Source organism: Argiope bruennichi, chromosome X1 (genome assembly GCF_947563725.1).
Source record: "Argiope bruennichi chromosome X1, qqArgBrue1.1, whole genome shotgun sequence".
In the NCBI taxonomy this organism is placed as follows: domain Eukaryota; kingdom Metazoa; phylum Arthropoda; class Arachnida; order Araneae; family Araneidae; genus Argiope; species Argiope bruennichi.
The window spans coordinates 3,411,776-3,483,864 of NC_079162.1; the positions used below are offsets into that span (position 1 = coordinate 3,411,776).

The window sequence follows — 72,089 nt, forward strand, 5'->3', positions numbered from 1 at the left end:
TTAATTGCAAGAGGGTTTAGTAATACTGAATCGGTGACCATATATGGTATACATGGTTTAATATATATATATATATATATATATATATATTTGTATTTTAGATACTATATTAGAAAGTTTAATCTTATGATCTTTACAGTTAAAATTTTTCACCATTTGATTTGAATATTATTAAAATAAGGTAAGAAAATTTTGCTGGTAAATTAGATAATGAATGTAATAATAAGCAAAATATAACAAATAAAACTATAAAAATTTACTGAAAACAATTTCTAAGGAATAATAATAATTGTTATTAAATCATTAGAGATAAATGAATTCCTTTACATCCATGGTGTGATGATAACTCCTTTTCTAGATACCTTGCTCTTTTTCTTCCATTTTTAATTTTAAAAGATAAATTCTTCATTACTAGCTTTTTTCAATTTATTTATAAATAGCCTTTTTTCAGGTATAAAAACTTTTAGTTATTTTTTTAATTATATCTTCAATGAAAAGAAGGAATTGTGACCATAATTTTATCAGAATATATTGAATTCACTTAATTTGAAAGAAAAATAAAAAAACATAATGAGAAAACAACAATGCACAAAACGAGTAAATTATTTAATGTTAATTAAAGTGCCTGTCTTATATAAACATTCCTGTGTTCTAATAATTTGATTTAATCATTATAACTAATTGATGTTCATATATTCATTTCTTCATCCCAAAAGCGCTAATTATTTTCTTTCATTTCTTTTAAGGGAATGCTAATTTCCTTTTGATGGTTCTTATCCATCAGAATATTTAATTAAATATATTTAGGTTGTAAATTATCAAATTTATTGTAACATGACTCCTAAGATTTTTTAAAACTTAATATTAATTAAATGTTTGTGTTCTTAATTGAAGACGAAAAATAATGAAACTCTATCTAAATGAAAAATAGTTCATTGGGCTTGGGTTCATAACAAATTTAACAAAAAATAACAAATGGAGATTTCATTATTGTTGTAGAATATTTGTATCTCCTACTAAATAAAAAAAGATACAAAACATTTCAACTGCATATTTTTTAAGAAAATTGCCTTTTTTTACCCCCATTTACTTTGTTTTGTGTCCTTTGTCTCTCAGAGTTTCAAATTTTTCGACCTGAAATTCAGAAAATATTTTGATTTTTACATTTTTCTTCAAATTTGTTTTGTAATAAAAAGGTTTTGAATGATTTTTTTTCTGTTTAAAAGTGTATTTGATTTGTATTTTGCAAATTTATTTATTTTTACAAAAGAATTAACTGTTGAAAATTTATATTTATTGACCAAACAGAGAATGAAAATAGTCTTTAGTGACATAAAAAAGATCCATTAGTGAGAACTAAATTAATCAACTTTTTTATGCTTCGTCAAAACTTCAATAATTTGTATGTCCTTACCGGCCTATTTATCCTAAGTGTGCTTTAAAGATTGACATAGAAAATTTCTGACTGTTTTTATTTCATATATTTTACAATGCTTTATATAATTGCTATGACATTCTTACGATAATGCACTTCGTGGTTATATTTTGCTTAAAAGTGATTTGTATACTTATTTATCTTCATAAAAAAAGATGACTGTTAAAAGTTTCTATTTTTATCGAATAAAGAGAAAGTATAATTTAGCTTAAACATAGTTTACCGCATGTATACATCTAAAATTTTCTTATTAGATTGTAAAATATATCACTTATTAAATTTTACTTAGAAATATATGATTAAATTTGCCACTTACAACAACTATATAAGTTTTTAATCAAATGAAAGCACTAAATCCGTTAACCTCTCTTGGAGAAGAAACTGCTGTTCATCTAACATATAACCTGGAGGTGATCGAAATTGTGTCTTTCAAAATAAAAGACTTCTTTCTCAAAGAGAAAAAACTGACACTTTGTTCTCAAACCTTTTGTCTAAAAATTTTCGCTTGTCATGAAAAGACGACAAAATGAAAACTTCTAAAGCTTTTGTCACTCGCATAGATGACAAAGTTCAACTGAAAACCATCAAAAATGAGAAAACGAATACAGTGCTTGTCTCTTGTTCTTAAAGATGTCATTTAGAGACTAGTGTTTGATCATATTAAAATAATGCGAGGAAATTATTTCTAAAACAAAATATAATCATTTTAATTGATGTAAATATTTCTGAAGACTGTTACATCTGGAAAGATTTTTTTTTCCTTCACATGATTAAAACTAGCAATTTACGTTCTTATTTCTATTATAGTCTATTATCCTATATTTTTTTTATAAAATCAGTTTTAACTTTAGTTTTCATTATCTATATATAGAAAGATAGAGAAACAATTTAAAAAAAGAAAAAGTAGAATTTCAGGCAAAGTGATCCACGGCGTGAAAGGGCCATGTACATTCAATCACAATGTTGCCTACATTGTTAGTTGTCTTGTTTCAGTCAATTTTCAAATGCAGTAAAGAGGAAAAGGGCCAATTCTTAAATGAGCTTCCTTAATATTTTTTTTTAAAGTTTAAGCACAATTAGGGTTTAAAGCTGTGGCACTTGACAACTTTTCTTTTCTGATTTTGTATAGGATAATTTAGAAACATACATGTCGTAAAAAAATTTCAAGTAGCCGTTTTTGTTGCCGTTCTGCTTGACAAATTGAGTTTTATTATTAGCTATTTCAAACTTATTTGTCAGTATTTGCACTTCTTTTATTCGTTAGTCCATAGCTCATCTTTACTAATATGTTTACAAACACTTCTACCTAAAACTTTTCGTTTTCAAAAAGATATTTTTCCTGTGTTTATAGCATTATATTTAAATTTCTCTTAACTTCTTAAAACCTGTCAAATGCCTAGTTAATATTGCAAAAATTTAAACATTTTTATACGACTCAATTAAAATTTTCTTTTTTTTTCTTTTGAAATCACAGATTTACTTCTCATTTTATAGCTTTATGTCACTATTTTAACCTCTTTATTCCTTTCATTCAATGACATTATATTATAATCTGCAAAAAATACAGTAGTTTCTATTCTTTTTTTTTTTTTTTTTTTTTTTTTGCATCAGTGTTCCATGATTCAAGATGTACTTATGATTCATAGTGCAGATGTGATAGTTTTATATTTTTCAATCTGGTAATCTTTAATATGACATTTTTAATGTGGAAACCTTTGTAGTTCGAATTTACAAATCGCATGCAATCTTACTTATTAACTTATATTGTACATAAAAGAATAAGTGAGAATCTTAAATCAATTATTGAAATTGACAAATAAGAAATATATAATTCTCCAAACATTTTATACTTTTATATAAAAACAATTTAACTATTAAATTGCTTAAAGCACTTGAATGTTAAATGTTGACTAATTTTTTTTCAGACGAAACACATTAATCAAACTGGTGGCCGCTTCGTAAATGTTTTGATATGATCAGTGACAGAACCACATTGTAGTCTTAAGCCTAGCCAATGATTATTACTAATAGAGGGTTAGCAAAGAAAAAAAAAAAAATTATGCGCAATTAATGATTTTCCTTAGTGCTGCATTCTTCAAAGGAAATTCTGTTGAACTATCGAATTTATTCGCTTTTGAATTCTGAATAATTCTATTAATATGTTCAAGACTCTTTCTGCTCAAATAAATATAGGCAAAATCATTGCAAATTTTATAAACCTCTACAATTTTAATGCAAAGACTATACGGCAGAGTTCATTCATTTAACTTATTGCATTCTCTAATCATCACTTTTACATATCCGCGAACAGATAAAAAGTTCTGCCGCTGATAATTTTTTACAGTAAAAAATCTGCTATAGATTTAAAATTTTGACTGTAAAAAAAAACCCCGCTCAACAGTAAAATTGTTGGTTTTATTCCATTTTTATGATCTTCTATTGTCTTCTTTTTATTATTCAAAAAGTTCTGAAAGAAGAGAATTTTCTAACAATCTCGAGACTGAACATTTTTGACAAATATAAAATTTAATAGAAGAAATTAAGAGTTTCTGAAATTCAAAAGTCTTTGAGGAAGAAAAGGAATTCAATCTTTCAGTTCAACCCTCTATTGTATTATTTATTGATATTTTCCAAATGAAGTAACTTTTGTTTATCTAAAATAAAGAAAAGACCCAACAACGACCCTGAACCAAACCCGTACAGTAATTCGAATTCATATATTCATATAATTTCTGTTTCAATAATGATTCATTATTATTAGAAATATCAATTATTATTATTATTAGATTTCTATATAAAAAACATATTGTTTTCAGGCTTATTAATCAATGAGAAATCAGTGTCGTATCAAAGGTAATCGACATTCGAAGGATTATATAATCCCCCCCCCCCGTTGTTATTAGAACTTTAATAAGAATATGGCACCTCCTGGAACATAGCACCACTTTTTCGCATTTTCATGACATTTCATTTTAAAAAGCGCGCTAATGTTTAGTTTCCATATTTCCTCATAAAACTAACACCCAGGACATCTATAGCCCACTTGCACTCTGATCACTACGTCTCTGCTCAAAATACGATTTTAAATCGTATTACAAATTTACATTTGCACACTAGACCTCAGTTAGTCAGCAACCATGAACATTTTAATATTTCATTACATTTAAGATTTAAGTAGAGCCACACAGTTTAATTTCTGATTTGTTTTAATTTAATACAAATACAAAATAATACAAGTTGTAATCATTATAATAAGTCTGTATGAACGGAATTTATATTAAGTTCTTTTTTTTAAATTTAAAGTTAAAGTTTTTAAAAAAGTTAAGGGTTGTTTTTTTTTTGTTTCAGAAATTTTTAAGAAATTTAATGTATACATACCGTATATAGACTACTACATTGTAACAAAATCCCTACATTTTGTTTCTAATAGTGACCGATCGTCTTTGTAGACAAACTAAGAAGTACCTAAGATTTTTTATTACTCACCACCAAACGCAATGACTAAATTCCATGATGCTAAAGAGAAAGTGTCCGCCTAAATGAAACAGTAGAATAGCTTCAAAGTGCGACAAAGACGGTCGGCTCCTTGAAGAACTTTAATTAAATGAGCACCTATTCATTTCGTCTATTTACTTCCATGGATCTAAAGCCTCTTGTTTTGTGAGACAGAGAATAAAGCTACAGCCTCTGGAGACCACCTGTTATAGGTCAGTCTGAGCTGTATTGTCTAGATCCTGTGAAGGAAATCGAAGTAATTGGGAGAGAAGTGCAAAGCGGGTGGAAGATTAATGGCACATTGTAATAGTAGATAGTAGTAGTCTGTTGTTTTAAAAAGCTTAAAACAAGATTACTTAATCTTAGTCTATCTTCGAAACAAATTTCCTATCAAATCACAGCTATTTTTATTGGAAATTTTATATCACTGATCAAAAAGAAATCAAAGTTTGTAATATGTGAGCATAAGTTTTTTATTTAATTTATTAAATAAACTGAATGGTTTTTATGGAAGTATTATTTACTAACATTTTATTCAGGTGTCCACTTTAATTGTGACCAAATAGTTAATTTCTAAAGAAAAAATTACATGCATCCAATCGGAAAAATTTTCTAATGATGTAAAAAAAATTCTAATTTACGTTGTTTGAATCAATAAATTTAATTTTGAAAAATTATGATCTACATTTCTACAATTCCTTTGCTCTTTTCATCATAATTCGAAAAATATTCAGTACTTGTTTATTATTTATAGCTCGCAAATTCATTTGTAGATTTTTAGATTTTATCTCAAAGTTGCCAAGTTTCCTAATATATAATGTAAACAATTTTGACTATTTAGTTCGCTTGGCGATGAAACTTGTAGGTATTAAATATAAAAAAACCCAAATATTCTTGTCTCAATAACATATTGCTCCTTTTATAAATTTCTACTTTTCTTGAATTATAATTAAGTGAGTTTTTATTTCATTATTTCAGACCAATCAACGGCTGCCTCGAGGAAACGCATTAGTTTATATGTGAGTTTTTCTAGAAACTTCTATTGAAATGGTTTAAAAATCGATTAAAATATTTGTATTCCTTAACATTTATAAAACATTATTATTAAAAATAACAAATATTTATTATAATTTTAAGACAGAATTACTGAATTACGAAATATGCAATCCAAAATAATCCTCGGCTAATATTTTTTAGTTCTTTTGTTTTTTATCTGTCCACCAAATTCATAAAAACTATCGAAATTATCACCCCCTTCCGTACCATTGATTTTTTCAAAGCATTTTTTTTTTGTTTGTTTACAACATTATTTTTCGTCTATATTTTTTACTTCTGTTACTTGGTGTTGTTAAGCAGCGAGAAGAATCCAAATTCGTTAATTTAAATTTGAGTACTTTTTATATTACTAACACTCGAAGGGACAAAAAGCGATGCAAATGGTGAGAATATAAGTGGGATGACATTATATCTTTCTTCATAAAATTCTTGTAGTTGAAATCCAATCCAATAACGTAAACTCAAAAGAATTCAGTGTTTCTCTGTCTCTCTCAGAAAATCAATTCAGTTACTCATCTAAGTTTCACTTTAAAAAAAAATCCTTTTGTATTAACATGCCTTGAGGAATCCTTATCTTAAATTTAGTCTGGACCAATTCTTATAGCTCTGATGTTCTTTATAAACTAAATTCTATTCAACTGCATAGCTACTAGCAATGCATGTCGATCTTAAATATTGGTTTTCTTCTTCTTTGGTCTGAAAAACAGAATCAACAACTGTTCTAATACCCGGTGTTGAAGAAAACAGCCAGAAGGCGATCTGGTGCTCTTAAATATTTAAATCAATGCTTCAACTATTTTTGGCTCAATTTTCCATGATTCCCGAGGGAAAACTTTTGAATTCCTTGTATAATCTTTTGAATAATCCAAGATTTACCAGGAAACTCTTAATTTTAAGTTCCAAGTATAACTAGGTGTTACTAAGAATACTTTTTAATAAAAGGTTTCGGAAATGCAGGACTCATTTTCTGGACCTTATTTAAAATAATTATTTCCTTCTTTCACTAAAAAATTCATAATTTCCTGATTCTTACTAATTTTTATTATATAAAATGAATTTTTTTACGTATTGTGCATAAAATAATTTATTTATTGTATACAAAGTAGAGATGAAACAAATTACTTGGATATTTATTCAATAAATTTTGATAGAATGAATGCCGAAATAATTTACCAAAATATAGTTGATTACTATATATTTTTTAATAGTTTTATTCGCATAAAATACATTGCAAACATTGGTGCAAACGATTAAGTAATATATATATATATATATATATATATATATAAACAGACTCGTAAAAATTCGTCATCAAGCATCCAATTTTGTTGATATTTTAAGTTAACATTCACTTACGCTTATACTTTAATTAAGAATGACTAAGACAGATTTTCATTAGTGGTAAATTATAAAATTTTTAATACTTTTTACAGCTTTCTACTTAGTGCATGAAAACTTAAAATCTAAGAAAGGAAACATTTGAAAGAACTTACCTGGTTCCGCATGAATTAATAACAAAAGATTTTAAATTCATTTTTTTAAAAACGGAGCTTTGCTTCTTGGCTATTATCTAAAGGTGTAGTTTTCTACAGATACTTCAACTATTCATTGGTTAAGTGCTTTTGAAAATCCTTCTCCAACCAGAACAAAAGAATTTTAACACGAAGAATTATCCTCATCCTGTCAAAACACTCGAGGTAATATGAACAACCATCTCGAAATTATCATGAATCTGTATGAAGCAACATGAAAACGATTACGTTTTTCTAAGAGCTATCATTAGTCACGACCCATCTTTTCACACTAAAGACACCTACAGTTACTGAAATAGAAGTGTTTCAATTTAAAACAATTATTATAATTTAAAAGAAGCGATTACCTGAAAAATTCTCATTCACTTGCTCATCGACCCTCCAGGAAATGGTTGTGTTCTCGTTTCCTTTAACACCTTCACGAAGTTAATGTGGTCGCTATAACAAAACTCGTACTCAAAAAGTCTTGAGTATGCTTACATATGAATTTAATTCTACCATTAGATTGAAAATTTGTAATTAGATAATTAATGTATAGAGATATTTTAACATCAACTTTACAGCTTTACATTTTTAGTTGTACAGTTTTAACTTCACCTTTACAGCAAGCACATTTTCCCAATTCTCATATTTTAAACTTTAAGGAATAAATTTTTATGAATTTTTAAAACTAACTTTTAAGGCATTTAATTAAAGTAGATTCATATTTTTAGGCTATTACTCTGATATGTATATTGTTATTTCAAATATCAGGATACTGGGCCAATAAAACGATACCTCATTTTTTCAAAATACTTATAATCCAGAATAAAAATAAGGGACCCCTAAACTAATCCCAAAAGAATTAAGTGTATTATAGATGTTTGCACTAGATATTGTAAGGAATGAAAAGATTCGAGTGAAAAAAATGCACGAATAATTAATCCATTTTATACCTTTGTTTTGTTACTTACTATTCAAAGAAGCAGTTACTTTTTTAAAAAAAAGTTTCCTTAAATAAAAAATCGGAAGATGTTTGATTTCATTGTTACTATTTCAATTAGGTATCATCATTGAGTTTTCCTATTTGAATTAATGTTGTTTCAAGACTTCCTAAAATATTTCTTTTTCTAAAACGATAAATTTTTTTTAAGATTAAGTTTTATTTCTTAACAAAGAATTTTTTTTGAAAGTTTGATTCGAAAGAATTTGAAAGTAATTAAAAATGCCTTAAGCCCTTTTAATATTCAAGACATGTTCCAATAAATATTTGTTTTCTATACTCTCTAGATTAGCTATTTCACAGGTTAAAATCTTTACATTTCAATGATAAAAATTCTGCTAGCAATATGAGTGATTCCACACTTATTATTCAACTTCAAAATAATAGATTCTGTCTTAAAATTAAGTCTGCTTTCATAAAATGGAAAAAACATCAAGATGTTTTCATTTTATTAGTATTAAATCTGTATTTATGTACTACAAAATAATAGAGGTATTACAAGAATAACTACGTTTTTCACAGTTTATTTCTTATGATATTTTTATTAAACTATCATCTTACTTTATTTTTTTTATATTATATAGATTACTTGAGTAAAAGAAAAACTTTTGTGTCATGGAAATGTACATTTTCATTCTACATCCGTCTTAATAAATTATCATTCATTATATGCCTTACGCAATGAATGATATTATTTTTAATTGAATAATGTATATTTTGGTTTGGTTAGAACATTAAAGAAAATCTATAGCATCCGATAATTTTCTGAAATATCAAAGATTTCAAATAGAAGATACAGAATCTCTTACTTGATTCGGAATTCAATCATATATAAAAGTATTATTGTACTTTTTATTAAAATTGTATGGACAAATTTAAACATTTCAGTACATTGAATTTATTTTACACATAATCATTTGAAAAATAAAAAATAAAATTCTTTTTTCAAATGATTACGCATTTCGTTGTGTTTTTATCAAGGTTTGTATCCGTTTGTAGGTATTTTTATCAAGAAATCATGAAATATTTTGATAAACAAGAAAACAAAATAAGTAAAAAAAAAACAAAAAAACCCTGCAAATTATCTTCATATAGTGAATAAGTTCTGTAGTGAAAATTGTTTTAATACATGAAACATAGATAGTTTTATAGAAAAAAAGTGATAATTTTTAAATTGGAAATAGATCCATGTGTTACAGAAAGATACAAGCAGATAATTTTTTATGCCATTTCATGTTGATTTCATTGCATTCGCGCATTTTTTTACAATATATATGTCACATACAAAGTATATATTATATAACAAATCATCTAATTAAAAAAATTTTTAGTTAATATATCTTTATTGAATAAAAAGTTTTGTTTTCACAATTAATATATTTTAAAGAATTTTTCTTGTTTGCTTAAAACTTTGTATAATAAAATATAAACATCGATCTAATAATTTCTTTTTATTCTTTGCAAACATTTAAAAAATATAAGTATTAATCTTAAAAACGGCTGAAAATTTTAAAAAATATGTAAACATTCTAGATACGAACAAAAACTTATGTTTGTTTGTTTTTTAACTTATTTCTATTCTTAGAACTTATTTCTAAACTAACGGATTTTTTATTCATATTTGTTTCCTTATTCTCCTTACTTTAGATCACTGAGGAACTATTTTTAGAATAAGAATCACCTTTATGGATTTTTTTATTCAACCTTTACGTCAGAAGAAAATCGTCTTTCGTCTTAAGAAACTCGTAGCTTATATGAAAAGATAACTGTAACTCAAGACAAACATTAAAGTCTCATTTATCTCATCTGATGGATTTTTCCAAGTTCAAGTTCCACCTTTTCTCGAAAGCTAAATATTCGACAGGTTATCTTTAAGTTGTGACACAATGTACACAAAGAAGAAAAAATCTGTAACTTAGTCTTCAGAAATGTGAAAAAATGAATTTATACATTATTATTAAAATAAAATTGTAATATAATGATAGATGTCCTTATTAAAATAAAAAAATGGATAAAGAATTTTATTCCGGAAGTATACTTTTTTATTTGGTGTACATAAAACAGCATGATATAATTTTATGTGAAATAATTTAAATTTAAAAATAATAATAACTTCTATCTTTTTTGAGCAACACGCCCATAATTGTTTGTCGTTTAATGCTTTGTTTGAACATTCTAATATTTCATCTCTTTTTACTTTTCAGAAATTGAATATTCTGATATTACATCTTTTTTTTTTACTTTTCAGAAATCGAAAAATCTGATATTTCATCTTTTTTTTACTTTTTAGAAACTGAACATTCTTATAATGCATCTTTTTTTTTTACTTTTTAGAAATTGAACATTCTTATAATACATCTTTTTTTTTACTTTCGTTTAAATGACATCTATTGTAGAATTTGAAAAAAAATTGGAAGAATGTATCTTCATCTATTCTGAAATAATTATAAGATATTTAACATACTAATGTGTTTAATATGAAAACATGTTGTTTGTTTTTCTCTAATGGAGACTTAAAGCACATAATGCATTTACGAAATAGCAATTTTATGAACAAAAGACACAATTATCTAATGGCACGTTTTTGAATACATTTCCTTTCGTGTCAGCTTTGCTGTATTTTCAAACCCTGCATGCGATATGTACTCCATTAAAATGTTAACGAATTTTAGAAATTGTGTTGCTTGACAAGTAGTTTTTGGAATGAAGAATTACACTGAGCAATGTAATCCATACTTTACTAAAAATGAAAACTACTTTTAATTGTTAAAGATGAAAAATTAAAAGTTCCACTTAAAAAAAGTATTATTTATTTCATATTTATTTTCAGAAATATCGAACAAGAATTTTAATCCAATAAATAAATCAACTGTACAGCAGAAGATGATTAGCTCTTCTCCTGCCTTTCTTAGGATTTCTTTTGACACTGCCATAGAGACTGAAGGCAAATGAATATAAGTTTTGTTTCTAAACGACGTTGCGATAGTATATTATTTTGTTGTTGAACTTCATTATTACATAACTCATTTGAACCAGACGATAGTAGCAAATTTAATTTGCATGTTGAATTAATACCCTCTTTTGACATTGGCATAAAGATTGCAGACAAGGGAATATAAATGCACTAGAACTATTCTTAAGAAAGTGGGCATCCGAAAATAAAAATGCTTTTGAAATTATTTAACGTTTTAAGACCATGTATTTTATCTATAATTTACTATAGTTTAGTAAGATAGTATAATAACTATCTTAGTATACTATCTTATTATAATTTAGTATAGTATAAATTTAGTTTGCATGTTAAATAAATGCACTCTTTTGAGACTAGCATAGGGAATGAAGGTAAGGGAATATAAATCCTATTTCTAAACAATGTTGTAATAGTATATTGTCTTATTGCTGAACATCATAATAACAAAATTCGTTTAAAACAGATGATAGTAGGAAATTTAGTTTGCTTGTGAAATGAATGCTTTCTTTGGCATTGGCATTGGGGCTGCAGCTAAGGGGATATAAATACACTAGCACTAATCTTAAGAAAGAAAGCATACAAAACACAAAAATGCTTCTGTAATTATTTCACATTTTAAGATCAAATATTATGTGGAATTATCAAGTATGTATGGGACGATTGAAATCATTTTAATCTTGATTTCATTTATCTTTAGCTATTTCATATAGCGGCATCGCTCAAAATTAATATTTATTTATGTATAATATTCTTATTTTAAAAATTAAATGTATATAATATATACAGTCTTTTTTATCCTCGAGGCCGTTTTAGCGCGAACAAAGCAGCATTTTGATACCTTTTTGTTAGGCGTTTTGTTTGAATTCCTTACCTCCAACTTAAAAAGATTACACACACATTTTAGCGTATAAAACTTTTATATTCACGCACTTTATTAATCTTTAAACCTACACGTGGTATTTCAAATTTAGTTTTTTTTTTTAATTTTTAAAGAAGAATGATAGTTATCGCCACGCATCGAATTTTCGAACCAGATAAAGCTGTCACCTCTCGAGTTGCGGCATTAAATCATGTGCCGAGTGAGAGTCGCCTTTCGTGGACAAAGCATGAATACACAACATGGCTGGATTGAGGCCTCAGATCTTGATCACATATAATCTATTAAATTTGTATGGTATCTCAATCCTTTTCTTTCTTTCAATTCTTTTAGACTCAATTAAATAACTATCTTAATCCAATTTTAAAACATAACATGAAAACTTCAAAAAAATAGTGAAAGATTAGATCATAGTCTTGCTGCTACTGTAATTCAAAATCATCTGTGTTAAATTTTCAAATTAATAGTTTTTTTAAAAAAATGACCCTGAAAATACAACACTGCATTGATTACATTTTAAATATTAAGAAGGTATTAAATCATTCCTTGTATGGTAATTTCTTTTGAAATTATTGCAGATAAATAAAAATTTCTAATTAAATGAATATTTAAATATCTTCGACTAAAATATTGACGGTATTCTTTCTTTTGATTTAATGAATATGGGGAAATTAAGTTGCCACCTATCCTATCGCTTAGAAGGAGAGGAAGCTATGCATGTGTACAAGTTCTAGAATCATTTAAATTAAAATAAACCGCTACCTAGCCATGATTATAGGTAATCTGATAAAATATCTCTTGAAACGCCGATTCGCATAAAAATATTAATTTTGAAGTTTAAAAAATTTCCCAATTAATTTCCCTGTTTTTCTTCACATTAAAACTTAATCAGTGAACAACCAAGTTGCAGAGGGATGGCAGAAGATAAAAATGCTTCAGTTGCCACTGATATCCCAAAATTCATTTGGATGCTTATAATGCTTTGTTGGTCACATTCGCTGGATCAAAGTCCTTAAAAGACTGTGCAACTTCTTTGATTAACAACAAAAATTGGTAATTGCGATTTCAAAAGTTATCCACTATTTGAATAAATAATTATATCCTTCCTGAAGTACGATATCATATCCCATAATGAAATCAGTTGAATTTTAAAGGTTAGTGTAAAAGACTTACATGAAGAAATGGTTGATGTAAGGGGATGACAAACTGCACTCAAATTTATGTTGGCTGTTACTGGAGAAACTAAAAATTAGGAATTGTTTCATAGTGCAATCCTTGAAAGAAACAATTTTTTTAATGTTCTACGACTTAATATTACTATATACAGAACATCTATTCGAATCTATGTTCAATGGAAGTTCGACAGATTGGCAATTGAAGAGAGAATCCAATTCTTATAATAAAAAATTTCTCCACAATACAGGGCTATTATAAATAAATATCCCAACTTTGCAGAGTTATTAAAAGAAAAGGAAAGGAAATAAAGTGTAATTTTTGATTGAAAACAGCATTACAAGTAGCCATGGAAAAGTAAATTTAACACAGTCATAAATATTCATTACAAGCCCCATCTAAAAGAACTATTAAGAAAAGATAACTCGTGCCCTATTTTTTCAGCATCCGATATGATGCTTTGAAAGCCTGTCGAGTGGTATGTTTTAAGTTCAGCGTCTGTAGGTGGTGATGAAATAGATGTTAAATGTAGTCCAATAAAATAAAAATTCTAATATTTCAATACAAGCATATATACATATGCTCGAAGCTTCACATCAGGCAAACAAAAAAAATGCAAGACTAGTTATAAGTATCAAATGCGAGTCAACATAAGTGTCGAATTTAATCTTTCAACATTCAGTTATTTTTGATGAACAAACTATTGAATATTTTCATTCAATAACCTTCCAAAGTTAGAATATTTATGATCGCTTTGTAGTAATTGTAGAAAAGATCCTATTTGAAAACTAGTACAAAAAGAAGTTCGGGCTTGAATTGGCGATACATACAAGTATTTATTCTTCCTTCATTAGAATTCTTTATCTAAATAAAATTAAGTAATTTTATTGTGGAAGTTGCTATTCAAACGAAAAAATAAAGATTGGAACTTCAGAGTAAAAAGATGCAATTCAAATAAGGAATCATTGAGAAGAGGAAATTGAAAGTCAATAGCAAATAATTTTATGATCCTTGAAAATAAGTTAATCCGGAAATAAAAAGATTTAAAAGAAACGCAATTACCCAACATTTCACGTTCTGTTACTGTACGTGAAGCGGCTTATAGCAGAGCAACATTTTAGTGGTGAGGAGGACTTGCAGAAGGCTGTCACATGGTAGATTCATTCTCAATAGACCGATTTCTACAGACACTATAGTTGCAGAAGTTGATCTCGGAATGGCAAGCGTTTCAAATTCGACGATTCCCATATTGAGAAATAACTGGATATGCTGCTTCTGTTTTGCTGGATATTTACAGATGATTGTGGTTTGTCTCCTTGCAGCTTACTGGAAATTTGCCTTCTACAAGAATAAAAATGATTAGAAAATGTCATGTTCATGCTATTTAATTTGATTAAGAATTCGAATGTATACTTAGATTTCCAATATTTTTACGTCATCAGTAGTGAGTATTTCATAGCATCCAGCTTAGTTGATGTCAGATCAGAGCATGTGTGGAGCCAAGAAAGCAGTATCTTCTGGTGATAAGTGATAAACCTGTAGTCAGCAAAAGATCATGACTATAGATCAAAACCTATTCGGAATTATGTTTAAAAAATATTAAGTTATAAGAGGTAATAAGTCAAATTATAAACCTATTTTACATTCGTAAAGTAGGTTATTTAATGATCAAATGTATGAATGAATATATCCTATATTCATTTCCGTATGACAATTACCGAAATTCTTGCAACATGCCGATATCGCTTCAGAATCATTCAGGTAACTTTCTTCTGTTGAGAAATAGCTGGAAAGCCCGCTTCTGTCTTAATAGAAGCTTCCACATAAATTATATGTAGTTTGCCTCCGCATGGCTTCAGAAAACTTGCTTTCTAGAAAAAAATATTTGAAAATGCCATGGCGTTTCGATTATTTCAAGTAATTAATAAGATTATGCATTGATTGTATTTCAAATAATTCAGTAACTGAAATTTAGCAATGCAAGTATATAGTCATTTTTGGCGACTATTTTATAATATGCAGCATAAATGGCGTCAATTCCAAAGCTATATGGAATCACGAAATCCTTATTACTTCATGGATGGATAACATGTCTTGATTCAGAAAAAGACATTTAATATAAGCAGTAGGTACTCCAAATTTTATATATCTATAAAAGCAAAATGATGTACATTGATTATTAAATTGCAACTTTACCAAATTCTATCTATATTTTGGTACGACTATTATCAGTTCTTGCAACTTACCGTTATCTCTACGATACCATTCCGAGAAAATAAATTTCTCGATCACCCAGATTGCTGGTAGAGAATTTGTCAGAAACTGAAGTAGTCGCTACAAATGAACATTGAAATATCGTCATTAAGAATTTTATTTAATCAGGTGTACATGCATTGACATAATTAAAAATAAAAAAAGCAAAGTACACAAGAATTCATTTCTTTTGAAGCTATCAAACGCTGGCAGCATTTTAAATATATTTGTAAAAAGATCTAAACTTGTTATTGATCATACTAATGTGTTGGTTCGAGAATCTTTCGTGAGCTATGCAAATGTTTAAAAACATAAGTTTTGCATTCAATTAAAATACAGTCGATAACTGTCTAATGAAGATCGCTGTACAGTTTCTCCACCAATCTTCATTAAATGCTCTTCAAATAAAATCCATCATAAAGCGATAAAATTAAATTTCGTTTGAAAAACATTCATTTATTTTATGTAAGAATCCAACTGAAATTTTGTTCATTGAGGTATTGAGACACTCGGGAAAGCGTTTTATACTTATTAGTTGCATATATTTTATATCTAATTAGGAGTAATAGGATTAAAAATGGATTTTTTACAAATTAACAGTAAAATGCTTATTCAGAAAATCAGATCCTCTATATCCAAAAGCTTTATGAAACAAAATTACCTGGAAATATTTCTTGTTCTATTTCTGCACATTAAAAAGGTTTCTGGCCTGGCAACATTTTACTTGTGACGAGGAGACATGCAAAAGGCTGTCGCATGTTGATTCCATGCTCTGGCGATTGATTTGTTCGGTCCCTCTACTCACGAAAGATGATCTCGGGATGGCACGCGCTTCAGTTCCTCTGCTTTTCTATTTTCAGAAATAGCTAGAAATTATGCATCCGTTTTAATAGATGTTGACGAGTAATTATGGTTTGCCTCCTTGCAGTTCAATGTTTTCTGGAAAATCAAATAAAATGGTTAGAGAATGTCATTTTTGTGATTTCAATATTATAAATAAGAAACGAAAGGATACTTGATTTTCCAACATTTCAATGTCATCTGCAGTGAGCATTTCACAACATACATCGCAATAGATGTCGGTTCATAATAAGTGTGGTAACGGAGACAGCAATCTCACTTTTAGTGTAAATGGGGACCCTTTATTGAACAAAAGGTTACTATGCATCAAAATCTAATCCAACCTAATAAATATTATAAAAAATACAAAGTTTAATTATATAATAACCTACTTCACATTCGTCAAGTTATTTAATAATGAAATGAATAATTATATTCTATATTCATTTTGATATGATAATTATCAAAATTCTTGCAACTTACCTCAATTATTCTGAAGGATATCAGTAACACTAACCAAGTCTTATTACGTTGATAAATAATTGTAAATTCTGCTTCTGTTTTGATAGATAGTTTCAAGTAGTAATGGTTTGCTTCCTAATTTAAGAGAAATTTTTTAGAAAAATATTTGTGAATACCATGGTCTTTTGGTTATTTCAGATAATTAATATAACTATTAATTCAGAAACTAACTATATACATGCGTTGCCAAAATGGGTCATTTTAGTGAGTATTCCATCACATTCAGCAAGAATGCAGTCAATTTTGGACATATGTGGAATCTCGAAAGTTAATTACTTCATGGGTGGATAGTACGTCTTTATTCAGAAAAACAAGTTTAATATAGACAGCATGTGTTCCAATTTGTATATACCTATAAAAATATAAAGTGTACATTGTTAGCTACAATTTAATAGTTAAAACCTCTATTTTGGCATGACAATTATAAATTTTTGTAGCTTATATTTATCTCTTCGATACTATATTGAGAAGAAGTTTCCATATCATCCAGATTGCTGCCGAATATGTGTCAGATATTGAAGAGTCACTCTACAAATGGACATGGGCACATCTCCAATAAGAACAGAAATCTTATTCCATTATTTAAATCGGATATACATGCAATAAACACAATAACATTTTTTGGAAGTTAACAGCAATTTAATTCCCAATTGATAATCAAACTACTCTCAGTATTTTAAATGCATTTGTAGCATGTTAAAATAGTTTTATTTATCCTAGTGTTAGTTTCTCAATCTTACGAAGGGTATGCAAGCGTATTATTTTAATGACAAATGTTGCCATCAATTTATTAATCCTCCTTTTAACAATCATTGATTATACTGAAGATTACAGTACAGTTTTCCCTCCGAGCGCCATCAAATATCCTCCAAATAGAAACCAGCGTATAGTGATAAAATGAAGTTACGCTTGAAAAACATTCAATTTTCATTCTGTCAGACGACAGTTGAACTGTTGTGGTTTGACATATTTAGACGTTATAAAAACACTGCTTTGTGATCATAATGACCTACATATACACATCTCATTAGGACTAATATAGGATTGGAGATATTTTTTTTCAAACCAATAGTAAAATATTTCATTCATCCAGAAAAATTCTAGGAAAGGCAAAGACTTTAAAGAAAGAAATTTACCTGGAAAAATTTCTTGTCCTCTTTTAGCACTTCAAATGGTTCCATCCAAGGTAGGCAACATTTTCCTGGTGAAGACATTCAGAAGGCCTTTGCATGCTGGCTCCATTTTCAGGCGATTCATTTATTTTATTCTTGCATTTGCAGAAGTTGATCTCAGAATGGCAAGAGATTAAATTTCAGATATTTACGTTGAGAAGTAGCTGGAAATGTTACATCCGTTTTGATAGACGTTTCCAGGTAATTGTGATTTGCAACTTTATTAGCTTATGGGAACCTGCTTTCTAGAAAAATAGAACGATTAGAGAATGTCGTTTTTTGAAATTTTAGTATTATAATTAAGAAGCCTACTATACTTGTATTTCAATATGTTGATCATCTGTAGTGAGTATTTCTCAGCATCCAATATACTTGATGTCGGTTCAGTTCATGGGGGGGGGGACCAAGGAACCCTTTTTCATGGCGATTGGTATTCAGCAAAAAGGTCATTACTATAGGTCGTCAATTTTCTAACCTATGCATACTTAATGTGCACATTAGTAATGTTGCAATTTAATTATCAGATTGAATGCTTATATTCTATAATCTGGCATGATAATTGTCAAAATTCGTTTAACTTACCGTTATCTTCTATAGCATTCTGAGAAAGTTTCCTAATCGTCCAATTGCAAGTAGAGAGAATTTGTGACAAACCGAAACAGCAGTCATTCCATAGACTAAGATTGAGGGATGTGTCATTGTTCCTATTATTAGCATCTAATGTATTCGACAATAAATTCACATAATTCGACAGAAACCTTCCGGTATAAGTGAAACATTTTAAGTTTAAGGTAACTCCAAGTTTGTTATATTTACTCGCCTAATTCACCTTTTGCTTGTACCAGCTACTACTAAACAGAAAAGTCGTAATGATGCTCTCTGTTGCAGCAGACAATACCAAGTATCGCCTATGTAATTGTGGCAATGTCACCGCTAAAAGGCCGCTTCTGCTAAATATCCAGACATTACGAACACTTCTTCCGTACTCAATCAGCATATCAAAAGTATAGATTTCTACGGAATTCTGAAAACTTGGAAACGATTCAAGAAATTACGTTAATCTTTCCAATACGGCATCTATTCAAGCTATGGTGGCGAATCTTACGAAATCAATTTCGGTTAGAATTTTTGAACTATAGTTTTTAAGCCGAATTTATTCTTATGAAATCGTCTGCTCATTTTTAAGGCGACTGTTTCTATCGTTAATAAGTTAAAAAAATACAAAATTTTATAACTTATTCACTCAGTTTGTTATGAACAAGTTTACTCTTAAATAAAATATATTCAAGACAACAATATTTTCCTCAAGTTTTTTTAGCATATCTATTCCTTCTCATAATGCGTTTAGCATATCTAAATAGAAAACTATAAAGATTGATTCAAAATTGTTCAAATCGTTCAATTGAAATGAATAATTTCATTTTGAAACACTTAATTTATCCCGAATGCTTCATCCAACACATTTCTTAAAATTCAATCCTAGCTCTATTTTTGCCGATTTCTCCAGATCATTCAATTGCAATTTAAATATGTTCATATTAAAAATAAATTTGCATTTAAATTTTTTTGTTTACTTGCAACATGAAAAATAAAAACAAAATAAGTTCAAAACTAGCGAAATATTTCATCAAGTAGGCTGAACTATTTTATTAAAAAGATAGTCGCATCTTAAATATTTGTACATTTTTTTATGGCAGATTGAGATAGAATAGAGCCAGACTCTGTGAGATAACGGATGAATTGTTACTTCAACTATAAGAATGATGAATAGGATGATTCAATTGCATGGAATAGCAAAACATTGAGGCTGACTGGATTAAAACTTACATTATAGGCAGTAGAGGGAAATTCTCTCCGAGAGTAAAAGAAAGACCAGAAAGTGCGAATGACTTCAGAACATTTCGAAAAAATTGTATAGAAATAGGTCATGGAAATGCAATTAGTAAATTTCTGAATATTAAAAATTCCTAATTAATTTTTGAAGGAAATAAAACATTAACTTTTTAATTAAAGATTTAGAAGTTTTGAAATGAATCTATGGTTAATTCTTAATCAACTACCCTTTTTATAAGGTCTGGTTAAGCAAACGTATTCGAAGAAATTAGATATTTAAAGATTCCTATTAGACATTTCATAGAATTTAAATTTAAGAGTTGGGAAGGATTTTTTTTATTAAGCTCTACCACGAAGAAAATATAAGGAATATCACCAGTAAAGTCACAAGAATTTTATAAAAATTTTATTTTATTCAATCCACTGAAGGATTAAGTGCTGTGTGTGTTCTTCTCATACTATAAAGAAATTTCGAATTATCCGTCGGAATCAAAATGAATTACGAAAGTTGACTAATATGATTCCAATTCAGATTGATTCTATGAAACACCGTCACAAAAAGGACCTCGACAATTAAATCTATTTAATTAAAAACTTCCTCACAGTTTCCAAAACCTATAAATTAGTGAAATTCAAATACAAAAGTGCGTTTAATATTAACAAAAGTAAAATTTTTATTATTTAAAATTCAGTTAATTTTAAAACTGAGTAGACATTCTGTTCTTCCATTATTCCCAATGGCTACTGGCGTTTTAAATTCTTAACCGATGCCCCATTGTTTCGTCCTTTTTTCCTTCCAAGACCAAAATATTCTTCACGAAGATTAATTTTCTAAGTTGCTTTCCTTTAAAATTCTAATTTCCAGAAATTAATTCAATAATTCTTACAAAATCTCGCACACAAATTTCCTACACCGCCTCCATACGACGACTCCACAGTCTCGTACACACGATTCCACATTTCTCGCACTCATTACCCACGCCACCAAACAACGACACGATTCCACATTTCTCGCACTCATTACCCACGCCACCAAACAACGACACGATTCCACAGTTCTCCCACTCATTACCCACGCCACCAAACAACGACACGATTCCACAGTTCTCCCACTCATTACCCACGCCACCAAACAACGACACGATTCCACAGTTCTCGCACTCATTACCCACGCCACCAAACAACGACACGATTCCACAGTTCTCGCACTCATTACCCACGCCACCAAACAACGACACGATTCCACAGTTCTCGCACTCATTACCCACGCCACCAAACAACGACACGATTCCACAGTTCTCGCACTCATTACCCACGCCACCAAACAACGACACGATTCCACAGTTCTCGCACTCATTACCCACGCCACCAAACAACGACACGATTCCACAGTTCTCGCACTCATTACCCACGCCACCAAACAACGACACGATTCCACAGTTCTCGCACTCATTACCCACGCCACCAAACAACGACACGATTCCACAGTTCTCGCACTCATTACCCACGCCACCAAACAACGACACGATTCCACAGTTCTCGCACTCATTACCCACGCCACCAAACAACGACACGATTCCACAGTTCTCGCACTCATTACCCACGCCACCAAACAACGACACGATTCCACAGTTCTCGCACTCATTACCCACGCCACCAAACAACGACACGATTCCACAGTTCTCGCACTCATTACCCACGCCACCAAACAACGACACGATTCCACAGTTCTCGCACTCATTACCCACGCCACCAAACAACGACACGATTCCACAGTTCTCGCACTCATTACCCACGCCACCAAACAACGACACGATTCCACAGTTCTCGCACTCATTACCCACGCCACCAAACAACGACACGATTCCACAGTTCTGGCACTCATTACCCACGCCACCAAACAACGACACGATTCCACAGTTCTCGCACTCATTACCCACGCCACCAAACAACGACACGATTCCACAGTTCTCGCACTCATTACCCACGCCACCAAACAACGACACGATTCCACAGTTCTCGCACTCATTACCCACGCCACCAAACAACGACACGATTCCACAGTTCTCGCACTCATTACCCACGCCACCAAACAACGACACGATTCCACAGTTCTCGCACTCATTACCCACGCCACCAAACAACGACACGATTCCACAGTTCTCGCACTCGTTACCCACGCCACCAAACCCGACACGATTCCACAGCTCACGCACACCCAACAAAAAGCTCAGAATCCTCGCATTCATTACCTAAGCCACCAAACCTAACACGATTTCACATTTCTCACGCCGGCACCCCCACACAACCAGTCCTCGGCTTTCACATGCATTTCTCACTCATAATTGCATACAATATCCAATTACGCGATAAGCGATTATCAGACATTTTTGCTACCAGGCCCACACCACAACTTTTGAGTATGAGCAATTAATCCACAGCGCTTTCGCACCACATTACAATAGAGTCGGGACTAGCATTGTACTTGCCTACTATGATCTCGCACGGTTTCTGTTTCACATACAACTATCTCTTAAGTATATTGATTTAACTCCATCCATCGCATGTCAATATATATCAATGCAATATTTCCCATTCACATAATGCACCTCTCAATCTGAGGATAAAATGCATCCTACAGCCCAAGTTCGAAAAATATTTCTATGAACATTTTATGCCCAAATCGATTACATAAAATGTTCAAAAACCAAGGGTCGATATTCCTAGTTTTGATGAGATATCGAGTTAAAGCAGGCTAATAGTAATGCAGGATTTGCGATTTATTCAACAGCCATAATTTTGTAGATTCCATGCAAAAACTTCCAACATTCTGCTTAACTCACCAATTTATAAATTTAAAACATTCCCATAATCGGGACAAATACTGACAGCTGTCAAAACCGGGTCATGCACTTTGATAGCTTCGTTGGTTACAATAAAGGTGCATTCTGAAAAGGTGGATTACGTTTAATTTGTATCAAGTCTAAATACGATTTCTAAATGTGAAAGCGATATTTGGATGCACGAATCTAGTTTTATTGCATCTTTAGTTTCTATGATTTGATATTAAAAAATTACCAAAAAGTGAATACAAGATCAAATATATTTTCTCTAAATTTCAACAAATTAAGTTTATAGTTAACCTAAGGGAGCTGATTTCAAATCAGACACTGTTAAATTGAAATACACTTCGATTGAAATGTTAAATTGCTCATGTAATAGCATATCATAAAATTGGCCGTTTGGATACATAAAGATAGATATTCCTTAAGTCAGCAGTAAGTATACGGCACTAGTAAAATATAGAATGTTAATATAATATAGATTTGTTCGATTAATGGGAACCAATACGTAGGACTTTAAACCATTTCGCATATAAGAAGACTCACATGTACATCGAATGAATTTTTAACTCAGAGTTTACAGGCAGAATTGATAACCGAATAAAAAATTCTGAACAATTTCTCGATAAAAAATTAATTGATGAGCCAAACATTTATTTTGAATGCATAACTACGATGCACGAAAGATACTTCGTTGAACATCAAACATTTGTAAACGAATTTCTGCATTTTTCAGAAGAGTTCTAAATAATGTTATCCATCATTTGGAGTTACAATGGAAGCAATCATTTCAAAAATATATTAGCAGCCAAAAATGTTGATTATATTAAATATCATTTCTAATGTGCAGATTTTGATAATCCAATTTTTATCATTTTAATCGATACATTTTAAACTTGGTATAAATCACAAGTTTACGATATCATAGCACCTTTTGAATCTTTGTCCATAATTTGTAAAGACTTCGGGTTCCAAGGTTACGCTTGATGAAACTTCAGAATCGTCCAGTTTTGTTGCAATCACTTCGGTCTAAACATTTTAAAAGACACCTAAAATGAGAAAAAAAAATTAAAATAGAATACATCTATCAATGATATGAAATAGTAGAGAAAAGAGCTTTAGATTCAGGAAAACAAGTTGCTCAAGAATTTTTAAAGATCATAAAATTATGAAACCATTTTTCCCACTGGATCTTGAGTGGTGCAATCTATTAACTCTTCGCTCACAATGTTTGACAAGTTCCTCTATTAACAGTATTTAGAATTTAAAACAAAAATGTTCTCCAAACGGACTTTATAATAAAAAAAAAAATGAAGCTTTGCATTAAAAAAAATACGATTTTAGTTATGGATTGTTATATTTTAACTTTTATTTATTATAAATTTACGAGTGAGAAATTATAGTAACAAAATAATTTTAATGGAATGCGTGATAACTAGTTATTACGCAAACGAAATATGAAAAATTACACATTTTGAATTACTAAGAGTAATATGTGATTTCTACAGAGAGAAAGTTTTATAGATTGCTCCATTCTCAAGGAGTCGATATCTATATAAAGAAGTCGATCTCCGAGTATGACAAGAATTTCAATTCCGATTGATCTTGTGCCTAATTGTAACGTAAAATGCTGCATCCATTTTAATAAAGTATTTTTTAGCTTCATTACTTTATTAGACCTTCGGGAAATTTGCTGTTTTGAACGAACAAAATAAATTTGTATCCAAATATCCATGTTGTTTTAGAAAATTTACAATTCAAAAACTTACCATGCCCTTGAATTCCTGATGTTTTGATGTCATTGACAGATAATTACGCACATTCAACATCCTTAGTGTAAATTGCCGAGGTACGCAGAACCAAGAAAACAGTTGTCCTTGTGGTGGACGAAAAGTCTTCATTCAGTAAGATGCACTTGTATAGGTCCCAAGTTATTCAATCTATGAATATAATAAAACTAATATTTTTAAGTTTAAATTACGCATGAATGAAGACAAATGATTATACCCTGTCTTCATTTCAGTATAACAATCACCAAAATTCTCGAACGCCGTTATTCGTTTCAGTACCATTCTGAGAAAATACGTCCTGATCAACAAAATTATTACAATTGACTTGTCAGGAGCTGATTAGTCACTCTACAGAGGGAAAATGGCGATTTACTTTTATGTAAATATCATTACAATGTATCGTCTACAATGTTGCTACTTTACTCTCAAATGGAGGTGAATTTGCTTTATTGAATATGAACGTTGAATTTCACTTGATTTAAAAGAATTGAATCCCAGAAGCTTTCTGCTGTTAGTAAAACCGTGTAAAGGGAAGGTAACTTCACGTTCCTATGGACATTACACAACTTGGTTAAATTCATTGTTTTGGCGTTTAAAAGTAATTTTAGAGGAGCATGTTCAAGGTAGAGAGCCCAAGTATTCCTCAAAAACTGTCCTCGTCGTCTTTGTCCATTAGTAGAAGACAACTTAAGAAACAATCGTAGTTTTTCATCTACCGCACTAAATCATATATAGTCTATACAGTTTGGGTTTCTAAACAGTGAGACGATTTGCGAGACTAAACAGTGAAAATGCGAGTATTTCTCCCGTTCTCAATCAACGTACCAGATGTTGAGATACGAATGCATTTTAAAAAGGTTTTAAAACTTAATAGATAAGAGAATTGTCAGAAGTGATGAATTTCCAAATGAGTAAGAATGCCTGCATAATAAGAAAAGAGAAATATACTAGAACTTAAACATCTCTTCAATAAAATTATTTAAAAAAATTACAGGCGAATTAAAAATTTTAATTATCCTATACATAATTTTTAAAATTTAATCTTATTCATCGTCCTAGTTAAAATTGCTGATTTTTTTAGACCCATTTAAAGAAGTTCGTGAAAGCAGAAAATATCCCATGTCCATTTTGTTTACTGAGAACGAATCTGGTTTCAAATGTAGGTAAGTAAATAAAATTGCAGTTCTTTTCAAAAGACTTGCTTTTGCTCCATAACTATATTTCTCCAACTATTGATTTAATACCCTCTCCTGTTGAATCAAGATTCGTGAATTTTATTCATGTTGTACTCAAATGTATCACTTGCATCCTTTTAATAAGTCGAATTCAAAATTTGAGCAAAATCGAGTGAAGAAAGTTGTAGACCATATCAAATTAGGGCGACCATATATTAAATCGTCTTTAATTACATTTTGAACTTGATACTCAACTACCAGGTTTTACAAACTATTAACTGGATTTTGGATATTTCTCCAATTTACTTTATAAGCTACGAATTCCAGAATACGCTTGATAAAAGGTGCAAGATGATAGTCATGTCGTTATATTCACTTCTACGTGTTAGCAGGTATCTGAAAAAATTTAATATTTCAATTAGAACAAATATGAATAGATCTATGAAGAATGATAAAATGCAAAGCGCAAAATTAAATTTTGCTTTTTAAACTTGAGAAAATAATTCTAAAATAAGAATTGAAATTAAATTACATTATTTAATCAGACAAATATGCATTCAACTCCCTAGTTAAATTTTAAAAAAAATCCACTTCTCTGCTGGTAATCACACTTACTGGTGTTTAAATATATTTTTAAAACAATTTATCTAACATGTCTTGCTGAAGTGTTGGCTTCTAAATGTTTCTTGGACTGTCCAAGTATTTATTTTAATTACAAAAGTTGAAATTAAGTCAATAATCCTCCATTTAATATTCTGTTATTCTCAATATTAAATTAAAATACTCACTGCCATCTGTCGTCAGCTGTCGTTCAAATTCAGACCATCATGTAGTGACAAAATGAAATTTCGTTTGAAAAACATTCCACTTTCATTCTGTAAGAGAGTAAGTGGAATTTTGTGGATTGTCATAGTTAGATGGTTGAAAAAAATTGTTTTGTGATCTTAATGAACTAGATGTACATCTCATTAGAACTAATATAGGATTTAAAAAAAGCTTTAAAAAAACAAACTATAAAATATTTCATTCGTTCAGTCAGAAAATAAGTTTGCCGAAAGTAAAAGAATCAAAATTACCTGGAAACATGTCTTATTTCAATACAGTAGAAAGTTCTTGGCAGGACAAAAGTTTCATTTTGAGAACGACGACTTGCAAAAAGCTTTCATATGCTGGCTGTTTCGTAGGCGATTGATTTATTTAATCCTTACTTGTACAGAATTTGACCTCCGAATGGCACGTGCTGCAGTACCACCGATTACAACATTGACAAATTGCTGGATATGCTGCTTCTGTTTTGATAAAGGTTTACAAATAATAATGTTCTTCCCCTTACAGATAAGGGGAAATTTGCCTTCTATAAGACAAAAAAAAAAAAAGCGATTAAAGAATGTTATTTCTACAATTTTAGTATTATAAAAAAGGAACCGACTATACTTGGATTTAATATTTTGATGTCATCTGTAGCGAGTATTTCATAACATCCAGCTCAGTAGATGCCAGTTCAGAACACGTGTGGAACCGAGAAAGCAGTCTCACTTCTGGTGGAGTGTGGTAAGGCTTTATTCAGCAAGAGATGGCTATAGATCAAAACTTATTCCAATCTATACAATACTTAATATAAAAATAGAAAATCGGTTAAATTATTAATCTACATTACGAATGTATTAAGTTATTAAATAAAATGAATAATATCCTATAATCATTTTGGTATGACAATTATCAAAATTTTTGCAACTTACCGATATCGCTTCGGAATCAATGAGGAAACTTTCCAAGCCTTATTCTTGTGTTGAGAAATAGCTGGAAATATTGTTTTTGCTTTGATAGATGTTTCCAGGTAATTACGGATTGCCTCCGTATAGCTTAAGGAGAACTTTCTAAAAATAGATTTGAAAATGCTATGTCTGTTGGGCTATTTCAAGTAATTAAATAATTTTAAAATTTATTAATTATATTTGAAATAATTTAGGAACTGACTGCATACTTCCATTGCCAAAATAAGTAGTCATCTTTAGCTAGAGTTTCACCACATTCAGCATAAATGGGTTCGATTCAGGACATATGTGGATTCATGAAAGCCGTCTTACTTTAGGTGTAAATAGGAAGTCTTCACTCAGAAAAAGAGCAATTATATAAGCAGTAGGTTTTCCAACTTGTATATACCTATAAAAATACAAAAAATGTAAATTAAACAAAGTTACAGTTTAATAATCAAATCCTGTATTCATTTTTGTATGGCAATTATCAATTCTTACTACTTACTAATACCATTATGAGAAAATATTTGCCATCATACAGATTGCTGATAGAGAATCTGACAGAAACTGAAGTAGTCACTCTGCAAATATGACACTTACACATCGCCTATGAAAATATAAAATTTTATATTATTAAATCAGATATACTTGCATTCAACCCAAATACAATTTTTTTTTTAAGTTAACAGCAATTTAATTCTCTATTGATAATGTAACTACTCGCAGTATTTTAAATGCATTTGTAAATCTATTTTAACATGTTATTGATATTACTAAAGTGTTATTTCCTTAATGGTAGTAAGTTTATGCAAGTGTATTTTAAAGACATAAAAGGAGGATTGATAAATTAATTCAACAATCATTGATTATACTTAGGATTACAGTACTGTTTCTCCGTCAAGCGCCGTTAAACGTCCTCCAAACAGAGAGCACTATATAGTGACAAGATGAAATTTTATTCGAAAAACATTCAATTTCCTTCTGTAAGAGTGCAAATAATGTTTTCTGGATTGAAGTATTTTGACGTTAAAAACATTGCTTTGTGATCTTAATGAACATCTCATTAGGAGTAAAAAGGCTTGAAAATTGTTTAAGAAGCAATAATAAAATGTTTCATTCTCCGAGAAAATAAATTTCCGGGAAGCGAAAGACTAACAGTATTACCTGGAAACATTTCTTGTCTTGTTTTAGCACTAAGTGGTTCGTTACTTGCCTGGAAACATTTTCCTGGGGAGGACGGCTACATGCAGAAGGCTCTCGCATGCTGGCTCCATTCTGTGGCGTCTGATTTATTCGGCCCTTTACAGAAATTGATGTCAGAATGGCCCGTTTTTCGATTCAGCCGATTCTTATGTTGAGAAAGAGATGGGAATGCTGCATATGTTTCGATAGATGTTTCTAAGTAATAATGTTTTCTCTCCTTATAACTTGCAACTCATTCGACTAGAAGAATAAATAAAATGATTACAGGATGTCATGTTTTCGCAATTTTAGTATTATAATCAAGGAACTAAATGGATACTTAGATTTAATATTTTGATGCCATCTTTAGCGAACTTTTCACAGCATCCAGCGTAGTTCATGTCAGCTCGGAACACGAGAGAGAACCAAGGAAGCAATCTCACTTCTGCTGGCGAGTCGCAAGCCTTTAGTCGGCAAAAGGTTGTTAGTGTTCTAACCTATATATACTTAAGTGTCCACATTAGTAAGGTTACAATTATTTAATAATTACATTGAATGATTGTATTCTATATTTTGGCATGATAATTAACAAGATTCTTTTAACTTACCATTATCTATCATTCTGATGTAGTTTCTTGGTCATCCAAATTGCTAGTTGATAGAATTTGTGACAAAAACTGAAAAAAAGTCATTCCATAGACGAGGGTTGGGGGAGGGTACCATTGTTCCTATTAATAGCATCAAATACATTTAATAATGTATTCACATGATTCGACAGAAATGTTCTGGTGCAATGAAAGCAGTTTAAATTTAAGCAACTTCAAGTTCCTGCTATTTTCACCACCAGAGTTTACATTTATTCTCTTCCCAGCTACTATTAATGAACAGACAAACCAATGATGTTCTTCTGTAGCAAGGGACATACCAAGTATTTCCTATATAATTCTGACAGTTATCGTTGCCAAAGAGCCACTAGTATGGAATATCAAGAAATTACGAATATTTCTGTTATTCTCAATCATCATACCAGAAGAGCAGATTTACACTGAATTTTGAAAGATTTCAAATGAATTGAAACATCTTCACGCAGAATACAGTTATAAGATGAAAACTTCCCAAATCAATACGTGCTTCTACAATAAGTGAAATTCCCTGCTGTTAAAATTGGATATTTGATGCATGATTTCTTTTCAAGTAATCTTCACAGACCAATTTCTGTTAGAATTTAATTGAACTAAATTGTTTGGTTTTGAACTGGACTGGATTGTTTGAGTGTTTTTGAATTCCAGTTTTTACACTAATTTTATTCTTTGTCTTAATGGAACTCGCTGGTCTTTTTTGTAATAGACGACTTGGCTATCTGTGCAGAAATTTTATTTCCCAATGACTACATCTTGCTTATTATAAATACATTTGATTTTAAATTCGGCCTTTAAGATCAGTATTTCACTTTTTACATGTATACCCGATCCTTAAGATTTTATTTCATTACCATCGCTTAGAACTAAAGACAAACAAAAATCCAGTTTTTTTTTTTTAAATCGGCCCCAATTGTTTAATCTAATTCAATTACATTTGCAAAAATTCTCTAGCTCCTTTTGTCAACTTTATCCATTCATTCATTAAAAAATTTAAATTCGCATTCAATATTTCATCGTTAAAACTTCTAAGATTTGATGTATTACAATTCGAAAACGGGTTATATAGAATTAAAAATATTGTTTATAAATTCGGTACGAGTAGCAATTTAAATATTTGCTAAATGTACTAAATCACTAATTTTTTGACATAGTTACTATATCAAAAACGACTTGTATGTTTTGCACCTCAAATATTCGTTTCTTATTATGGCTGATGGATTTGCGAAACTGAATCGAACTAGTCTTCAGGGAATATCAAACAAAATGTTCCTTCAACTAGGGGAATGGCAAACATATGAAAAGCCAAAACAACGAAGCAAGGCTAACTTTATTACAGGTTAGAGGAATCCATGAAATTCAAATGAAACAAATAATGATTAAAAATCACGAAGAGATTAAATATTTGGAGAAATTAAATTTGGATAAAATATGCATCATAAACACGTAACTGTAGCAGTATTGGACGACAAGAGTAGCGAGTTAGAATTCAAAAAGTAATTAAAAGTGAACATTAACACTGGTGTTCAGAGGGGATTTTGAAAATTAAATTGTTAAGAGACTGCTAATTTTTCTATTTCCATCTTCAGTAGGAGTGGTGAATGTAATGCTAAGTTAGTAATTTTCTTTTTATGAACTAGTATTTCTTATTCAGGTTCAGTCACGAAGATGATAAAATGAAACAAAAGGGGTTCTTGCCAGTCAAGCAAATTTTTTTTTATCTGAAGATGTACTTTAATTCATTCTTCCCATCATAAACTGCGAGTCGTTAAAATGCATGCCCTTTCTTTCCATATCATGAAGAAATTTAAGAATATTCTGCCATCAACATAAAATGGCATTTGATTAGACAAATCTAATCGCGAGGAATTCTATTACAAAATGAAAAGTTCAAGCTTCATTCTGGTTTGAAAGTCGAGTGCACGGTGGGAATGTGGTTACATAAACACAATTTTATCGGATAAAAATACAGAATTGGTGAGACTGCAAAAGAAAATATTCTTAAGAGATTAATAACCTCATTTTAAATCTTCGAACCGGTTAATTCCGATATATATTCTGTTTCTCATTTTACTTTTTCAATGAAACGTTTCGAACGATGTTCCTGAATTCTGACTTTCCCAGCATTAAAATATTTCCAACGAAGAAAATCGTTGTAATCAGCCTTAGATGAATGACATAAGCAATTCTTTCGCACAAAATTCTATACTTAGTTCTCTCACTTAGTATTTTACACTTCCCCCATTTTCTTTCACACTCACACACACTATCCATACAGCTATAAATCCACAATTCTCACATTTCCCACATCGCCAACATAAAAACAGTTACAATTCTCGCACCCATAAACTTATCCACGCCATCAACCCCACCACGAGTCTGCAGCTCTCTCTTTCATACATTACCCACGCCGTCACCACCACTACGAATCTGCAGCTCTCTCTTTCATACATTACCCACGCCGTCACCACCACTACGAATCTGCAGCTCTCTTTCATACATTACCCACGCCGTCACCACCACCACTACGAATCTGCAGCTCTCTCTTTCATACATTACCCACGCCGTCACCACCACCACTACGAATCTGCAGCTCTCTCTTTCATACATTACCCACGCCGTCACCACCACCACTACGAATCTGCAGCTCTCTCTTTCATACATTACCCACGCCGTCACCACCACCACTACGAATCTGCAGCTCTCTCTTTCATACATTACCCACGCCGTCACCACCACCACTACGAATCTGCAGCTCTCTCTTTCATACATTACCCACGCCGTCACCACCACCACTACGAATCTGCAGCTCTCTCTTTCATACATTACCCACGCCGTCACCACCACCACTACGAATCTGCAGCTCTCTCTTTCATACATTACCCACGCCGTCACCACCACCACTACGAATCTGCAGCTTTCAGGTGTACATCACAATGGCTTAATTCAACATCGAACCAAACATCTAGTTGAAAATGGTACGCAAAAGCTCGTAAATTACGATCTTAGTGCTGTTTTCCCATTTAGAAAATGGAATGCCGAGTTGATGCAGGATAGTAGACACGCAATTTGCTCAAGAACATAACTGCTAAAATTCCTTACAATCACCTGTTACATTTTGTACAGCTTAGTCTACAAATTTATCAGTATTAAAAAATTTCCTCTAAACATCGTACCTAACAATTCAAAGACTGACAGCTCGTAATTTTGAGATGACTTTGCTTCTTTGATAATTCATTTTAACTCAACGAAAAGACAAATTAGACGTTGGATTAAGTATTATTTGTATCGAATAATGTAAAACTTGTTTCATATGAAGGATGAATTAGTGAATAGGAATTAAAAAATTGAACATTGATATTTCGATGCAAGAGGACTCGAGGGCACATTATGGGACATTTCCTTTACGTTATTACGGTTTTCTGTCTTAAATTACAATTAGATTATTCAAACTTCCTATAGCAGAAACGATACCAAATGCATTTTCTTAAATTTCAATCAATAAAGACTCGAAATTTAATGATAAGGGAATTGACTTCATAGCGGGAATGGTTTAAATAATATTAGAGCCGAAATGTTACGGTAGTTCATTAAGCAATAACATGTAAAGAATTTTCGAGTTCAATAATTAAGATAAATACTGCGAAAATGGCCATTAAATAGTACTAAGTAAAGAGTGCTGACATGCATACTAATAAATGTTAACATAATTTATGTTTAACTCAAACCGGAATGAATTACCTTAATTTTAATAGCATTAAAATTTCAAACCAAGAGAATGGCTGAAAGACATTTTAAAGCAATACATAACTAATTATTTCAAACAGCAAGGAAATTTTGTTTAGGTTAATGAGCGGCAATTTAAATATGCCTAATAGATAGCATGTATGGAATGGTTAAGTTCAATTCTTTACCTATCGTTAGTATTAAACAACTAACCAACGCCTTATAAAACGATAGAAAATTAGAATTCCAACGATACTTTCTTATATTCATTTGCCTCATCTAGAGTATAAGAGAAATTTACTTAAGAATTAGTCAAAAGTTAATTTCAATACTACTGTCATTTCCGAAAGCAAATCAAAAGTTTTTTTTTTAATTTCTTGCCAATAATAATTGCTATGGTTTCATTATCATTCATATGTCATCTATAGTTTTACTAATATATTCTTAAGTATTTAACAGTTTTAAATATATATTCAAGAATTTTATTTCTCCATCTATAATGCAAAAATTTAAGACTTCATTATTTAGGTGGTTTTTCATATGCTTACCATTTACTTTGTTCGAAAAACATTTTATCTTTCATCCTAAAAAAAAAATTTCTTTGATTCAAACATCAAATATATATATTTTTAGGTGCAATTCATACAGTCGCCTTTTGAAAAAGTAATTGAATCTACCCGCAGAATAAACAAAAATTTTTTTCAAGAACTTAATTTATGTAATCCGTGATTTTCCATAACAATTCGCAAGCAAAAATTTGAAAAGCAGCACGCACACTGAATGTCATGAATAAATCGATTCTATTTGAATAAATTGAAGCCATAAAAAGGCTGGATTCCGTGGAAACAAAGTATTGTAAATAAGTTAGATAGGAAACTTCAGATGAATTAGACATATCCCGAAATGAAGTGACAGAACTTTATTAAAGTTCTTAGAAGAATATTATAATCAATACTAATTAAATGAGCTAGTTCACTAATCAAATATTGGCAATGGACTTTACTTCTGAACCAAGAATATAAATAAAAAATTCCAACTTAATTTTAGATTTATTCTGAAAAATCTACCACCACGATTTAAATATTGATATTAGTAAAATGCTTTTTAATTTCTAGGGAATTTCACTTATCGCAGAGTTAACTGCCTCTACGATTTCAATTTCATAACTAGACTCAGTTTTCCATTTAAGAATTAGTAACTTATTGGAATGAAGAATCTGAACCTCTGGTTTCTGAATGAGCAAGGAAGAAGTATTCTAATCATCAAATATCCTACAGAGGTAGTTTCCGGACAGCTAGATACCACAATTATATAGACATATACCTGGTTAGTTCAATACAACAGAAGGAAATCCACATGAAAATACTTTCCTCCGTTAACCATAAGTGACATGGCTTGTAGAAATAGTGATTAGTATTACTTTTTGATGTCAGCTTGAACTGGAACAGGATTTTCAATTCCAAACTTGGAAGAATGCCACTTGCTGGAACGATGGTTTCAACTTATGCACGATTCATCACATAGCAAGTGTTGGACATAATGATGCAGATGCCGCTTCTACTTTCGAATACAAATTATCGTAAGCAGAAGAGCTGTCAAAGATTATGGTTAATCGTTGCGCAGATAATTAATGGTCAATATTTGAGTTAACACAACATTTAAAAAATGATTTAAGGAAATTTGAAAAATATTTTAATTTAATTATAAGAATATATTAAGTATCCGTATGTACAGAAGTACAAACAATTGCTTTGAATGAGAAAAATCTGGAATTTTAACAATTATGAATCATATTTAACACTAACTCTTTGCAATTTTTACGATTTTTTTTATAGTTGAGCAGCAGCTTAGATGGTAAAAGTCAAGTTTAATTTGATTTAATCTTAATTTAGTTGAATTATTTAATTTTATATTAATATTCTATTTGAAAGTAGATAACGTATCTGATAAATTTGTACTGCAATCAGAATACAAAAGCGTCATACGAGCTGATGCACCTTCCTTAACCAAGTAACTTTTGCACTAATGGAAGAATGATAAATTACGAACTAAAAATAATTTCATTAATACGGGTGATTCAACAACTACTAATTGAATTCAGAACAATTAAATATTCTATATTAGAGTAAATTCACAAAGCAAACATTAGAATGTCATGAAAATATGCAAGCATTTTATTTTACAGAAATGCTCTCGAATTACATTTTACATTGTGCCATAAAAATGTGCTTACATTAACATCTTGCTAAGTCAAGAGAAAAAAATGGTCCATTGAGATAAAAGTAACAATGCAACACAGAATGGAAATTGATACATAAACGTTTTTAAAACTTCAGCTTAATAGTCTGAAGCTAAGAAAAGCATGGGTTATTGAAATAAGAAAAGCGCATATCTTGCATTGCATTGTGGTTCTCTTATGTATTCAAAGCAATATTGTTAAACTAACATACTTTCCATAAATTGCGAGGTATAATCGTGCCATTATGCACAAAACGCAACGCTATTCAGACAAGCGATTGGACCCGTCTCTATGAAGACAAATTTTACTCTTTTTAGAGGAGCAGTCTCTGACAAATAAAGTCCCCCCTCCAAAACTTTAAATGATAAATCTGAATTTTCGGGTGTATTAAAATAATTGGAAGTTAATGCCCTCAATAATTTTAGAACATTTTGCATAAAAATACAGGAACTAAAGTATTAACTTTTCGCTTATATCAATTTTATTATGAATTTTCTTTCATTTCAGTTTTTCAAATTTAATTTTAAGAAATCATAATATTTTACACTCATTAAAAAATAAATTCTTTAAGTTCATGAAGTCATTCTCTTGTTTCCACTTTTAAATCTATAAAAATGACAAACTTTGGATAGGCATCAAAGAATAACTTTTACATTTATTGAAAACGGGCTGGTTTTTCTGTAAAATTACTGCATAGAAGGCAATGACTGAGGTAACACGACTAGACGAAGACAATACAGACGATTCAATTCCGAAATACTGTGATACAATTTTTTGAATAAAGGTTCAAAATTTTAAGAGAGTTTTTCCCAAAACAATGAGGCAAATAATCATTAGGGATTGAAAGTGTTTGAAATGAATAAAGCAAATTAAAAAATACAACTTCAGGTAGTATTTGCTAGTAATAACCGACAAGAAATATAATGAAAATAGAAAGCGACTTCAAATAAACAATTCTAAAAGGAATACATTGTAATGCAAAAAAAATATTAGGTTACCAATTCTATAAAGGAAGAATTTTTTTGGCAGAAAAGAATTTTAATGTAAAGTTCGTAATACACAATGCATTGTAAAATTTAACTTTTGAAAAGTTATGTTTACAATAAGACAAATTTGTACAATTAAATGCTTAAATTCAACTATTTTTATGCAGAGTGACTTGCAGTTTTAATTACCAAACCATTAAGATAAATCAAAAAACATTCAAGACAGTCGTAGCACACTTTTTGAAAAGGCTATATTGTTGAAATATTAAATACTTTACGTATTTCTACGTATTCTATCTTCGTCAATCTGAAAACCTGAAAGTAAACGAACTAAGTATTTTTTGGAAACACTTTATAGGAAACTTTACTTATTGGTTAGATCTACTTTTCTAAGCAAAAGAGAAGTTTTAAATTATCATAGGTTTCATTTATGAAACATTCATACACAAACTTAAAGTCCATTCTAATCAAATTATTTAAAATTTCCTCTGATGTAAAGTTTTGAAAAATAGTCAGATTTAGTAGGAGTGGCCGAACGAAATACCGTCACATCGTGACGAAATATTATAACTTGCATTCATTTTTCAATAATGAAAACATCCATTATAACTTCTTTCAACGATTCTCATAGTTTTTATTTCCATAATTATAAATGAAATTTTTTTTGAAGTTGCAATAAACCTTTTTCAAATAAGATTTCATTATCTTTTTATTACTATAAATAAATGAATTTTATGAATTCCAATTCTTAAATACTTGAACTATAAATATAGATTAATAATTATGGAGCTTTTATTGCAATGGTCATTCCGATACATTTCCCCGTCAGAATATACAATTCTTGTTATTGGACATACAGCTATGGTTTGGAACAATTACAATAAATAGAAATGACTGCCTACTAAAAAGTTTTTTTCTTTTATCAATGACAATGCCGAGTTAATTCGATATTTTCAAGTTGGGTAGTCTCAAGCAGATGAATTTGAGTTCGTCATCCTCAGATTTTCCAATATAAGAGTATCATTTTTGCTACTTTTATTGTGCAGAATAAAATACAATCATTTATAACTATCCTAATAAGTGAGTGCTATATTGAAAGTTCAGATGAACTGAAAGGCTCTTTAGCTAAATTTCAGACGTTTCTAAAATCAACATTATAACACTCAAAATGAAAGAGCAAAGAGAACGGAACTAAGCTAACATATAAATCAGATAAAGTGTTTAGAATATGTGTAATATCGATTGCCTGAAACATTAAATTTCTTTTCTTCTTGACAATTAAATAAATCTGAATCCATCATTGAAGTAATTACCCCATTAATGAAGTGCTTAGATAATAGGAAAGAAGTTTTTGAATAAACTATGGGTTATCGAGTATTGTGCATACTTTTGCTCCAGATACTGTTTTTAACCATAAATATAATTCAAAATTCTTTAAAATAGAAGCAGATGGTCACATGCAGCTATGAAAAATTTGTAGTTATGAAGTAAATTATTTGTAGTAATCAGCCACAAAACTTTGTGGTAATCTTGCTACGTAAAATAACAGTTCAATCAATAATGGTTTCATTTGTAGTTATTCAAATGTCAATCTCTGTAGACAAGAAATTGTTGCTTCCGATTTAAAGTGTTTTATGAACTATTCTCCGTTTTTGCCGAGCTTTGATAACAATAAAATCTTACGTGTCGGAAGTGAAAATTCACATTATATTCCATCAAATAGATAAAATTTTAATTTTAGAGAATTTCTGTAATATACTTCAGTACAAATTTTACTATTTTCAGCACAAAATTCTTTAAAATAAGCAGAATTCCCATGAGTTAATAAAAAAAGTGACTTTGCTTTCAGAATTGATTTTTTAATTTATTGACCAAAATATTACATTTAAAATATTTGTTTGACAATTAATTTTAATATAAAAAAATCATTCTGTTCGCTCAGCCAAAACAAAGTTCACAAAAACAAATAATTTATGTTTCAGATTTTATATTTGAATGCTTTAACGAAGAATTCCCAAAGCGGTAACAAAAACTTTTCTTTCAGAGTTAAAAATTTATTTATTCTTCTAGCGAACGAAGATGTCATGTGTATAAAATTGATCTTTCGCCAGTTACATGGATTAGGGAACACATTTAAAAAAAGAATGTCCGAGTTTAAAATAGTTGCAACATTCCGATTTTTCAAAAAAAAAAAAAAAAAAAAAAAAAAAAAAAGACATTTAATGTAAACGGATATTTTAGCAAGAAAAAATATTCTACAATAGACGTAAAACGACAAAACAGTTTATATTCATTATTAGACTTAAACTAATTTGAAACAACAGAACTTACCATCAAAATACTAAGAAGTTGCTTAATAACGCAAAAGATACTAAATTATAAAATATATCTATCCCAGCACAATTCAAAATATTCAAGGTTTAACAAAAATCATTTAAAAAAATTATTCTAGCATGCAAAGAACTACAAAACGAAAACTGATCAATCTTTTGAAACTTTTAAATAGTAAAGATATTGACGTGTTTTATAAATCCTTCTCTTCTTCCAAAGATCTATGCAAGGTGGCTCTGCAGCTAGCTTGGATATTTCTTTTAAATAAAGAACAGTTTTCCAAATTTGAACCCGGAAGAAGCACGCATAAAGTATATGAATGTTGCTTAAAAACCAATAATTATTGCTATAAATTTAAAAATAAATCTGCCAGCTTTGGTTGAATATTAGGAAAATGTGATAAAAAGATTATTTATCTTTCATTCAACAAATGTCATTATTTGAGGAATTTTTACTTTAAGAACTGTAAAAAAAAGAAATGGTTCCGATGCATAGAGGTCAATGAAACAACATACTGACATCTGATTTTTTTAAATGTTTGCTTATCCTCTCTGAAACTTTTGAATAGACTTCTTAAGATTCTCAGAGTATATGTTTTGAGTTAGGAACATATTTTAAAAGTATAAGGCGAATTGAATTTTTTTTAAATAATTTAACCACTCATTTCATCATATCTTTATATCACTGAGTTGTTACTAATATCCCTTTTTTTGATGAAGATAGCATTAATCTGAATTTAGGTCATTTCATATTTTTCAACTTAGTATTTTAGATTCTATCATTTTTTATATGGGATGGACCTTGTAATTTTGAGCTCCGATGATGAGCGTAATCCCTCTTGTAGTCCTCTCTCTCCAAAATTCTGCATATTTGCAATAGCTATTTAGCGTTCACTCGGCCTGCATTAACGATGAATCTTTAGTAGAATCGAATTTCGAAACTGGATCCTTCCAATTCCGTGGGAGAGACCCTACCACTAGGCCACCGTAGTCCCCTAAGGAAGTCATGCAGGAATATTTGCGAAGGTTAGCTGAAATTAGAAACGAAATATTTTCATCTTGTTTCTTCATTAACATCTATGTTGCTTACCGTTTTTTTTTTGTTTTTTTTTGATACCCTTGACATAAAATTCCGGTTGATAATATTTAAAGTAATCATCTTATTTACATTAGGAGCACAGACCACCTTTATTTCGTCTTTCGCTAGTTTTGGTAGATTTATTTTTAAATTTGCGCAATAATTGTTGTTCATTTAATAAAATTTATATTTCTTGTGGATGCACCTTCCGGGTTCGAATTCGAATAACATTTTTTGTAATTTTTTAAAATTCCTCGTTCTTGCTGCAGAGCCGCTTTTTATAAATCTTTGGAAGAAGAGAACAATTTATGAACACTTTCTACCTCATACAACTTGATAAAGTCTCAGAAAATGATTAGTTTTTTTTATTTTGTGATTCTTTGCATGGTGAAGTATATTCGCTTTAACGTTCAGATATAACCCTCCTTATGATGGATTGTGCGCATATTGAAGCCGAAGTCGCAGCAAGTGACACTCTCCCATGTTGCTTATTTAAAATCCAATACTAGTTCCTCGATGTCGTGACAAAACGCCATCACGCCATATTAGGTCTTTAAGGATGACGGCTAAAATTTTGGATATTGTCGTCTGTCGCACTGGACTTCACTGGGTATGTCTATTTATTGTGGTATTTTAGCTGCTCGGAGGCTGTTTATGCGGAATATTCGTACATCATGGATATTTCTTCATTGTTTAATCGGAATATTAGAGTTCAAAAATTAACGCGTTAAGATCCTTCGTTTAGTTCAAAATATCATATAATTCAAACATTCATTCTCGTATAGGAATAAGAATTATAAAACTAGAATGACCTTGCAATAAAAAAAATCCTTAAAATTAAAATTTCTTTCCTTGATTTAGAGTATTCTCTCAATTTGAATTAATGTAATTTTCCAAAATGAATCTCAAACTAAAATTCAGTTTTATTTTTAGCAACGCCTTCTATTTCTCAGCGCTAACTGAGTGAAAAGTCCATCCATTAAATATTATATTTGTCCAAAGTATTTAACTTAATTTCGCGTATAATTTCAACTCGGGATATTACTAATGCATCTCTAATGCTTCAATTGACTTGTTTATAATTTTTCTAGTTTAGCTTTCCCCGAGCTTAGTTTTTCAAATGCAATAGAAACCTTCAGTATATGTCGTTATTCAAAGCTTCATTTATGAATTGGTGAATTACAGGTCACTTAAAATCTTAATTGAACTCGTAACCTACTTAAGTTTATTATCAGTTTATTCATTATTTTATTAAAACGCGATATAAATTTTACCGGAAGAAAAATCTATAATTTCAGAATATTTTATTGAATTTGTAACTGCGCATAATTAGCATATCAATTAATGAAGCGACAAATTGTTACTAGAAATGTTCAGTAGGCTTGTCTGGTTCTTAAAATAGTTTCTTATTTTATTGTAATCTTGATATTCTTATTCTATATAGCTTCTTAATTATTTGGGACACTTGCTATTTAATTATATACTTGAGGCATTGAAGCCTTTATGATTTTTGCATGTAAAGTTAATACATTAAATTGCATATACTCTTAATTGTGGAGTTAAAAATTCATTTATTCGATGCGCGTGCGAGTCTTGTTTGTGAAGTGGTTTAATGTCCTATGTATTAGTTCCCCTTAATCGAACAAATCTATTGTATTAAAATTCTATATTTTAATAGTGCCCTATACTTATTGCTGATTTAGTGAATATCTATTTTCTTTCTGTATCCAAACGGTGAATTTTATGATATGCTATTACATAATTTAACATTTCAATCGAAGTGTATTTCAATTTAACAGTTTCTGATTTGAAATCAGCTCCCTTAGGTTAACTATAAACTTAATTTGTTGAAATTTAGAGAAAATATATTTGATCTTGTATTCACTTTTTGGTAATTTTTTAATATCAAATCATAGAAACTAAAGATGCAATAAAACTAGATTCGTGCATCCAAATATCGCTTTCACATTTAGAAATCGTATTTAGACTTGATACAAATTAAACGTAATCCACCTTTTCAGAATGCACCTTTATTGTAACCAACGGAGCTATCAAAGTGCATGACCCGGTTTTGACAGCTGTCAGTATTTGTCCCGATTATGGGAATGTTTTAAATTTATAAATTGGTAAGTTAAGCAGAATGTAGGAAGTTTTTGCATGGAATCTACAAAATTATGGCTGTTGAATAAATCGCAAATCCTGCATTACTATTAGCCTGCTTTAACTCGATATCTCATCAAAACTAGGAATATCGACCCTTGGTTTTTGAACATTTTATGTAATCGATTTGGGCATAAAATGTTCATAGAAATATTTTTCGAACTTGGGCTGTAGGATGCATTTTATCCTCAGATTGAGAGGTGCATTATGTGAATGGGAAATATTGCATTGATATATATTGACATGCGATGGATGGAGTTAAATCAATATACTTAAGAGATAGTTGTATGTGAAACAGAAACCGTGCGAGATCATAGTAGGCAAGTACAATGCTAGTCCCGACTCTATTGTAATGTGGTGCGAAAGCGCTGTGGATTAATTGCTCATACTCAAAAGTTGTGGTGTGGGCCTGGTAGCAAAAATGTCTGATAATCGCTTATCGCGTAATTGGATATTGTATGCAATTATGAGTGAGAAATGCATGTGAAAGCCGAGGACTGGTTGTGTGGGGGTGCCGGCGTGAGAAATGTGAAATCGTGTTAGGTTTGGTGGCTTAGGTAATGAATGCGAGGATTCTGAGCTTTTTGTTGGGTGTGCGTGAGCTGTGGAATCGTGTCGGGTTTGGTGGCGTGGGTAACGAGTGCGAGAACTGTGGAATCGTGTCGTTGTTTGGTGGCGTGGGTAATGAGTGGGAGAACTGTGGAATCGTGTCGTTGTTTGGTGGCGTGGGTAATGAGTGGGAGAACTGTGGAATCGTATCGTTGTTTGGTGGCGTGGGTAATGAGTGCGAGAAATGTGGAATCGTGTCGTTGTTTGGTGGCGTGGGTAATGAGTGCGAGAAATGTGGAATCGTGTGTACGAGACTGTGGAGTCGTCGTATGGAGGTGGTGTAGGAAATTTGTGTGCGAGATGAATTGTGATTGTAGTGTGGCCAGTGTGTGTGCTTATGAGATGGAGTCATCGTGGTGACAATGTGGCCTGTGTGTGTGATTTTGTAAGAATTATTGAATTAATTTCTGGAAATTAGAATTTTAAAGGAAAGCAACTTAGAAAATTAATCTTCGTGAAGAATATTTTGGTCTTGGAAGGAAAAAAGGACGAAACAATGGGGCATCGGTTAAGAATTTAAAACGCCAGTAGCCATTGGGAATAATGGAAGAACAGAATGTCTACTCAGTTTTAAAATTAACTGAATTTTAAATAATAAAAACTTTACTTTTGTTAATATTAAACGCACTTTTGTATTTGAATTTCACTAATTTATAGGTTTTGGAAACTGTGAGGAAGTTTTTAGATTTAATTGTCGAGGTCCTTTTTGTGACGGTGTTTCATAGAATCAATCTGAATTGGAATCATATTAGTCAACTTTCGTAATTCATTTTGATTCCGACGGATAATTCGAAATTTCTTTATAGTATGAGAAGAACACACACAGCACTTAATCCTTCAGTGGATTGAATAAAATAAAATTTTTATAAAATTCTTGCGACTTTACTGGTGATATTCCTTATATTTTCTTCGTGGTAGAGCTTAATAAAAAAAATCCTTCCCAACTCTTAAATTTAAATTCTATGAAATGTCTAATAGGAATCTTTAAATATCTAATTTCTTCGAATACGTTTGCTTAACCAGACCTTATAAAAAGGGTAGTTGATTAAGAATTAACCATAGATTCATTTCAAAACTTCTAAATCTTTAATTAAAAAGTTAATGTTTTATTTCCTTCAAAAATTAATTAGGAATTTTTAATATTCAGAAATTTACTAATTGCATTTCCATGACCTATTTCTATACAATTTTTTCGAAATGTTCTGAAGTCATTCGCAATTTCTGGTCTTTCTTTTACTCTCGGAGAGAATTTCCCTCTACTGCCTATAATGTAAGTTTTAATCCAGTCAGCCTCAATGTTTTGCTATTCCATGCAATTGAATCATCCTATTCATCATTCTTATAGTTGAAGTAACAATTCATCCGTTATCTCACAGAGTCTGGCTCTATTCTATCTCAATCTACCATAAAAAAATGTAACTCGGCAATAAGTTTTAAGTATTGTGTAAATCTGGTTTTAAAAGCACAATGCTAAGAATATTAATAGATTCTGCGCATGTGCGGGAACTTGATTCTTAAAATTCCGATAAAATATAGAAATATTTTAAATTTATAATATTATTTTGAAATATATGATTTGGAATGATTCATAGTAACTGTATGAATAATGAAAAATAAAGATAAAATTTATTTAAAAAAAAGAAAAATTATAAATTATTTGTCGATCTCGAGATTCGAACAGAAGACAGCAAAATACAATGACACACCCTGCCCATATAGCCACCAAGACTCGTACCTCGAGAGTTTCTGAATGGTCAAAGACTCTTATTACGACTCGGCAATAAGTTTTCAGTATTGTGTAAATCTGGTTTTAAAAGCACAATGCTAAGAATACTAGTAGATTCTGCGCATGTGCGTTAACTTGACTCTTAAAATTCCGATAAAATATAGAAATATTTTAAATTTATAATATTGTTTTGAAATATATGATTTGGAATGATTCATAGTAACTCTATGAATAATCGGGAAATAAAGATAAAATTTATTTAAAAAAAAGAAAAATTATAAAATCTTTGTCGATCTCGAGATTCGAACAGACCAACAAAATACAACGACACACTCTGCCGATCTAGCCACAAAGACGCGTAAATCGAGAGCTTCTGAAGTCTCAAAGATTCTCATTACGACTCGGCAATAAGTTTTAAGTATTGTGTAAATCTGGTCTTAAAAGCACAATGCTAAGAATAATAATAGATTTTGCGCATGTGCGCGAACTTACCTCTTAAAATTCCGATAAAATATAGAAATATTTTAAATTTATAATATTGTTTTGAAATATATGATTTGGAATGATTCATAGTAACTCAATGAATAATGGAGAAATATAGATAAAATTTATTTAAAAAAAAGAAAAATTATAAAATCTTTGTCGATCTCGAGATTCGAACAGAAGACCAGCAAAATACAATGACACACCCTGCCGATCTAGCCACCGAAACGCGTACCTCGAGAGTTTCTGAAGGGTCAAAGATTCTCATTACGACTCGGCAATAAGTTTTAAGTATTGTGTAAATCTGGTTTTAAAAGCTCAATGCTAAGAATATTAATAGATTCTGCGCATGTGCGGGAACTTGACTCTTAAAATTCCGATAAAATATAGAAATATTTTAAATTTATAATATTGTTTTGAAATATATGATTTGGAATGATTCATAGTAACTCAATGAATAATGGAGAAATATAGATAAAATTTATTTAAAAAAAAGAAAAATTATAAAATTTTTGTCGATCTCGAGATTCGAACAGACCAGCAAAATACAACGGCACACTCTGCCGATCTAGCCACAAAGACGCGTACCTCGAGAGCTTCTGAAGGGTCAAAGATTCTCATTACGACTCGGCAATAAGTTTTAAATATTGTGTAAATCTGGTTTTAAAAGCACAATGCTAAGAATATTAATAGATTCTGCGCATGTGCGGGAACTTGACTCTTAAAATTCCGATAAAATATAGAAATATTTTAAATTTATAATATTGTTTTGAAATATATGATTTGGAATGATTCATAGTAACTCTTTTAATAATGGAGAAATAAAGATAAAATTTATTTAAAAAAAAGAAAAATTATAAATTATTTGTCGATCTCGAGATTCGAACAGAAGACCAGCAAAATACAATGACAACCCTGCCGATCTAGCCACCAAGACTCGTACCTCGAGAGCTTCTGAAGGGTCAAAGATTCTCATTACGACTCGGCAATAAGTTTTAAGTATTGTGTAAATCTGGGTTTAAAAGCACAATGCTAAGAATATTAATAGATTCTGCGCATGTGCGGGAACTTAAAACTCTAAAACTCTTAAAATTCCGATAAAATATAGAAATATATTAAATTTATAATATTGTTTTGAAATATATGATTTGGAATGATTCATAGTAACTCTATGAATAATAGAGAAATAAAGATAAAATTTATTTAAAAAAAAGAAAAATTATAAAATCTTTGTCGATCTCGAGATTCGAACAGACCAGCAAAATACAACGACACACTCTGCCGATCTAGCCACAAAGACGCGTACCTCGAGAGCTTCTGAAGGGTCAAAGATTCTCATTACGACTCGGCAATAAGTTTTAAGTATTGTGTAAATCTGGTTTTAAAAGCACAATGCTAAGAATATTAATAGATTCTGCGCATGTGCGGGAACTTGACTCTTAAAATTCCGATAAAATATAGAAATATTTTAAATTTATAATATTGTTTTGAAATATATGATTTGGAATGATTCATAGTAACTCTATGAATAATAGAGAAATAAAGATAAAATTTATTTAAAAAAAAGAAAAATTATAAATTATTTGTCGATCTCGAGATTCGAACAGAAGACAGCAAAATACAATGATACACCCTGCCCATATAGCCACCAAGACTCGTACCTCGAGAGCTTCTGAATGGTCAAAGACTCTTATTACGACTCGGCAATAAGTTTTAAGTATTGTGTAAATCTGGTTTTAAAAGCACAATGCTAAGAATATTAATTGATTCTGCGCATGTGCGCGAACTTGACTCTTAAAATTCCGATAAAATATAGAAATATTTTAAATTTATAATATTGTTTTGAAATATATGATTTGGAATGATTCATAGTAAATCTATGAATAATGGAGAAATAAAGATAAAATTTATTTAAAAAAAAGAAAAATTATAAATTATTTGTCGATCTCGAGATTCGAACAGAAGACCAGCAAAATACAATGACAACCCTGCCGATCTAGCCACCAAGACTCGTACCTCGAGAGCTTCTGAAGGGTCAAAGATTCTCATTACGACTCGGCAATAAGTTTTAAGTATTGTGTAAATCTGGGTTTAAAAGCACAATGCTAAGAATATTAATAGATTCTGCGCATGTGCGGGAACTTAAAACTCTAAAACTCTTAAAATTCCGATAAAATATAGAAATATATTAAATTTATAATATTGTTTTGAAATATATGATTTGGAATGATTCATAGTAACTCTATGAATAATAGAGAAATAAAGATAAAATTTATTTAAAAAAAAGAAAAATTATAAAATCTTTGTCGATCTCGAGATTCGAACAGACCAGCAAAATACAACGACACACTCTGCCGATCTAGCCACCAAGACTCGTATCTCGAGAGCTTCTGAAGGGTCAAAGATTCTCATTACGACTCGGCAAAAAGTTTTAAGTATTGTGTAAATCTGGTTTTAAAAGCACAATGCTAAGAATATTAATAGATTCTGCGCATGTGCGGGAACTTGACTCTTAAAATTCCGATAAAATATAGAAATATTTTTAATTTATAATATTGTTTTGAAATATATGATTTGGAATGATTCATAGTAACTCTATGAATAATGGAGAAATATAGATAAAATTTATTTAAAAAAAAAGAAAAATTATAAAATCTTTGTCGATCTAGAGATTCGAACAGAAGACCAGCAAAATACAATGACACACCCTGCCGATCTAGCCACCAAGACGCGTACCTCGAGAGCTTCTGAAGGGTCAAAGATTCTCATTACGACTCGGCAAAAAGTTTTAAGTATTGTGTAAATCTGGTTTTAAAAGCACAATGCTAAGAATATTAATTGATTCTGCGCATGTGCGCGAACTTGACTCTTAAAATTCCGATAAAATATAGAAATATTTTAAATTTATAATATTGTTTTGAAATATATGATTTGGAATGATTCATAGTAAATCAATGAATAATGGAGAAATAAAGATAAAATTTATTTAAAAAAAAGAAATATTATAAATTATTTGTCGATCTCGAGATTCGAACAGAAGACCAGCAAAATACAATGACAACCCTGCCGATCTAGCCACCAAGACTCGTACCTCGAGAGCTTCTGAAGGGTCAAAGATTCTCATTACGACTCGGCAATAAGTTTTAAGTATTGTGTAAATCTGGGTTTAAAAGCACAATGCTAAGAATATTAATAGATTCTGCGCATGTGCGGGAACTTGACTCTTAAAATTCCGATAAAATATAGAAATATATTAAATTTATAATATTGTTTTGAAATATATGATTTGGAATGATTCATAGTAACTCTATGAATAATAGAGAAATAAAGATAAAATTTATTTAAAAAAAAGAAAAATTATAAAATCTTTGTCGATCTCGAGATTCGAACAGACCAGCAAAATACAACGACACACTCTGCCGATCTAGCCACCAAGACTCGTATCTCGAGAGCTTCTGAAGGGTCAAAGATTCTCATTACGACTCGGCAAAAAGTTTTAAGTATTGTGTAAATCTGGTTTTAAAAGCACAATGCTAAGAATATTAATAGATTCTGCGCATGTGCGGGAACTTGACTCTTAAAATTCCGATAAAATATAGAAATATTTTTAATTTATAATATTGTTTTGAAATATATGATTTGGAATGATTCATAGTAACTGTATGAATAATGGAGAAATATAAATAAAATTTATTTAAAAAAAAAGAAAAATTATAAAATCTTTGTCGATCTAGAGATTCGAACAGAAGACCAGCAAAATACAATGACACACCCTGCCGATCTAGCCACCAAGACGCGTACCTCGAGAGCTTCTGAAGGGTCAAAGATTCTCATTACGACTCGGCAAAAAGTTTTAAGTATTGTGTAAATCTGGGTTTAAAAGCACAATGCTAAGAATATTAATAGATTCTGCGCATGTGCGGGAACTTGACTCTTAAAATTCCGATAAAATATAGAAATATATTAAATTTATAATATTGTTTTGAAATATATGATTTGGAATGATTCATAGTAACTCTATGAATAATAGAGAAATAAAGATAAAATTTATTTAAAAAAAAGAAAAATTATAAAATCTTTGTCGATCTCGAGATTCGAACAGACCAGCAAAATACAACGACACACTCTGCCGATCTAGCCACAAAGACGCGTACCTCGAGAGCGTCTGAAGGGTCAAAGATTCTCATTTCGACTCGGCAATAAGTTTTAAGTATTGTGTAAATCTGGTCTTAAAAGCACAATGCTAAGAATATTAATAGATTCTGCGCATGTGCGCGAACTTGACTCTTAAAATTCCGATAAAATATAGAAATATTTTAAATTTATAATATTGTTTTGAAATATATGATTTGGAATGATTCATAGTAACTCTATGAATAATGGAGAAATAAAGATAAAATTTATTTAAAAAAAAAAAAAATTATAAATTATTTGTCGATCTCGTGATTCGAACAGAAGACCAGCAAAATACAATGACACACCCTGCCGATCTAGATACCAAGACTCGTACCTCGAGAGCTTCTGAAGTGTCAAAGATTCTCATTACGACTCGGCAATAAGTTTTAAGTATTGTGTAAATCTGGTTTTAAAAGCACAATGCTAAGAATACTAGTAGATTCTGCGCATGTGCGGGCACTTCACTCTTAAAATTCCGATAAAATATAGAAATATTTTAAATTTATAATATTGTTTTGAAATATATGATTTGGAATGATTCATAGTAACTCAATGAATAATGGAGAAATATAGATAAAATTTATTTAAAAAAAAGAAAAATTATAAAATCTTTGTAGATCTCGAGATTCGAACAGAAGACCAGCAAAATACAATGACACACAATGCCGATCTAGCCACCATGACGCGTACCTCGAGAGTTTCTGAAGGGTCAAAGATTCTCATTACGACTCGGCAATAAGTTTTAAGTATTGTGTAAATCTGGTTTTAAAAGCACAATGCTAAGAATATTAATAGATTCTGCGCATGTGCGGGAACTTGACTCTTAAAATTCCGATAAAATATAGAAATATTTTAAATTTATAATATTGTTTTGAAATATATGATTTGGAATGATTCATAGTAACTCTATGAATAATGGAGAAATAAAGATAAAATTTATTTAAAAAAAAGAAAAATTATAAAATCTTAGTCGATCTCGAGATTCGAACAGACCAGCAAAATACAACGACACACTCTGCCGATCTAGCCACAAAGACGCGTACCTCGAGAGCTTCTGAAGGGTCAAAGATTCTCATTACGACTCGGCAATAAGTTTTAAGTATTGTGTAAATCTGGTTTTAAAAGCACAATTCTAAGAATACTAGTAGATTCTGCGCATGTGCGGGAACTTGACTCTTAAAATTCCGATAAAATATAGAAATATTTTAAATTTATAATATTGTTTTGAAATATATGATTTGGAATGATTCATAGTAACTCTATGAATAATGGAGAAATAAAGATAAAATTTATTTAAAAAAAAGAAAAATTATAAAATCTTAGTCGATCTCGAGATTCGAACAGACCAGCAAAATACAACGACACACTCTGCCGATCTAGCCACAAAGACGCGTACCTCGAGAGCTTCTGAAGGGTCAAAGATTCTCATTACGACTCGGCAATAAGTTTTAAGTATTGTGTAAATCTGGTTTTAAAAGCACAATTCTAAGAATACTAGTAGATTCTGCGCATGTGCGGGAACTTGACTCTTAAAATTCCGATAAAATATAGAAATATTTTAAATTTATAATATTGTTTTGAAATATATGATTTGGAATGATTCATAGTAACTCTATGAATAATGGAGAAATAAAGATAAAATTTATTTAAAAAAAAGAAAAATTATAAAATCTTAGTCGATCTCGAGATTCGAACAGACCAGCAAAATACAACGACACACTCTGCCGATCTAGCCACAAAGACGCGTACCTCGAGAGCTTCTGAAGGGTCAAAGATTCTCATTACGACTCGGCAATAAGTTTTAAGTATTGTGTAAATCTGGTTTTAAAAGCACAATTCTAAGAATACTAGTAGATTCTGCGCATGTGCGGGAACTTGACTCTAAAAATTAAGATAAAATATAGAAATACTTTAAATTTATAATATTGTTTTGAAATATATGATTTGGAATGATTCATAGTAACTCTATGAATAATGGAGAAATAAAGATAAAATTTATTTAAAAAAAAGAAAAATTATAAATTATTTGTAGATCTCGAGATTCGAACAGAAGACCAGCAAAATACAATGACACACCCTGCCGATCTAGCCACAAAGACGCGTACCTCGAGAGCTTCTGAAGGGTCAAAGATTCTCATTACGACTCGGCAATAAGTTTTAAGTATTGTGTAAATCTGGTTTTAAAAGCACAATGCTAAGAATATTAATTGATTCTGCGCTTGTGCGCGAAATTGACTCATAAAATTCCGATAAAATATAGAAATATTTTAAATTTATAATATGGTTTTGAAATATATGATTTGGAATGATTCATAGTAACTCAATGAATAATGGAGAAATATAGATAAAATTTATTTGAAAAAAAGAAAAATTATAAAATCTTTGTCGATCTCGAGATTCGAACAGAAGACCAGCAAAATACAATGACACACCCTGCCGATCTAGCCACCAAGACGCGTACCTCGAGAGTTTCGGAAGGGTCAAAGATTCTCATTACGACTCGGCCATAAGTTTTAAGTATTGTGTAAATCTGTTCTTAAAAGCACAATGCTAAGAATATTAATAGATTCTGCGCATGTGCGCGAACTTGACTCTTAAAATTCCGATAAAATATGGAAATATTTTAAATTTATAATATTGTTTTGAAATATATGATTTGGAATGATTCATAGTAACTCAATGAATAATGGAGAAATATAGATAAAATTTATTTAAAAAAAAGAAAAATTATAAACTCTTTGTCGATCTCGAGATTCGAACAGAAGACCAGCAAAATACAATGACACACCCTGCCGATCTAGCCACCAAGACGTGTACCTCGAGAGTTTCTGAAGGGTCAAAGATTCTCATTACGACTCGGCAATAAGTTTTAAGTATTGTGTAAATCTGGTTTTAAAAGCACAATGCTAAGAATATTAATAGATTCTGCGCATGTGCCGGAACTTGACTCTTAAAATTCCGATAAAATATAGAAATATTTTAAATTTATAATATTGTTTTGAAATATATGATTTGGAATGATTCATAGTAACTCTATGAATAATAGAGAAATAAATATAAAATTTATTTAAAAAAAAGAAAAATTATAAAATCTTTGTCGATCTCGAGATTCGAACAGACCAGCAAAATACAACGACACACTCTGCCGATCTAGCCACAAAGACGCGTACCTCGAGAGCGTCTGAAGGGTCAAAGATTCTCATTTCGACTCGGCAATAAGTTTTAAGTATTGTGTAAATCTGGTCTTAAAAGCACAATGCTAAGAATATTAATAGATTCTGCGCATGTGCGCGAACTTGACTCTTAAAATTCCGATAAAATATAGAAATATTTTAAATTTATAATATTGTTTTGAAATATATGATTTGGAATGATTCATAGTAACTCTATGAATAATGGAGAAATAAAGATAAAATTTATTTAAAAAAAAGAAAAATTATAAATTATTTGTCGATCTCGTGATTCGAACAGAAGACCAGCAAAATACAATGACACACCCTGCCGATCTAGATACCAAGACTCGTACCTCGAGAGCTTCTGAAGTGTCAAAGATTCTCATTACGACTCGGCAATAAGTTTTAAGTATTGTGTAAATCTGGTTTTAAAAGCACAATGCTAAGAATACTAGTAGATTCTGCGCATGTGCGGGCACTTCACTCTTAAAATTCCGATAAAATATAGAAATATTTTAAATTTATAATATTGTTTTGAAATATATGATTTGGAATGATTCATAGTAACTCAATGAATAATGGAGAAATATAGATAAAATTTATTTAAAAAAAAGAAAAATTATAAAATCTTTGTAGATCTCGAGATTCGAACAGAAGACCAGCAAAATACAATGACACACAATGCCGATCTAGCCACCATGACGCGTACCTCGAGAGTTTCTGAAGGGTCAAAGATTCTCATTACGACTCGGCAATAAGTTTTAAGTATTGTGTAAATCTGGTTTTAAAAGCACAATGCTAAGAATATTAATAGATTCTGCGCATGTGCGGGAACTTGACTCTTAAAATTCCGATAAAATATAGAAATATTTTAAATTTATAATATTGTTTTGAAATATATGATTTGGAATGATTCATAGTAACTCTATGAATAATGGAGAAATAAAGATAAAATTTATTTAAAAAAAAGAAAAATTATAAAATCTTAGTCGATCTCGAGATTCGAACAGACCAGCAAAATACAACGACACACTCTGCCGATCTAGCCACAAAGACGCGTACCTCGAGAGCTTCTGAAGGGTCAAAGATTCTCATTACGACTCGGCAATAAGTTTTAAGTATTGTGTAAATCTGGTTTTAAAAGCACAATTCTAAGAATACTAGTAGATTCTGCGCATGTGCGGGAACTTGACTCTTAAAATTCCGATAAAATATAGAAATATTTTAAATTTATAATATTGTTTTGAAATATATGATTTGGAATGATTCATAGTAACTCTATGAATAATGGAGAAATAAAGATAAAATTTATTTAAAAAAAAGAAAAATTATAAAATCTTAGTCGATCTCGAGATTCGAACAGACCAGCAAAATACAACGACACACTCTGCCGATCTAGCCACAAAGACGCGTACCTCGAGAGCTTCTGAAGGGTCAAAGATTCTCATTACGACTCGGCAATAAGTTTTAAGTATTGTGTAAATCTGGTTTTAAAAGCACAATTCTAAGAATACTAGTAGATTCTGCGCATGTGCGGGAACTTGACTCTAAAAATTAAGATAAAATATAGAAATACTTTAAATTTATAATATTGTTTTGAAATATATGATTTGGAATGATTCATAGTAACTCTATGAATAATGGAGAAATAAAGATAAAATTTATTTAAAAAAAAGAAAAATTATAAATTATTTGTAGATCTCGAGATTCGAACAGAAGACCAGCAAAATACAATGACACACCCTGCCGATCTAGCCACAAAGACGCGTACCTCGAGAGCTTCTGAAGGGTCAAAGATTCTCATTACGACTCGGCAATAAGTTTTAAGTATTGTGTAAATCTGGTTTTAAAAGCACAATGCTAAGAATATTAATTGATTCTGCGCTTGTGCGCGAAATTGACTCATAAAATTCCGATAAAATATAGAAATATTTTAAATTTATAATATGGTTTTGAAATATATGATTTGGAATGATTCATAGTAACTCAATGAATAATGGAGAAATATAGATAAAATTTATTTGAAAAAAAGAAAAATTATAAAATCTTTGTCGATCTCGAGATTCGAACAGAAGACCAGCAAAATACAATGACACACCCTGCCGATCTAGCCACCAAGACGCGTACCTCGAGAGTTTCGGAAGGGTCAAAGATTCTCATTACGACTCGGCCATAAGTTTTAAGTATTGTGTAAATCTGTTCTTAAAAGCACAATGCTAAGAATATTAATAGATTCTGCGCATGTGCGCGAACTTGACTCTTAAAATTCCGATAAAATATGGAAATATTTTAAATTTATAATATTGTTTTGAAATATATGATTTGGAATGATTCATAGTAACTCAATGAATAATGGAGAAATATAGATAAAATTTATTTAAAAAAAAGAAAAATTATAAACTCTTTGTCGATCTCGAGATTCGAACAGAAGACCAGCAAAATACAATGACACACCCTGCCGATCTAGCCACCAAGACGTGTACCTCGAGAGTTTCTGAAGGGTCAAAGATTCTCATTACGACTCGGCAATAAGTTTTAAGTATTGTGTAAATCTGGTTTTAAAAGCACAATGCTAAGAATATTAATAGATTCTGCGCATGTGCCGGAACTTGACTCTTAAAATTCCGATAAAATATAGAAATATTTTAAATTTATAATATTGTTTTGAAATATATGATTTGGAATGATTCATAGTAACTCTATGAATAATAGAGAAATAAATATAAAATTTATTTAAAAAAAAGAAAAATTATAAAATCTTAGTCGATCTCGAGATTCGAACAGACCAGCAAAATACAACGACACACTCTGCCGATCTAGAAACAAAGACGCGTACCTCGAGAGCTTCTGAAGGGTCAAAGATTCTCATTACGACTCGGCAAAAAGTTTTAAGTATTGTGTAAATCTGGGTTTAAAAGCACAATGCTAAGAATATTAATAGATTCTGCGCATGTGCGGGAACTTGACTCTTAAAATTCCGATAAAATATAGAAATATTTTAAATTTATAATATTGTTTTGAAATATATGATTTGGAATGATTCATAGTAACTCTATGAATAATAGAGAAATAAATATAAAATTTATTAAAAAAAAAGAAAAATTATAAAATCTTAGTCGATCTCGAGATTCGAACAGACCAGCAAAATACTACGACACACTCTGCCGATCTAGCCACAAAGACTCGTACCTCGAGAGCTTCTGAAGGGTCAAAGATTCTCATTACGACTCGGCAAAAAGTTTTAAGTATTGTGTAAATCTGGTTTTAAAAGCACAATGCTAAGAATATTAATAGATTCTGCGCATGTGCTGGAACATGACTCTTAAAATTCCGATAAAATATAGAAATATTTTAAATTTATAATATTGTTTTGAAATATATGATTTGGAATGATTCATAGTAACTCTATGAATAATGGGAAAAATAAAGATAAAATTTATTTAAAAAAAAGAAAAATTATAAATTTTTTGTCGATCTCGAGATTCGAACAGAAGACCAGCAAAATACAATGACACACCCTGCCGATCTAGCCACCAAGACTCGTATCTCGAGAGCTTCTGATGGGTCAAAGATTCTCATTACGACTCGGCAATAAGTTTTAAGTATTGTGTAAATCTGGTTTTAAAAGCAAAATGTTAAGATTATTAATTGATTCTGCGCATGTGCGCGAACTTGACTCTTAAAATTCCAATAAAATATAGAAATATTTTAAATTTATAATATTGTTTTGAAATATATGATTTGGAATGATTCATAGTAACTCTATGAATAATGAAGAAATATAGATAAAATTTATTTAAAAAAAAGAAAAATTATAAAATCTTTGTCGATCTCGAGATTCGAACAGAAGACCAGCAAAATACAATGACACACCCTGCCGATCTAGCCACCACGACGCGTACCTCGAGAGCTTCTGAAGGGTCAAAGATTCTCATTACGACTCGGCAAAAAGTTTTAAGTATTGTGTAAATCTGGTTTTAAAAGCACAATGCTAAGAATATTAATAGATTCTGCGCATGTGCTGGAACATGACTCTTAAAATTCCGATAAAATATAGAAATATTTTAAATTTATAATATTGTTTTGAAATATATGATTTGGAATGATTCATAGTAACTCTATGAATAATAGAGAAATATAGATAAAATTTATTTAAAAAAAAGAAAAATTATAAAATCTTTGTCGATCTCGAGATTCGAACAGAAGACCAGCAAAATACAATGACACACCCTGCCGATCTAGATACCAAGACTCGTACCTCGAGAGCTTCTGAAGTGTCAAAGATTCTCATTACGACTCGGCAATAAGTTTTAAGTATTGTGTAAATCTGGTTTTAAAAGCACAATGCTAAGAATACTAGTAGATTCTGCGCATGTGCGGGAACTTGACTCTTAAAATTCCGATAAAATATAGAAATATTTTAAATTTATAATATTGTTTTGAAATATATGATTTGGAATGATTCATAGTAACTCTATGAATAATAGAGAAATAAATATAAAATTTATTTAAAAAAAAGAAAAATTATAAAATCTTAGTCGATCTCGAGATTCGAACAGACCAGCAAAATACAACGACACACTCTGCCGATCTAGAAACAAAGACGCGTACCTCGAGAGCTTCTGAAGGGTCAAAGATTCTCATTACGACTCGGCCATAAGTTTTAAGTATTGTGTAAATCTCGTCTTAAAAGCACAATACTAAGAATATTAATAGATTCTGCGCATGTGCGCGAACTTGACTCTTAAAATTCCGATAAAATATAGAAATACTTTAAATTTATAATATTGTTTTGAAATATATGATTTGGAATGATTCATAGTAACTCTATGAATAATGGAGAAATATAGATAAAATTTATTTAAAAAAAAGAAAAATTATAAAATCTTTGTCGATCTCGAGATTCGAACAGAAGACCAGCAAAATACAATGACACACCCTGCCGATCTAGCCACCAAGACGCGTACCTCGAGAGTTTCGGAAGGGTCAAAGATTCTCATTACGACTCGGCAAAAAGTTTTAAGTATTGTGTAAATCTGGTTTTAAAAGCACAATGCTAAGAATATTAATAGATTCTGCGCATGTGCGGGAACTTGACTCTTAAAATTCCGATAAAATATAGAAATATTTTAAATTTATAATATTGTTTTGAAATATATGATTTGGAATGATTCATAGTAACTCTATGAATAATAGAGAAATAAATATAAAATTTATTTAAAAAAAAGAAAAATTATAAAATCTTAGTCGATCTCGAGATTCGAACAGACCAGCAAAATACAACGACACACCCTGCCGATCTAGCCACCAAGACGCGTACCTCGAGAGTTTCGGAAGGGTCAAAGATTCTCATTACGACTCGGCAATAAGTTTTAAGTATTGTGTAAATCTGGTTTTAAAAGCACAATGCTAAGAATATTAATAGATTCTGCGCATGTGCGGGAACTTGACTCTTAAAATTCCGATAAAATATAGAAATATTTTAAATTTATAATATTGTTTTGAAATATATGATTTGGAATGATTCATAGTAACTCTATGAATAATAGAGAAATAAATATAAAATTTATTAAAAAAAAAGAAAAATTATAAAATCTTAGTCGATCTCGAGATTCGAACAGACCAGCAAAATACTACGACACACTCTGCCGATCTAGCCACAAAGACTCGTACCTCGAGAGCTTCTGAAGGGTCAAAGATTCTCATTACGACTCGGCAAAAAGTTTTAAGTATTGTGTAAATCTGGTTTTAAAAGCACAATGCTAAGAATATTAATAGATTCTGCGCATGTGCTGGAACATGACTCTTAAAATTCCGATAAAATATAGAAATATTTTAAATTTATAATATTGTTTTGAAATATATGATTTGGAATGATTCATAGTAACTCTATGAATAATGGGAAAAATAAAGATAAAATTTATTTAAAAAAAAGAAAAATTATAAATTTTTTGTCGATCTCGAGATTCGAACAGAAGACCAGCAAAATACAATGACACACCCTGCCGATCTAGCCACCAAGACTCGTATCTCGAGAGCTTCTGATGGGTCAAAGATTCTCATTACGACTCGGCAATAAGTTTTAAGTATTGTGTAAATCTGGTTTTAAAAGCAAAATGTTAAGATTATTAATTGATTCTGCGCATGTGCGCGAACTTGACTCTTAAAATTCCAATAAAATATAGAAATATTTTAAATTTATAATATTGTTTTGAAATATATGATTTGGAATGATTCATAGTAACTCTATGAATAATGAAGAAATATAGATAAAATTTATTTAAAAAAAAGAAAAATTATAAAATCTTTGTCGATCTCGAGATTCGAACAGAAGACCAGCAAAATACAATGACACACCCTGCCGATCTAGCCACCACGACGCGTACCTCGAGAGCTTCTGAAGGGTCAAAGATTCTCATTACGACTCGGCAAAAAGTTTTAAGTATTGTGTAAATCTGGTTTTAAAAGCACAATGCTAAGAATATTAATAGATTCTGCGCATGTGCTGGAACATGACTCTTAAAATTCCGATAAAATATAGAAATATTTTAAATTTATAATATTGTTTTGAAATATATGATTTGGAATGATTCATAGTAACTCTATGAATAATAGAGAAATATAGATAAAATTTATTTAAAAAAAAGAAAAATTATAAAATCTTTGTCGATCTCGAGATTCGAACAGAAGACCAGCAAAATACAATGACACACCCTGCCGATCTAGATACCAAGACTCGTACCTCGAGAGCTTCTGAAGTGTCAAAAATTCTCATTACGACTCGGCAATAAGTTTTAAGTATTGTGTAAATCTGGTTTTAAAAGCACAATGCTAAGAATACTAGTAGATTCTGCGCATGTGCGGGAACTTGACTCTAAAAATTAAGATAAAATATAGAAATACTTTAAATTTATAATATTGTTTTGAAATATATGATTTGGAATGATTCATAGTAACTCTATGAATAATGAAGAAATATAGATAAAATTTATTTAAAAAAAAGAAAAATTATAAAATCTTTGTCGATCTCGAGATTCGAACAGAAGACCAGCAAAATACAATGACACACCCTGCCGATCTAGCCACCACGACGCGTACCTCGAGAGCTTCTGAAGGGTCAAAGATTCTCATTACGACTCGGCAAAAAGTTTTAAGTATTGTGTAAATCTGGTTTTAAAAGCACAATGCTAAGAATATTAATAGATTCTGCGCATGTGCTGGAACATGACTCTTAAAATTCCGATAAAATATAGAAATATTTTAAATTTATAATATTGTTTTGAAATATATGATTTGGAATGATTCATAGTAACTCTATGAATAATAGAGAAATATAGATAAAATTTATTTAAAAAAAAGAAAAATTATAAAATCTTTGTCGATCTCGAGATTCGAACAGAAGACCAGCAAAATACAATGACACACCCTGCCGATCTAGATACCAAGACTCGTACCTCGAGAGCTTCTGAAGTGTCAAAGATTCTCATTACGACTCGGCAATAAGTTTTAAGTATTGTGTAAATCTGGTTTTAAAAGCACAATGCTAAGAATACTAGTAGATTCTGCGCATGTGCGGGAACTTGACTCTAAAAATTAAGATAAAATATAGAAATACTTTAAATTTATAATATTGTTTTGAAATATATGATTTGGAATGATTCATAGTAACTCTATGAATAATAGAGAAATAAATATAAAATTTATTAAAAAAAAAGAAAAATTATAAAATCTTAGTCGATCTCGAGATTCGAACAGACCAGCAAAATACTACGACACACTCTGCCGATCTAGCCACAAAGACTCGTACCTCGAGAGCTTCTGAAGGGTCAAAGATTCTCATTACGACTCGGCAAAAAGTTTTAAGTATTGTGTAAATCTGGTTTTAAAAGCACAATGCTAAGAATATTAATAGATTCTGCGCATGTGCTGGAACATGACTCTTAAAATTCCGATAAAATATAGAAATATTTTAAATTTATAATATTGTTTTGAAATATATGATTTGGAATGATTCATAGTAAATCTATGAATAATGGGAAAAATAAAGATAAAATTTATTTAAAAAAAAGAAAAATTATAAATTTTTTGTCGATCTCGAGATTCGAACAGAAGACCAGCAAAATACAATGACACACCCTGCCGATCTAGCCACCAAGACTCGTATCTCGAGAGCTTCTGATGGGTCAAAGATTCTCATTACGACTCGGCAAAAAGTTTTAAGTATTGTGTAAATCTGGTTTTAAAAGCACAATGCTAAGAATATTAATAGATTCTGCGCATGTGCTGGAACATGACTCTTAAAATTCCGATAAAATATAGAAATATTTTAAATTTATAATATTGTTTTGAAATATATGATTTGGAATGATCCATAGTAACTCTATGAATAATAGAGAAATATAGATAAAATTTATTTAAAAAAAAGAAAAATTATAAAATCTTTGTCGATCTCGAGATTCGAACAGAAGACCAGCAAAATACAATGACACACCCTGCCGATCTAGCCACCAAGACGCGTACCTCGAGAGTTTCGGAAGGGTCAAAGATTCTCATTACGACTCGGCAAAAAGTTTTAAGTATTGTGTAAATCTGGTTTTAAAAGCACAATGCTAAGAATATTAATAGATTCTGCGCATGTGCGGGAACTTGACTCTTAAAATTCCGATAAAATATAGAAATATTTTAAATTTATAATATTGTTTTGAAATATATGATTTGGAATGATTCATAGTAACTCTATGAATAATAGAGAAATAAATATAAAATTTATTTAAAAAAAAGAAAAATTATAAAATCTTAGTCGATCTCGAGATTCGAACAGAAGACCAGCAAAATACAATGACACACCCTGCCGATCTAGCCACCAAGACCCGTACCTCGAGAGCTTCTGATGGGTCAAAGATTCTCATTACGACTCGGCAATAAGTTTTAAGTATTGTGTAAATCTGGTTTTAAAAGCAAAATGTTAAGATTATTAATTGATTCTGCGCATGTGCGCGAACTTGACTCTTAAAATTCCGATAAAATATAGAAATATTTTAAATTTATAATATTGTTTTGAAATATATGATTTTTAATGATTCATAGTAACTCTATGAATAATTTAGAAATATAGATAAAATTTATTTAAAAAAAGAAAAATTATAAAATCTTTGTCGATCTCGAGATTCGAACAGAAGACCAGAAAAATACAATGACACACCCTGCCGATCTAGCCACCAAGACGCGTACCTCGAGAGTTTCGGAAGGGTCAAAGATTCTCATTACGACTCGGCAAAAAGTTTTAAGTATTGTGTAAATCTGGTTTTAAAAGCACAATGCTAAGAATATTAATAGATTCTGCGCATGTGCGGGAACTTGACTCTTAAAATTCCGATAAAATATAGAAATATTTTAAATTTATAATATTGTTTTGAAATATATGATTTGGAATGATTCATAGTAACTCTATGAATAATAGAGAAATAAATATAAAATTTATTTAAAAAAAAGAAAAATTATAAAATCTTAGTCGATCTCGAGATTCGAACAGAAGACCAGCAAAATACAATGACACACCCTGCCGATCTAGCCACCAAGACTCGTACCTCGAGAGCTTCTAATGGGTCAAAGATTCTCATTACGACTCGGCAATAAGTTTTAAGTATTGTGTAAATCTGGTTTTAAAAGCAAAATGTTAAGATTATTAATTGATTCTGCGCATGTGCGCGAACTTGACTCTTAAAATTCCGATAAAATATAGAAATATTTTAAATTTATAATATTGTTTTGAAATATATGATTTTTAATGATTCATAGTAACTCTATGAATAATGGAGAAATATAGATAAAATTTATTTAAAAAAAGAAAAATTATAAAATCTTTGTCGATCTCGAGATTCGAACAGAAGACCAGCAAAATACAATGACACACCCTGCCGATCTAGCCACCAAGACGCGTACCTCGAGAGTTTCGGAAGGGTCAAAGATTCTCATTACGACTCGGCAAAAAGTTTTAAGTATTGTGTAAATCTGGTTTTAAAAGCACAATGCTAAGAATATTAATAGATTCTGCGCGTGTGCGGGAACTTGACTCTTAAAATTCCGATAAAATATAGAAATATTTTAAATTTATAATATTGTTATGAAATATATGATTTGGAATGATTCATAGTAACTCTATGAATAATAGAGAAATATAGATAAAATTTATTTAAAAAAAAGAAAAATTATAAATCTTTGCCGATCTCGAGATTCGAACAGAAGACCAGCAAAATACAATTACACACCCTGCCGATCAAGCCACCAAGACGCGTACCTCGAGAGCTTCTGAAGGGTCAAACATTCTCATAACGACTCGGCAATAAGTTTTAAGTATTGTGTAAATCTGGTTTTAAAAGCACAATGCCAAGAATATTAATAGATTCTGCGCATGTGCGGGTACTTGACTCTTAAAATTCCGATAAAATATAGAAATATTTTATATTTATAATATTGTTTGAAATATATGATTTGGAATGATTCATAGTAACTCTATGAATAATGGGAAAAATAAAGATAAAATTTATTTAAAAAAAAGAAAAATTATAAATTTTTTGTTGATCTCGAGATTGGAACAGAAGACCAGCAAAATACAATGACACACCCTGCCGATCTAGCCACCAAGACTCGTATCTCGAGAGCTTCTGATGGGTCAAAGATTCTCATTACGACTCGGCAATAAGTTTTAAGTATTGTGTAAATCTGGTTTTAAAAGCAAAATGTTAAGATTATTAATTGATTCTGCGCATGTGCGCGAACTTGACTCTTAAAATTCCGATAAAATATAGAAATATTTTAAATTTATAATATTGTTTTGAAATATATGATTTGGAATGATTCATAGTAACTCTATGAATAATGGAGAAATATAGATAAAATTTATTTAAAAAAAAGAAAAATTATAAAATCTTTGTCGATCTCGAGATTCGTACAGAAGACCAGCAAAATACAATGACACACCCTGCCGATCTAGCCACCACGACGCGTAACTCGAGAGCTTCTGAAGGGTCAAAGATTCTCATTACGACTCGGCAAAAAGTTTTAAGTATTGTGTAAATCTGGTTTTAAAAGCACAATGCTAAGAATATTAATAGATTCTGCGCATGTCCTGGAACATGACTCTTAAAATTCCGATAAAATATAGAAATATTTTAAATTTATAATATTGTTTTGAAATATATGATTTGGAATGATTCATAGTAACTCTATGAATAATGGAGAAATATAGATAAAATTTATTTAAAAAAAAGAAAAATTATAAAATCTTTGTCGATCTCGAGATTCGAACAGAAGACCAGCAAAATACAATGACACACCCTGCCGATCTAGCCACCACGACGCGTACCTCGAGAGCTTCTGAAGGGTCAAAGATTCTCATTACGACTCTGCAATAAGTTTTAAGTATTGTGTAAATCTGGTTTTAAAAGCACAATGCTAAGAATATTAATAGATTCTGCGCATGTGCTGGAACATGACTCTTAAAATTCCGATAAAATATAGAAATATTTTAAATTTATAATATTGTTTTGAAATATATGATTTGGAATGATTCATAGTAACTCTATGAATAATAGAGAAATATAGATAAAATTTATTTAAAAAAAAGAAAAAATATAAAATCTTTGTCGATCTCGAGATTCGAACAGAAGACCAGCAAAATACAATGACACACCCTGCCGATCTAGCCACCAAGACGCGTACCTCGAGAGTTTCGGAAGGGTCAAAGATTCTCATTACGACTCGGCAAAAAGTTTTAAGTATTGTGTAAATCTGGTTTTAAAAGCACAATGCTAAGAATATTAATAGATTCTGCGCATGTGCGGGAACTTGACTCTTAAAATTCCGATAAAATATAGAAATATTTTAAATTTATAATATTGTTTTGAAATATATGATTTGGAATGATTCATAGTAACTCTATGAATAATAGAGAAATAAATATAAAATTTATTTAAAAAAAAGAAAAATTATAAAATCTTAGTCGATCTCGAGATTCGAACAGAAGACCAGCAAAATACAATGACACACCCTGCCGATCTAGCCACCAAGACTCGTACCTCGAGAGCTTCTGATGGGTCAAAGATTCTCATTACGACTCGGCAATAAGTTTTAAGTATTGTGTAAATCTGGTTTTAAAAGCAAAATGTTAAGATTATTAATTGATTCTGCGCATGTGCGCGAACTTGACTCTTAAAATTCCGATAAAATATAGAAATATTTTAAATTTATAATATTGTTTTGAAATATATGATTTGGAATGATTCATAGTAACTCTATGAATAATAGAGAAATAAATATAAAATTTATTAAAAAAAAAGAAAAATTACAAAATCTTAGTCGATCTCGAGATTCGAACAGACCAGCAAAATACAACGACACACTCTGCCGATCTAGCCACAAAGACTCGTACCTCGAGAGCTTCTGAAGGGTCAAAGATTCTCATTACGACTCGGCAAAAAGTTTTAAGTATTGTGTAAATCTGGTTTTAAAAGCACAATGCTAAGAATATTAATAGATTCTGCGCATGTGCTGGAACATGACTCTTAAAATTCCGACAAAATATAGAAATATTTTAAATTTATAATATTGTTTTGAAATATATGATTTGGAATGATTCATAGTAACTCTATAAATAATGGAGAAATATAGATAAAATTTATTTAAAAAAAAGAAAAATTATAAATCTTTGCCGATCTCGAGATTCGAACAGAAGACCAGCGAAATACAATGACACACCCTGCCGATCAAGCCACCAAGACGCGTACCTCGAGAGCTTCTGAAGGGTCAAACATTCTCATTACGACTCGGCAATAAGTTTTAAGTATTGTGTAAATCTGGTTTTAAAAGCACAATGCCAAGAATATTAATAGATTCTGCGCATGTGCCGGAACTTGACTCTTAAAATTCCGATAAAATACAGATATATTTTATATTTATAATATTGTTTGAAATATATGATTTGGAATGATTCATAGTAACTCTATGAATAATGGGAAAAATAAAGATAAAATTTATTTAAAAAAAAGAAAAATTATAAATTTTTTGTCGATCTCGAGATTGGAACAGAAGACCAGCAAAATACAATGACACACCCTGCCGATCTAGCCACCAAGACTCGTATCTCGAGAGCTTCTGATGGGTCAAAGATTCTCATTACGACTCGGCAATAAGTTTTAAGTATTGTGTAAATCTGGTTTTAAAAGCAAAATGTTAAGATTATTAATTGATTCTGCGAATGTGCGCGAACTTGACTCTTAAAATTCCGATAAAATATAGAAATATTTTAAATTTATAATATTGTTTTGAAATATATGATTTGGAATGATTCATAGTAACTCTATGAATAATGGAGAAATATAGATAAAATTTATTTAAAAAAAAGAAAAATTATAAAATCTTTGTCGATCTCGAGATTCGTACAGAAGACCAGCAAAATAAAATGACACACCCTGCCGATCTAGCCACCACGACGCGTACCTCGAGAGCTTCTGAAGGGTCAAAGATTCTCATTACGACTCGGCAAAAAGTTTTAAGTATTGTGTAAATCTGGTTTTAAAAGCACAATGCTAAGAATATTAATAGATTCTGCGCATGTGCTGGAACATGACTCTTAAAATTCCGATAAAATATAGAAATATTTTAAATTTATAATATTGTTTTGAAATATATGATTTGGAATGATTCATAGTAACTCTATGAATAATGGAGAAATATAGATGAAATTTATTTAAAAAAAAGAAAAATTATAAAATCTTTGTCGATCTCGAGATTCGAAAAGAAGACCAGCAAAATACAATGACACACCCTGCCGATCTAGCCACCAAGACGCGTACCTCGAGAGCTTCTGAAGGGTCAAAGATTCTCATTACGACTCGGCAAAAAGTTTTAAGTATTGTGTAAATCTGGTTTTAAAAGCACAATGCTAAGAATATTAATAGATTCTGCGCATGCGCTGGAACATGACTCTTAAAATTCCGATAAAATTTAGAAATATTTTAAATTTATAATATTGTTTTGAAATATATGATTTGGAATGATTCATAGTAACTCTATGAATAATGGAGATATAAAAATAAAATTTATTTAAAAAAAAGAAAAATTATAAATTATTTGTCGATCTCGAGATTCGAACAGAAGACCAGCAAAATACAATGACACACCCTGCCGATCTAGCCACCAAGACACGTATCTCGATAGCTTCTGAAGGGTCAAAGATTCTCATTACGACTCGGCAATAAGTTTTAAGTATTGTGTAAATCTGGTCTTAAAAGCACAATGCTAAGAATATTAATAGATTCTGCGCATGTGCGCGAACTTGACTCTTAAAATTCCGATAAAATATAGAAATATTTTATATTTAAAATATTGTTTTGAAATATATGATTTGGAATGATTCATAGTAACTCTATGAATAATGGAGATATAAAGATAAAATTTATTTAAAAAAAAGACAAATTATAAATTATTTGTCGATCTCGAGATTCGAACAGAAGACCAGCAAAATACAATGACACACCCTGCCGATCTAGCCACCAAGACTCGTATCTCGAGAGCTTCTGAAGGGTCAAAGATTCTCATTACGACTCGGCAATAAGTTTTAAGTATTGTGTAAATCTGGTTTTAAAAGCAAAATGCTAAGAATATTAATTGATTATGCGCATGTGCGCGAACTTGACTCTTAAAATTCCGTAAAAATATAGAAATATTTTAAATTTATAATATTGTTTTGAAATATATGATTTGGAATGATTCATAGTAACTCTATGAATAATAGAGAAATAAAGATAAAATTTATTTAAAAAAAAGAAAAATTATAAAATCTTTGTCGATCTCGAGATTCGAACAGAAAAGCAAAATACAACGACACACTCTGTCGATCTAGCCACCACGACGCGTACCTCGAGAGCTTCTGAAGGGTCAAAGATTCTCATTACGACTCGGCCAAAAGTTTTAAGTATTGTGTAAATCTGGTTTTAAAAGCACAATGCTAAGAATATTAATAGATTCTGCGCATGCGCTGGAACATGACTCTTAAAATTCCGATAAAATTTAGAAATATTTTAAATTTATAATATTGTTTTGAAATATATGATTTGGAATGATTCATAGTAACTCTATGAATAATGGAGATATAAAAATAAAATTTATTTAAAAAAAAGAAAAATTATAAATTATTTGTCGATCTCGAGATTCGAACAGAAGACCAGCAAAATACAATGACACACCCTGCCGATCTAGCCACCAAGACTCGTATCTCGAGAGCTTCTGCAGGGTCAAAGATTCTCATTACGACTCGGCAATAAATTTTAAGTATTGTGTAAATCTGGTTTTAAAAGCACAATGCTAAGAATATTAATAGATTCTGCGCATGTGCGCGAACTTGACTCTTAAAATTCCGATAAAATATAGAAATATTTTAAATTTATAATATTGTTTTGGAATATATGATTTGGAATGATTCATAGTAACTCTCTGAATAAAGGAGAAATATAGATAAAATTTATTTAAAAAAAAAGAAAAATTATAAAATCTTTGTCGATCTCGAGATTCGAACAGTAGACCAGCAAAATACAATGACACACAATGCCGATCTAGCCACCAAGACGCGTACCTCGAGAGCTTCTGAAGGGTCAAACATTCTCATTACGACTCGGCAATAAGTTTTAAGTATTGTGTAAATCTGGTTTTAAAAGCACAATGCCAAGAATATTAATAGATTCTGCGCATGTGCGGGAACTTGACTCTTCAAATTCCGATAAAATATAGAAATATTTTAAATTTATAATATTGTTTTGAAATATATGATTTGGAATGATTCATAGTAACTCTATGAATAATGGAGATATAAAGATAAAATTTATTTAAAAAAAAAGAAAAATTATAAATTATTTGTCGATCTCGAGATTCGAACAGAAGACCAGCAAAATACAATGACACACCCTGCCGATCTAGCCACCAAGACTCGTATCTCGAGAGCTTCTGAAGGGTCAAAGATTCTCATTACGACTCGGCAATAAATTTTAAGTATTGTGTAAATCTGGTTTTAAAAGCACAATGCTAAGAATATTAATAGATTCTGCGCATGTGCGCGAACTTGACTCTTAAAATTCCGATAAAATATAGAAATATTTTAAATTTATAATATTGTTTTGGAATATATGATTTGGAATGATTCATAGTAACTCTCTGAATAATGGAGAAATATAGATAAAATTTATTTAAAAAAAAAGAAAAATTATAAAATCTTTGTCGATCTCGAGATTCGAACAGTAGACCAGCAAAATACAATGACACACAATGCCGATCTAGCCACCAAGACGCGTACCTCGAGAGCTTCTGAAGGGTCAAACATTCTCATTACGACTCGGCAATAAGTTTTAAGTATTGTGTAAATCTGGTTTTAAAAGCACAATGCCAAGAATATTAATAGATTCTGCGCATGTGCGGGAACTTGACTCTTCAAATTCCGATAAAATATAGAAATATTTTAAATTTATAATATTGTTTTGAAATATATGATTTGGAATGATTCATAGTAACTCTATGAAAAATGGAGATATAAAGATAAAATTTATTTAAAAAAAAGAAAAATTATAAATTTCTTGTCGATCTCGAGATTCGAACAGACCAGCAAAATACAACGACACACTCTGCCGATCTAGCCACAAAGACTCGTACCTCGAGAGCTTCTGAAGGGTCAAAGATTCTCATTACGACTCGGCAATAAGTTTTAAGTATTGTGTAAATCTGGTTTTAAAAGCAAAATGTTAAGATTATTAATTGATTCTGCGCATGTGCGCGAACTTGACTCTTAAAATTCCGATAAAATATAGAAATATTTTAAATTTATAATATTGTTTTGAAATATATGATTTGGAATGATTCATAGTAACTCTATGAATAATAGAGAAATAAATATAAAATTTATTAAAAAAAAAGAAAAATTATAAAATCTTGACTCTTAAAATTGAACTTGACTCTTAAAATTCCGATAAAATATAGAAATATTTTAAATTTATAATATTGTTTTGAAATATATGATTTGGAATGATTCATAGTAACTCTATGAATAATAGAGAAATAAATATAAAATTTATTAAAAAAAAAGAAAAATTATAAAATCTTAGTCGATCTCGAGATTCGAACAGACCAGCAAAATACAACGACACACAAAGACTCGTACCTCGAGAGCTTCTGAAGGGTCAAAGATTCTCATTACGACTCGGCAATAAGTTTTAAGTATTGTGTAAATCTGGTTTTAAAAGCAAAATGTTAAGATTATTAATTGATTCTGCGCATGTACGCGAACTTGACTCTTAAAATTCCGATAAAATATAGAAATATTTTAAATTTATAATATTGTTTTGAAATATATGATTTGGAATGATTCATAGTAACTCTATGAATAATGGAGAAATATAGATAAAATTTATTTAAAAAAAAGAAAAATTATAAAATCTTTGTCGATCTCGAGATTCGAACAGACCAGCAAAATACAACGACACACTCTGCCGATCTAGCCACAAAGACGCGTACCTCGAGAGCTTCTGAAGGGTCAAAGATTCTCATTACGACTCGGCCATAAGTTTTAAGTATTGTGTAAATCTGGTCTTAAATGCACAACGCTAAGAATATTAATAGATTCTGCGCATGTGCTGGAACATGACTCTTAAAATTCCGATAAAATTTAGAAATATTTTAAATTTATAATATTGTTTTGAAATATATGATTTGGAATGATTCATAGTAACTCTATGAATAATGGAAAAATAAAGATAAAATTTATTTAAAAAAAAGAAAAATTATAAATTATTTGTCGATCTCGAGATTCGAACAGACCAGCAAAATACAATGACACTCTCTGCCGATCTAGCCTCCAAGACGCGTATCTCGAGAGCTTCTGAAGGGTCAAAGATTCTCATTACGACTCGGCAATAAGTTTTAAGTATTGTGTAAATCTGGTCTTAAAAGCACAATGCTAAGAATATTAATAGATTCTGCGCATGTGCGCGAACTTGACTCTTAAAATTCCGATAAAATATAGAAATATTTTAAATTTATAATATTGTTTTGGAATATATGATTTGGAATGATTCATAGTGACTCTATGAATAATGGAGAAATATAGATAAAATTTATTTAAAAAAAAGAAAAATTATAAAATCTTTGTCGATCTCGAGATTCGAACAGTAGACAGCAAAATACAATGACACACCCTGCCGATCTAGCCACCAAGACGCGTACCTCGAGAGCTTCTGAAGGGTCAAACATTCTCATTACGACTCGGCAATAAATTTTAAGTATTGTGTAAATCTGGTTTTAAAAGCACAATGCTAAGAATATTAATTGATTCTGCGCATGTGCGCGAACTTGACTCTTAAAATTCCGATAAAATATAGAAATATTTTAAATTTATAATATTGTTTTGAAATATATGATTTGGAATGATTCATAGTAACTCTATGAATAATAGAGAAATAAATATAAAATTTATTAAAAAAAAAGAAAAATTATAAAATCTTAGTCGATCTCGAGATTCGAACAGACCAGCAAAATACAACGACACACTCTGCCGATCTAGCCACAAAGACTCGTACCTCGAGAGCTTCTGAAGGGTCAAAGATTCTCATTACGACTCGGCAAAAAGTTTTAAGTATTGTGTAAATCTGGTTTTAAAAGCACAATGCTAAGAATATTAATAGATTCTGCGCATGTGCTGGAACATGACTCTTAAAATTCCGATAAAATATAGAAATATTTTAAATTTATAATATTGTTTTGAAATATATGATTTGGAATGATTCATAGTAACTCTATGAATAATGGAGAAATATAGATAAAATTTATTTAAAAAAAAGAAAAATTATAAAATCTTTGTCGATCTCGAGATTCGAACAGAAGACCAGCAGAATACAATGACACACCCTGCCGATCTAGCCACCAAGACGCGTACCTCGAGAGCTTCTGAAGGGTCAAAGATTCTCATTACGACTCGGCAAAAAGTTTTAAGTATTGTGTAAATCTGGTTTTAAAAGCACAATGCTAAGAATATTAATAGATTCTGCGCATGTGCGGGAACTTGACTCTTAAAATTCCGATAAAATATAGAAATATTTTAAATTTATATTATTGTTTGGAAATATATGATTTGGAATGATTCATAGTAACTCTATGAATAATGGAGATATAAAGATAAAATTTATTTAAAAAAAAGAAAAATTATAAATTATTTGTCGATCTCGAGATTCGATCTGAAGACCAGCGAAATACAATGACACACCCTGCCGATCTAGCCACCAAGACGCGTACCTCGAGAGTTTCGGAAGGGTCAAAGATTCTCATTACGACTCGGCAATAAGTTTTAAGTATTGTGTAAATCTGGTTTTAAAAGCACAATGCTAAGAATATTAATAGATTCTGCGCATGTGCGGGAACTTGACTCTTAAAATTCAGATAAAATATAGAAATATTTTAAATTTATAATATTGTTTTGAAATATATGATTTGGAATGATTCATAGTAACTCTATGAATAATGGAGAAATATAGATAAAATTTATTTAAAAAAAAGAAAAATTATAAAATCTTTGTCGATCTCGAGATTCGAACAGAAGACCAGCAAAATACAATGACACACCAGGCCGATCTAGCCACCACGACGCGTACCTCGAGAGCTTCTGAAGGGTCAAAGATTCTCATTACGACTCGGCAAAAAGTTTTAAGTATTGTGTAAATCTGGTTTTAAAAGCACAATGCTAAGAATATTAATAGATTCTGCGCATGTGCTGGAACATGACTCTTAAAATTCCGATAAAATATAGAAATATTTTAAATTTATAATATTGTTTTGAAATATAT

At 30.3% G+C, this 72,089-nt stretch overlaps 3 long non-coding RNA genes across 12 annotated transcripts; all 3 read right to left on the bottom strand.

The window, feature by feature from the left end:
- Positions 1 to 14,596: 14,596 nt before the first annotated feature.
- LOC129958071 (uncharacterized) lies at positions 14,597 to 20,502 on the bottom strand. 8 transcript variants are annotated; one of them, XR_008783129.1, is made up of 8 exons: positions 18,273 to 20,502; positions 17,098 to 17,211; positions 16,803 to 16,914; positions 16,436 to 16,713; positions 15,768 to 15,855; positions 15,240 to 15,392; positions 14,956 to 15,057; positions 14,597 to 14,862 (listed from the first exon to the last, which is right to left on the bottom strand). It is a non-coding gene; the product is annotated as an uncharacterized LOC129958071 (long non-coding RNA). The 8 variants fall into 8 exon arrangements; XR_008783124.1 differs by having other exon boundaries at positions 16,803 to 16,958; XR_008783125.1 differs by having other exon boundaries at positions 16,790 to 16,958.
- A 3,170-nt stretch (positions 20,503 to 23,672) lies between these two features.
- LOC129958903 (uncharacterized) lies at positions 23,673 to 27,266 on the bottom strand. 2 transcript variants are annotated; one of them, XR_008783347.1, is made up of 5 exons: positions 27,026 to 27,266; positions 26,738 to 26,824; positions 26,256 to 26,345; positions 24,754 to 24,924; positions 23,673 to 24,033 (listed from the first exon to the last, which is right to left on the bottom strand). It is a non-coding gene; the product is annotated as an uncharacterized LOC129958903 (long non-coding RNA). The 2 variants fall into 2 exon arrangements; XR_008783346.1 differs by lacking the exon at positions 26,256 to 26,345.
- Positions 27,267 to 27,975: 709 nt separating this feature from the next.
- LOC129958802 (uncharacterized) lies at positions 27,976 to 38,939 on the bottom strand. 2 transcript variants are annotated; one of them, XR_008783318.1, is made up of 6 exons: positions 38,809 to 38,939; positions 29,497 to 29,616; positions 29,229 to 29,394; positions 28,871 to 29,149; positions 28,212 to 28,313; positions 27,976 to 28,112 (listed from the first exon to the last, which is right to left on the bottom strand). It is a non-coding gene; the product is annotated as an uncharacterized LOC129958802 (long non-coding RNA). The 2 variants fall into 2 exon arrangements; XR_008783317.1 differs by having other exon boundaries at positions 28,871 to 29,394.
- Between the last annotated feature and the right edge of the window lie 33,150 nt (positions 38,940 to 72,089).